Source organism: Cyprinus carpio, chromosome A12 (genome assembly GCF_018340385.1).
Source record: "Cyprinus carpio isolate SPL01 chromosome A12, ASM1834038v1, whole genome shotgun sequence".
NCBI classification, from domain to species: domain Eukaryota; kingdom Metazoa; phylum Chordata; class Actinopteri; order Cypriniformes; family Cyprinidae; genus Cyprinus; species Cyprinus carpio.
Window position 1 is genome coordinate 16,693,341 of NC_056583.1, and position 58,635 is coordinate 16,751,975.

The 58,635-nt window shown below is 35.6% G+C and overlaps 4 protein-coding genes and 1 long non-coding RNA gene across 13 annotated transcripts; 1 reads left to right on the plus strand and 4 right to left on the minus strand.

The window, feature by feature from the left end:
* Nucleotides 1–2,488: 2,488 nt before the first annotated feature.
* Nucleotides 2,489–21,575, minus strand: LOC109056122 (ectonucleoside triphosphate diphosphohydrolase 1-like). Of its 5 annotated transcripts, none has more exons than XM_042767852.1 (10): nucleotides 21,366–21,575; nucleotides 9,108–9,232; nucleotides 8,898–9,015; nucleotides 8,417–8,567; nucleotides 7,708–7,867; nucleotides 5,269–5,484; nucleotides 4,535–4,786; nucleotides 4,340–4,447; nucleotides 4,104–4,241; nucleotides 2,489–3,541 (listed from the first exon to the last, which is right to left on the minus strand). In XM_042767852.1, the coding sequence occupies exons 1-10, from the start codon at nucleotides 21,379–21,381 to the stop codon at nucleotides 3,332–3,334; spliced, it is 1,494 nt and encodes a 497-aa protein (XP_042623786.1). In that variant the 5' UTR covers nucleotides 21,382–21,575; the 3' UTR covers nucleotides 2,489–3,331. The 5 variants fall into 5 exon arrangements, with proteins under 5 accessions (XP_042623786.1, XP_042623785.1, XP_042623787.1 ...); XM_042767851.1 differs by having other exon boundaries at nucleotides 9,108–9,235; nucleotides 21,366–21,574; XM_042767853.1 differs by lacking the exon at nucleotides 21,366–21,575 and adding an exon at nucleotides 12,704–12,985.
* On the minus strand, nucleotides 11,161–12,540 carry LOC109056123. The gene is made up of 3 exons (XR_002012070.2): nucleotides 12,208–12,540; nucleotides 12,061–12,124; nucleotides 11,161–11,858 (listed from the first exon to the last, which is right to left on the minus strand). It is a non-coding gene; the product is annotated as an uncharacterized LOC109056123 (long non-coding RNA).
* Nucleotides 21,576–29,340: 7,765 nt separating the features above from the next.
* On the plus strand, nucleotides 29,341–39,335 carry LOC109056685 (delta-1-pyrroline-5-carboxylate synthase-like). Of its 5 annotated transcripts, none has more exons than XM_042767855.1 (18): nucleotides 29,341–29,453; nucleotides 30,099–30,210; nucleotides 31,671–31,891; nucleotides 32,054–32,203; nucleotides 33,436–33,540; nucleotides 33,626–33,784; nucleotides 34,277–34,367; nucleotides 34,657–34,781; nucleotides 34,869–35,013; nucleotides 35,112–35,185; nucleotides 35,318–35,417; nucleotides 35,558–35,778; nucleotides 36,061–36,198; nucleotides 36,560–36,755; nucleotides 36,888–37,009; nucleotides 37,544–37,730; nucleotides 37,936–38,031; nucleotides 38,119–39,335. In XM_042767855.1, the coding sequence occupies exons 2-18, from the start codon at nucleotides 30,120–30,122 to the stop codon at nucleotides 38,313–38,315; spliced, it is 2,418 nt and encodes an 805-aa protein (XP_042623789.1). In that variant the 5' UTR covers nucleotides 29,341–29,453; nucleotides 30,099–30,119; the 3' UTR covers nucleotides 38,316–39,335. The 5 variants fall into 5 exon arrangements, with proteins under 5 accessions (XP_042623789.1, XP_042623788.1, XP_042623790.1 ...); XM_042767854.1 differs by having other exon boundaries at nucleotides 29,356–29,501; nucleotides 30,101–30,210; XM_042767856.1 differs by having other exon boundaries at nucleotides 29,356–29,501; nucleotides 30,101–30,210; nucleotides 33,626–33,778.
* Nucleotides 39,336–41,290: 1,955 nt separating this feature from the next.
* Nucleotides 41,291–43,025, minus strand: LOC109056702 (gamma-crystallin S-1-like). Its single transcript, XM_019073897.2, has 3 exons — nucleotides 42,892–43,025; nucleotides 42,276–42,518; nucleotides 41,291–41,860 (listed from the first exon to the last, which is right to left on the minus strand). Exons 1-3 carry the CDS (start codon nucleotides 42,928–42,930, stop codon nucleotides 41,585–41,587), a joined length of 558 nt encoding a protein of 185 aa, XP_018929442.2. The 5' UTR covers nucleotides 42,931–43,025; the 3' UTR covers nucleotides 41,291–41,584.
* Nucleotides 43,026–43,530: 505 nt separating this feature from the next.
* Nucleotides 43,531–45,042, minus strand: LOC109056686 (gamma-crystallin M2-like). The gene is made up of 3 exons (XM_042767860.1): nucleotides 44,924–45,042; nucleotides 44,325–44,567; nucleotides 43,531–43,857 (listed from the first exon to the last, which is right to left on the minus strand). Exons 1-3 carry the CDS (start codon nucleotides 44,930–44,932, stop codon nucleotides 43,579–43,581), a joined length of 531 nt encoding a protein of 176 aa, XP_042623794.1. The 5' UTR covers nucleotides 44,933–45,042; the 3' UTR covers nucleotides 43,531–43,578.
* Nucleotides 45,043–58,635: the final 13,593 nt, after the last annotated feature.

Below are 58,635 nucleotides of genomic sequence, written 5' to 3' on the forward strand. Positions count from 1 at the left end.
CTTGAGCCCTAATAATCCTTAGAAAAAACACAGGGCTCATAAACAAATCTTCCTAAAGCCCAAATAAAATAAAAAAATAAAATATCCACATCACACCCATATAAATGTGTCACAACCACACTACAAACAGCATGAAAGTTCCTTTTGTGTTTCACGGAAGAAAGAAAGTCATACAGGTCTGGAACAACATGTGGATGAGTGAATGATTTTTGAGTACATGACTTTTCTTTATTATTATTATTATACTCCTTTATCCCATAATGATAAAGTTGATATAGTTGTCTCTTATGCTCACCAAAACATGTATTTGCATTTATGCATTTATTTGATTGAAAATACAGTAAAACAGTAATATTGTGAAATATTAGTACAATGTAAGATAACCATTTTCTTTTAATACATTTTTAAATGTAATTTATTCCTGTGATCCCATGGCCAAATTTCCAGCAGCCATAACTCCAATCTTCAGTGTCAAAAATCATTATAATATGCTGTTTTAATGCTCAAGAAACATTTCTTATTATTATCAGTGTTGAAAACAGTTCTGCTGCTTTTTGTGGAAAACAATAAAACTATTTTTACTTATATTTTGCAACATTACAAATGTCATTGTTGTCACTTTTGATCGATTGAATGCATCCCTGCCGAACAAAGTATTCATTTCTTTCCAAAAAACAAAGGGTAAATATAAAAGATTTCATAGATTTCATGGTTTCCAAATTGCCCTGATTACATTAGCATTTGGGTGTTTCAAGACTAAAATATTCAAATGTTTACCTGTAATACCCGAGTGACCATCAAAAATCTTCCACACTCCAGTCATAGATCGCTACATGTGTGAGATCCAGCTCAACAGTGTACGCATCATTGCCGTGTCCATCATTTGTTTGGGCTTCCTTTTGCTCTTACTACCTGAGGATTGGGACCAGTGCCTGCCACAGTTACGATCAATGCTGTACAACCGAGAAGAGCCACAAGAGAGCGCCAGGGACAAACACTCAGAGACGCTTCACATGAGGCTGAGAGAGGCCAAGAACTGCAACTCCAAAACTACTCCCAGCCTCCACTGACTCTGCGTTTTATTCATTCCATAAGCTCCCTATGAGTACCAAATGACTCTATTCCACATTTATAATGCAGTTTAGATGTACTGCACATCAAACTGAATAGCAACAACTGCTTAGAGAGATGAAAGGTGCTAGAGAGCCACAAAGGAGGGTGCTATTATGGAAGATATTGAACAATTCTATGCAAAGCTTTAGGATTCGATTTGTTCACCTGTTCCAGTTATTGAGTTAATAACGAGCAAGTTTGTTTCATTTTTAAGAGCCACTGTGTGAGAGCTTAAGTCGTCAAGTCAAGTCAGCTTTATTTATATAGCACTTTATACAAAAACAGATTGTGTCAAAGCTGCTTTACAGTGGCAAACAGGAAAATAGTTGCAAGATAATAATGCAAGAGGACGATAACAAACAAACAAAGCTCTAAATGAAGATTAGATATGTCTTGTGTAGATCTGTATATTTCATTGTCGCTTAATGTGTTGAATGAAGTACCTTTGTATACTGCCAGTGTCTCCACTGCTGACACATTGTAAAAAAAAAATTAGCATAATACTCCTGATATGGGCTGTAATCTCACGCTGGTTCTATATACTCTGCATATGTATTTGACAGCAGTATGGCCTCTCATATAATCTGTAAGAAAGGCTGTACCCAATGATTCTTCAGATTAATATCTTGCATTATATCTCTATCAGTGGCTATACTTTGTTCATATATTCCTGTGGAATTAAGACTCATTGTAAACCTTTATAAGGATTATTTTTGTTACTTCTTAATAGCAATAATAAAGAATGAATGTATTAACCTATGCATATTGTAGCATTTCTTAAAAGATATATATATATATATATATATAGAGAGAGAGAGAGAGAGAGAGAGAGAGAGAGAGAGAGAGAGAGAGAGAGAGAGAGAGAGAGATGTACATATATAAACAAACACATTTTAAAATTACCATTGGGGTCAATAAATTAAAATAAAAAATAATTAAATCTGTTAATCACCAAGGGCACATTAAACTGATCAAAAGTGACAGTAAAAATGTATACATTTACAAAATATTTCTAATTCAAATAAATTCTGTTCTTTTGAACTTTCTCATCAAAGAATCTTGAAAATGAATGCAACACTGTTTCCACAAAAATTTTACGTACAGTTTTAATTTTTGTAAAGAAATATTGCTTGCAACAAATCAGCATATTTGAATGATTTTTTAAGGGTCATGTGACACTGCAGACTGAAGTAATGGCTGCTGAAAATTCAGCTTTGCACTTTACATAAATACAATTTGAAAACATTTAAATTATAATAATATTCTATATTATTACTCTTACTGTATTATTAATCAAATAAATGCAGCCTTAGTAAGCATAAGAGACTTATTTCAAAACCATATGCACTTATGTATTATAAATAAAACACACACAATCGGTCATTTGTAATTTTAATAGAAATTTGATACTAGTATTGTTTAAATATATAAAAACAAAATCTTTCATAATTTTACACATCACTTTAGAGCCATACACAGGGATTTTCATATGTGCCTTATAAAAGCAGACATTACTGTTCTCAGGACAAAAGATTATTTTAACTCTCCTGTTACATTAAGATATTAAAAAATTATTGTAATACAAAGTGAGAAGAAACAGTAAGCACAGATGGGGGGTGGGGGGGGTGGAGAAGCTCGCAATGACAGACCTAAAAAAAATTAAAAATGTGCTTTGCTAATAGCAATGTTTAACCAATGATATCCAGTGATTTTCAAATTTACAATAATGCAAAAAAGGTATACAACAAGAGTCGTTTTACCTCACAGACATTACTTTATAATAAGTAAAAAAAAAAAAAAAAAAAAAATAGTGGCATCAAAATGACGTGTGCTTTTCTATACATATAATGGGAAACTTAATTAAAGACTAAAGGCATATGATATATTGAATGTCAGTGCACATTTGCTTTTAAGGAACATCAACATCCCCTTTCACCAAGCACCCCAAAAGCTAAAACCTGTACTCAAGACTTGATTTTTAAAGAAAACTTTTGAGTGATCACAAAAAGCACAAAGGAATGGGAACAGAGTCTGATTTCCCTTCAGGAGCAGTGGAACCTGCAACCCATCTCTCTCCAAAAACCTGTTAATCCTTCACATGAGGTATGATCTCCAAATTATTTGAAATGTAAAACCTTTGAGATCAAGTTAAAACGTGATTTTGGATTTATCAAAACTTTCAATTCAAAATATAGAGACCACAGCATAATATCCCTGTCTAAATGATGTCTTTCTGGGCTGTTCTAGTTGACCGACGGAAATACATGTAGACCAGAAGAAGAAGAAGAAGTATTAGAAGTGAAAAGAGGAGCATAAATGTGACGTATCCCCCATGAGGCATCAGTGGCATGTCTGGAGCTTCAGCAGGGATCATGTTGGTCAGGTTAAGCATGTAACCTAATGTCCAGCCTGCATCACTGTCTCCTATCTGCACATAGAGAATGGTTGACAATAATTTTCTATATACATTGGCCCCAAAATAATAGTATGTCTGAAACACATTGATTTTTACAAGGCTCATTGCTCTGAAAAGCAAGGTGTGCTGTAATTTGGCCAGCTATCCAGCGCATTGTGATTATGGGCCGAATGCCTCAAGCGTGTGACGGAAATATTACACTTCTTAACATATTGTGATGTCTTCAGTCTTTGCAACTTTACAGATCTTCTTTATTCACCAAGAGCTTGTAACACTCCAAAGAGAAAGGAAAATTTGAAATTGCATCATATGACCCCTTTAATAGTATTTTAATAAAATTATTAAAATGAAATTATTGTAATTGTATTTTATTTCACAAAGTTTGCGAATACTTATTTTTGAACAATATATACTGCTTTATCATTTTCTTTTTAATCTACATAAAATCTAACATCTAAACTTTTTATATTGTTGTGTTGCATGTAAAATGTTTCATACATTTTTTAGTGTGACTTAAGTGTCCAAATACATTTAATGAGAAATGATGTAACATTTTAATTTACATCATGCTCACCTTCTTAATGAAACTTATGTCTTTCCAGTTGTCAGAAGTGAATTTGTATCCGTCTTCCAGAAGAGTGAGAATGTAGGTTGCTGAGAAGCAGTATTCTGAAAGGTACTTCTCTTTTATGTAGGGATGATTTTCTGTTATCTACAAAAGTAAAAAAAAATATACATTTAGACATCATGCCCCAACAAAGATGCAACCATTTTTAACATCATTCAAAAACTGTTAATAAAGCATTTCACCTTCTTCCATGGTGTAGAACAGTACGTTGCTAGCTTCTTCTTTGCACCCTCTAAAGTATCACTTGTCAGATTCAAAAAGTCCATCACAAAAAAGAAAGCTGAAAAGGCCTAGAGAGTCAAATGGCATAATTATTATCACTAGTTATGACTTACAACCAGCCATTCAAATTCTTACAAATCTTCATTGTTTCTCACCCCAAAGTGTCCATCGACTGAAGGCTGGAAAACACCATTGAAAGAGCATCTTGAGTAAGGACAATAGCTGGTATTAAAAACCTTTCTGATTGATTGCTGGCACTGAGACCAAATCCCAAGCCCCACATGGAAGAAGTTTTCATTTGCCATTTTCACTTCTTTCATACAGGGTGTATTGAAGACACTTTGAACATTCCTGGTTAAGTTATATCCAGGGTGAAAGCAAGGATCCCTTAACTCAGTGGGTTCTGCCTAAGGGAAGAAAAAAAAATTAAAAATATAAGATACAATTGTATAAGAGTCAAGTGTGCTCTATATCTTTAGATATGCATTAAACAAAAACGCAATAGTTAAATTTAATCAAAGTTAAATTTGAGAAGGTAAAATCCAGTTAAATATGTTTTATTGCTCTTAACTTTTTTTTCTGTAAAATTTAACAATGACAGCAAAAATAATTAGTTTAATAGATTTGCAAAGTATGTGCAGTAAATGCGTTTATATGGTTCTACAATACACACATGCCAAAAAAAAAATTGTTTTCCCAAGTTGTAAATAAAAAGAAGAAAGATTACTACATTTTACACACTATATATATATATATATTTATATTATTTGTGATATTTACTAGCATTGAAAAATGTTTCTAAAGTGCAAAATATTGCTTCAATGCAACACTTAATTTTATCGAATAAGTATAAATTCATATACAACTTCAACTGCAATGACAAGCATACCATGTTTTCAAGTGTTGACTCTAATTTCTTGGCCATAGAAAGCTTGAGAACTTGGTCCTTCCCGTAACAGAGAAAGCTGTGTGTGTATAGGTGATAATCATTTCCGTACAGCCTGAAGTTAATTGAATTGTCATGTGATTCAATGTCTTGTTGAGGTACGAAGGTAATCTGGGTAGAAGCTCCACCCAGGTCCAGAGCTCCAAGAGTCCCTGTGGGCTGCATGATAAACACAGGAAGCTTTAACCATTTGCCTTTTCACATTGAAATTGTTTCAGTGTTCATTCTTATACTATATATAGAAAATTTACACTGTATATATTCAGCACTGCAATTCTGTGGAGAAGGGCTTTGGGCAGGGCCGTGCACAGGGGGGTGGCCCGGTGGCTGAAGCCACTGCCCCTTTGCCCTCATCGGCTGAGGTGCCCCTCTCACCAATCCCCCCATCACCCCAGCTCAAAGCTGTCTGTTACCGCTCCGCTAAAGATCCGCCTATTCCGCTTATCCACCCCGTGTTTCCTGCTCGCTCCACAGCATCACTCACAATCTGTGTGCCGCTCTCTGGAGAGTGGAGACCACTGTCCCTGAAGGTCGTTGCATTACCAGGTAGATGCATTACAATCCACATTACAGTCAGTGGATGATTCGCTGAATTAGTAATTAGTTGGTAGTTTGTTTTTATTTTGGTTGGTAATGACTACAATGCCTTCTAAAAGCGCTAACAACTTGTACAAAATATCCATGTTCTGAATTAGAATGTCGAATCAAATTATTGTACCCGATCAGATCTAATAAAGATGACACCAAAAATTTGCTGTTGTTGGCACAATTTGTAGACAAAAAAAATAATAATAATTGGTTGCCTTCACCAAAAAAGAAGACAGAGAGAAAAAAGTGAAGGGAGGCTGCTAAAGGCAGTTCAGCATTGCAAACATGAATTCAAAGCTCCAGTAAGCCAGCAGATAAATCATCATATTGAATGTTTAGCAGTTTGTCACACTACTTGTAATTAAGTATATTTCCCATTATAATTACTTGTCTTGATACTAGTAATCTATAACACATCATATTTTATTAAAACCAAATTAATAGTAGGCCTATAAATATTTAAAACATAGTATAAATGTTCTAAATTAGTTGTTTATTAGTATATAATATAGATTTATGCTGTAAAATATTTAATTAAATGTCTAATACTTATAGGGGAGAGTGGTGTAAGATTGGCCACTTTTTATTATTGTGGTCCTCAAGATAAGGGAAAATGACGCAGAAGTACAATTAAACCATATGGGTGTAAAATGACCATTCGACTAAATCTGATTCATACCCATGTGAAATAAATAGTAATTATTAAAACTAATTTAATAATTTCCTTTTACAAACGGTCATATTTCTTTTCTTAAAGTTAACTTTAACAACATAAAACCAACCAAATGAAGTTTAAATTTCAATATTTAAATGTTTGCATTTCTGAAACAATATGTTGAACACCAAAGTTGTAGCCTTCCGGTCATTAGTGACTAGGAATATATATATATATATATATATATATATATATATATATGATTATAATGTGATGAAAAGCATTTTCTGGTTCGTATTAGAGAAGGATTTGGTGCACTTGTACACTTTCCCTATCAAATAAACTGCAAATAATATGTATATATGCTAAACTAAACCGGTAATATCACAATATAATTCAGAGATTTAACTTAACTACAGTGCCTTATGGTGTGGTAAGTTAAAATGCTGCCACAATTTACCCCACAGCATTTGGCTCACTTTGCCCCATAGCTGCCATTTTTGAAAAAAAAAAAATAGCTACTGTAGCTTACCAGTTCAGGCTAACATTTTGCTAAATGATTTGCATGGTCTTATATGTTGTTAAATCACCAACATGTATCATAAATATTTCTTAGACCTGGATAAATTTACTTTGATGTAAAATCTGTTATGCTAACATATTACTTTGACAAGCCAAAAACAGTTTTTAAAGTAAATGCATGCCTTCCACTTCTCCCCTCCTTTCCACACTTATCACAGTCTGGCAGAAATGATAGGTGGTTCCAAAATACATGGTCATATGACAGTAAAACTATACAGTTGCCAATACAGGGGGTGGCTCATCTTACCCCACTCTCCCCTACTTCCACTGAAGATGAGACAGAAGCAAGCTCAGAGAGTGAGGGAAAGTCCACTCTTATCAAAACATCTACAATAAAGTCAATTATAACAGAGTGTGCTGTCTTCTCTTTTAATTGTATATTTGTAACAACTGGATAATTTGTATTAACAAGCACCCACCCTACTTGTGCCCCCTTTTTTGGTTTGGGCCACTGCCCCTCAAAATGTCTGTGCATGGCCCTGGCTTTGGGTTAAAAGTTACAAATGAAAATTACAAATGTGAAACAATGCTAAACCCAGGTTTAAAAACCACCATACCTTTCTCAAATTTTCACTCAGGTAATTGACAGTAATCCATCCGAAAGCTCCCTCCTCTTGGCCCGTAATGATACGAGCTCCCTGATAGGAGAAGGGGTAGCTCTTCAGTGAATGTTCTACGGAGTCCAATACCTTTTCTGAGGCTTCTTCATTCTCCATCCTTGAGAAAATAAATATTATCAGCCTTTATCACTCAACAATTAATTGATAAAACTTCAAATAAATTAGCTGAACTGTATACACTACGTTTGGATTTTTAATATTCAATATGTTTATCAGGGCAATTACAATTTCAAATAACTCTTTTCTATAGTAATTAAAATATTGTATTAAAATATAATTTATTCCTGGCAAAGCAAAAAATTTTAAGCAGCCCTTACTCTAGCTTCAGAGTGACAATTTGACAATTTTATTATCGATGTTGACCTATTTTTTTTGCGGAAACCATTATACCATACCATTCAAAAGTTTGGAGTAAGTAGATTTAAAAAAAAATATATACTTTTATTCAGTAAGGACACTTTAAGTTGATCAAAAGTAAGACATTTATAATGTTACAAAAGATTTCTAGTTCAAATAAATCCAGAAGTGTAAGTATAAAATTTATTTAAAAGTCTTTGGTAATCTTTACCTTAAAGAGTTTTATTCAGAATTATTCTCGGCCATAATATTTGATTCTTGAGAATTGAGAATATTTAGAAATGATTACTTGAGCAATCTCATGCCTGCTGTGGCTCCCAGGTACACAGGGGTTTCATGATGTCTGTGTGTAGGTATTTTCTGCTTGGCTTCCTGCATGCACTCATGCAGAGATGTGCCAGCACCATTTGGATTATCGGAGTAACTGGAGATACCTTTCCCTACAGGGCAGAAAAAAAAAACAGAAATAAGTTTCTCAAGACAGCTAGACTTTGCCAACAGGCTTTTCTCAGTATGCAAATGTGTTGGAAATTATGTAATATGTTGACATAACTGCTAACGGGAAATGGACAGTCTGCTAAATATCTCCACAGAAGAAGGACAGTCATACAGATTTCAAAAGACATGGGGTGGGGGGTTGTAAATGAGGCAATTTTTTATTTTGGGTAGACAAACCCTTTCACATACTGAAAAAAAGGAAAAAATGCTTTCCAAAAACACATCCAGAAGTATTTCTCTATGCAACTCTGCGCAAATTAGGGATCACATACCTTTTACGTTGCAGGTGTGTTTCTGCCGTACCATGCCTGTGTTGTTCTCCTTCTCGGCTGGCCATTCATAGATAAAAACAGAGGTGTGGGAGGAGCCTGCATCCAGAACTATTCCATACTGTCAAATGTACAGAGACAATTACATCAGTTAAATCTGTACAAATCTAATCTCTTACACCGTAAATAGTTCTCTTAAAGAGTTAGTCATACTTTGCATTTCTGCTGTAAAGGCTTGTACTGGACAACAGAAATGGCCACCATGATGATGATCACCACGGTGATAAAAGCAGCCAGAAATATGACCACTGGCCTGTACCATGGGTTCTTGACCTTTACTTCTAAAAAGAGAAAATACAGTTAGCAGGTTGTCAATTTACTTATTTAACAGCTTCAGTGCTTTTTATTCACAGTGTAATCGGAGTAAATAATATACATAAATGCTAATAATTAAAAAGAGCATATATGTACTTTATATTCTCCATAACTGTATAGCATTTAAATTTTTTAACAACAGTAGAGGCTGTTGTCAATATATTTCAATTTTGGATCCATTGCAAACTGAATCCTTGTGTTTATGATCTATAATCCAGTCTAAATAATAATCGCCAAGCAATTTCTAAATATTGTTTGTCTTTTGGTGAGGCTTTTTGAGGTGTTAAAAGAATACATCAAACACTGTAAAAATGTACTGTAAATATGCTACAGCAAAAACCTGTCAATTGTTAAAAAGTAAGTTTCCATACTATATACGTTGTATACTGTAAATCTCAGTTTTTAAATTAGGGTTTTATCTTGCATCTAATGTTGTTTAATTAATGTTTATTGCACTATTTCAGTATCATGTGTGTTACCATGATGGTGTTTAATATTTGTGTGAATGACAATGTGTGCACTTTCTATATATAAATACTTCCCTCTTTAGCTTGTGGAAAAGCTGTTTGTGATGAGCTTTGATTCATCCTGTGACTTTCTCACCACCAGCTGTTTTTGGTGGTTATCAGTATATTATAATGGTTCAAAACAGATATACTTCAATTAGTACAGCAGTTATTTAATTCATTTATTTATTTTATTGTGAATTTGTACATTTGAATGTAAAACCTAAAATGTTGCTACCATATTTTTTACGTGAAGTTCTGGCAACCACAGCTGCCGGTATTTTACTGTAAATGTCACAGATTTTTTTTGTTAACAGTAAATTCTAACATCTACTGTCAGTTTAACAGAAAAACAAACAAGGATTGAAAGCACAGCCCACTGTGTACACAATTAGGCCTCTAAGAGGCCCTTATATATTTAGGTTTGATGTAGATATTTTACAGATCAAGAGAATTTTCACACCAATGAATTACTCTGAATTAAAGAAAATATCTAGTTCTTATTTTGTGGTCACAGGCGCTGGGATAGGCTACAGCATTCTGATGACCCACTGTAGGAAACACTGCTTGAAGAATGGATGGACTAATGGTTGGATAGTTAATATTTTGGCTGAAAGTAATAAGTATATCCCTTGGGAAACGTGAACGTGCTTACTGTAAGGAATGTGAATTTTACATTATTTTATTTTGAGTGACTGATTTAATTATTTTAATATAAACCTTTTTTATTTTTAATTATGGCTAATTAATTTATTGTTGTATGCTCTGATATCATTTTGATAGTTTCATTTATCTAAATCATCTTCTCAACATTGCACACCCTAGGCTTAATCATCTTGAAGGGGAGAACAGGGAATGTTGCAGTAATGGGTGAGATGTAACACCATCAGTTTAACCAATCAGAAATGAGCTAGAGTGACCATCACATGACCAGCACCTTCCTGAAGTCCACACACAGTATAAATGGTCCCTATGTAAAAATTATATTAAAAAAAAAAAAAAAATTATAAAGGATTACAGGATAACAGGACAAAACAGAATTATTCTTTCATATTTGTCTCAATATTTAATTTGTAATCATATATACACACACACACACACACACAAGGAAGAACAAGTAGATAGAATAATAAAAAAGAAAGCTGTTTTTTTAAATAAGAAAAAAAAATAAGATAAATAGATAAAGTAGAATTAGAATACAAAGTGCTAGAGTTAGAGGGCCAAATAAAGATTAAATAAAGAAATTAGCATACTATATGGGCCAAACATTAACACAAGCTTTTTATAGCCTACATGCATATGCTAAATTTTCTCCAGCATATTTAGGCTGCTATTTTGAGTAATAAATAAATAATTTAAATTTATTAAGTGAAATAAGGGTGGTGATGGGGTGCCGTAGTTAATTTGAACCAGAAAATCTGATTACTACAACAAACATAAAATAATGTTCCGGTCAAGCACTGAGTGTGATTGACTCTACACTCTTAAGAAAAATGGTTCTAAACAGTACCAGAAAAGGGTTCTTCAGCTTGTAATAATAGCAGAACCCTTTTGGTGCTAAATAGAACCCTTTTTATAGGGTTCCATAAAGAACCATGCTTTAAAAGTGCTATATAGAACCTTAAAGGTGCTATAAATAGCCTTTTTAATGATAGTTTATTTTTATTTATAAGTATATTTATATCATTGATATTAGTTTTATTAATATTATTTGAATAAATCATTTATTATTATTGTTGGATTTTTGTTGTTTTTTTACCCCCGGCCTGGTCTTGTAATATCTTACAGTGTCTAATAATGTTTTCATAAAAACAACAACAGCATGTCACTTAGGTATTTTATTTTATTTTATTTTTCATTTAATGACTTGTGAAATTGTAGCAAAAATGACAGTGATCTAAAAACCATTATTAGCAGAATACATTAATAAATGACAATTTAGACAATGAAGAGCAAATTCAAGTGAAATACTGTATTTTCACAATCCTCTATGATGCCTGTAAGTCCATCATTATGTGTATTTTTGGTGTGATTGAGTGCAGTTTCTCTCTGCAGATGAAGAGGTTTTAGGATGTGACATCATCTGAAATGCACAATTGAGTTTAACGTTACAACTGGCCTCCTTCCATTTGTTTATGTAAAAACAATTATGTTTCTGAAGGCCAAAAGCAGTATGTGAGCACTTCACAATGTTATGTTTATGCATAAACCCAAGTAATAATAATAATAATAAAATAAAATAAATCAATTAACAATATGGACCATAAATTCAATATCTTTGTTACTTAGTGGAGATGGAGAAAGAAGTATCCTTAACTGAACAGAGCTGGCCACACATGTGCTCTTAAACTGAAATAGAAAAAATCGGTAGGAAACCACTTACAGTTTAAAAGTTAAAAAGTGATAGACATTTTAAGAAAGAAATCATTTACCTGTTGAGAGTATGTTGACGGTCTGTAGTTGGATCACTGAGCTCCAGAAAGTCAGTAATGAGGAGCTTTGACAGTTACAGATTTGAAAAACAAAAGGGCGGGAATAAAGAACCCTAAACTCTAACACAAAGAACCATTTAAGCATAAAAGGGTTCTTCGGGGTGCTGTGGTTCTAAATAGAACCGTTACTACATGTAAAGAACCATCTTTTTTATATATAGTTTAATTTAGACAGACATCTACATGTTGTTAGTCTCTAAACTACCTTAATTTGTAGCAGACAAAGATGGAAATGTTATTTTAGCGTCTGAGACATAAAACAGTTCCCTTAAAGCTTACTTCTAGTTATCACAAGCCCAAAAAAGAATCCACTTCTCATAAGGTTTGCTGTTTTCAAGACTTGTTCGCACGATTTCACGGTGTAAAGAGGAAATGCGGTAATAGATGCAGCAATGAAGCGTTTAAATCAGCGCGCCTCGTTGTGTTTGTTACCTACCCATTAGGACGCGCGCCGACTTCTGTTACTGGTGAAAACGGTGTGAACACGACTGTCGTGGTTGATGCGGTTAGTCCCAGACAACTGAGTATTAATCGGTTCCTGCTCATTGAATTACAACCAAGTTGTGCGAGTTAGCTTCTTTGTAGGTATTTATATAAGTAAATATCAATCACACATGTGTGCGCCGCTGCGGCTTTGCTTTGCACAAGTGTTTTCGTGTGATTTTCGGGGAAACACCCATTGTGCAAGTGGAGCCAAGCTTGCAGTGACGTCACGAGCGGGAGTGAGTGGAATTCCCTAGTGCACCCTTTTAGGGACTAAACCACTTTGAACGAGTGTGAGCTGCATACAGATCAGCCTCTGGAGCTGAAGCTTCTGTTTTTGGCATGCAGGCCAATGGCATTCAAGTGTTCTGGTCTGAAGACTATAAAAGGCATCTTCATGCATGAACTAGCCTATTTAAAATTGATTTAGCCTATCTTAGAGTTTATTTTTCCAGAATTGCAGTTATATTCAAATGTTTTGGTAAAAGTTAAGTAACTGTCTTTATAAGAGGACACATGAAAGATGTGTCAAGTTCATGCAGGAGTTAAACACATATAACAGAAATGAGAAATAGAAATAACTCACTATTTAATGCATGCAGCAGATATATTTTTCCAGAAGAAAAAAAAAGCTCAGCTGTTGTTCTCTTAAAGCAATAAACAAAGCATTAAAATTAGACTTAAATTCTAGTTTGTTTATCAGAAGACCTGGGATACAGTGCAATGAGTACATGTTTTTGGACCCCTTTATGGCAGTTTTACGTCATTTTATAGCTTGACAGCCCCCATTCCACATTCCCTTTCGATGGAAATTTTTCATTTATTTGTTTTTTTTATTATTCCTTAGTGAGAACAGCAGTGCTTTTTTTCATTCTGTGAAAACAGCATTTGCTGCATGCTGTAAATGCTGTGCATTAATGATGGAGTTCACCTTGTGTGTTCCATAGAAGAAAGAAGGTCATACGGGTTTGGAAAACATGAGGATGATGAAATGAAGAGTAACAAATTAAGAACATTATTCCTTTGACAAATATGCAAGATGCTGTTATCCAGGACAAATTGTTCATTACAACATATTCCACCCAAATATTTTACGCATCATATTTAATTGTCAAGAGATGACTTTTTGTGGAAACTGGAAAGTGATCAGTCTCAGTCTATTTAAATGTTATTTCAGGGTACCTCATTCTTGGTTCCCTTCCTTGAATCGAAGGACTGATTATGCATAATTTGCAGTTTTTCCTGGACACAGTGTAGGTCTTTTATCTGTTGCTATCTGTTTTAGAATGTAGACTGAGCAGACTAAGGAGATTTAAAAACTAAATGTATAAGTCATATTGCACAATGCACAGACTGAGATATTGTCTGAGGGGAACAGCTGTAGAAACAAACAATGCAAATTGCAGATGCTGGTCCGGCTCTGGATTTCTTAAACCCAGAAGACCATTTTCAAGCCAATGATTGTAAAATAAAGCATGTGGTAATCTTAAAGAGACCTTTGTGTTTTGTTCTACAAAATAAATCACGCACAGTCATACCTCAAACATGAATTTTTAAAAATGTAAGCTGCTAACAAATTGCTACAGTATAAAACTTTCATTTTCAGGTGAACTATTCCTTTAAACTCACATCCAGGTACAGGTTAAAGTCTGAGGAAACCCAGTGGTTAATTAACCTTCTGATATGACCAACAAATACTTTGTTGTTTTTCATGCATGATTTTGCAGTGTTCATATTATTTAATGGAGTAATTCTTTATTATTTTATACAGCGATTTTAAGCTTTGACAGTATGTTTAAAATATAAAGCAGTGCAAACCTTTGCATGTGAAAAATGGCTGATCAAGACATCCTGCTCTGTTTTCCCTTCAGGCCTCTTGGGAATACATTGCTTGACAGTACAGACCCTTAGCAGATTGTGAATAAAAACAGCAGGAACCCTGTTAGGCTAACAAATAACATTAAAACCCAAACAACCCAATCAATGCTCTTTTATGGGCAAATCTCATTGCATTCTTCCAAACACCCATCTCAGATAAAATGCATCACCCCTGAGCTTTTGCTATAAAAGTAGAGACGGGGCCAAAAACAATCTTCGGCGTCAGTGGCATGTTGCTTGCTTTACTTAACCAAACAGTTGCATTTCCTCTTGAGCACAGGGAAAAAAAAAGCTTTCTTTGTGAAATGACAGTCTTTTCAAAGGATGTTTGTATAGCAACCTACATGTCTCAGCTGTGAATCTTTTATTGTCTGGAACACAAGAGAGACGTCAATGCACACTCATGCTCTCAAGTAAACAGACTTTCTTTCTAAGTGGGGTGTTTCTTTAAATTCCTACGTAGATCAGCAATAATTGAGATGCTGTCGTCATCTACTAAATCCTTTGAAAGCATAGTACAGCACTGACAGTGTTTATTAGTCTCATAAACCTGAAGAGTCACTGTAGTCCAAATCCATGACTAAACATGTTATATCAGGATTAATGTCTTCTCTGTAATGTTCACCTGCACTAACACGCCTGAGGTGCCTGAATAAGCTTGTATGATGTAATCCAAATCAATGTGACACTCTTGAGATATTGGAATTAATGGTAAATGTCACTTCACACCCTACACAGTGAGCTCTGACAGTGATCTTGCAACACAATCGTGAGAAAGCATGATATCAGTGGTGTCAGGTTGTAATGTCTTTGGGTTGTTTTGTATCATCAGGAACCAAAGCGACAGTACCTTTTCTTTTAAACAATGAAAGAATGAAATTCTATTCTTCATTCAACTGTGCTTTAGATTACAAGGAAAATGACTATAAATTTCCATCAGTTGTATCTGTTAGTAGATCTGATAGTATAAGATGCTTCTGTCATTATAAATTATCAGTTTTTCTCATGAGCCACTGGTACAATATTTAGTGTTTTTTATGTACAATTTTTTTTTATATTTTAAATTGCAATGTAAATGATAATTTGTCATTTTATAAAAATTAAATTTTAGTACTATATGAAAATTAAAATCGTGAGAAAGTGTGTTATCAAAGGTGTCAGGTTGTAATGTTTTTGTGTTTTCATGGATAGTACAGTAGCTTGTCTTTTGACCAATGAAAGGATGAAATTCTATTCCTCCTTGAATTATGGATTAGATTACAAAAATGATTATAAATATCCACATGACTCACGGAGGTCTGTAGATAGTGTCTAAGATGGTTTTGTGCTGTAGAGTTTAGAGTTAAACTCTGCAGGAGTCCTCAAGAGAAAGTCAGGATTTGGTCAAAAAATCCAGTAATGTGTGTTTTCCAGGAAATCTATGCATTCCTTGGACCTCTGCTTCTCATAAATACTGCCATGTATTGTGCACGTTATTTTTGTTTATTTTTTTGACAGACATCAATGACACAATATTCAAATGGATTTGAAAACAGATGGATCGTAAGATTATAATTATTTATTTCTAAACCAGCATGTATTCAGTGAAGTGACTGATGCCCATGGGTGTGTTATGCTGATGAATTTTAGTTCTAATATTCCAACCGACAGCCAGCCTAAGTTTTTGACGGACGTGTAACATGCATGAGAGGTGAAATGTTTGATTTTTGGGTATTATAAACATGATCGAGACGTTCAAAATGCTTTTTTGTTAAACACTGGAAACTAACTCTCATGCTGACAGGTGTGAATCCCACAAACAATACCATCAGCCAAAAGTGAGGAGTGTGAATAATACGCCTGATCCAAAGATCACACTAATGAGATCTTACATTATCTCATCATGACAAGTATTTTTGACCACGCTGTAGGCTTTTAGCTAGCAGTCATTCAAGATTTACAGTAGCAAATGCTTTTCCACTGAGTGTTCATTTCCCATTCATCTGTGTGTGGTGCTTTTTTTTAGAAAGGTAATAAAATAAGTTGTGCCTTTCTTGCCTCTTTGCTATACTATCTAATAAATTAAAGTCCATTTGAAATCAATCAGACTGTTTTTTTCTGGGAGAGCCAAGAAGCCTCTTTATTTTTAATGCGCCTAGGTTACAGTACATATTATGTGGTTCATTCAGTCTTGTGGACTGATAAAGAGAAGAAATGAGCCAAGATGTGTTTGGTTTAGTGGTTTAGAAATTTGCATTTAGACTTTCCATAAGAGGGAATAGTTTTTGTCACACTCTTGAAACATGTGCCAGTGTGATCTTGTGGTCAGCATCTTGTCAGCACAAAACATTTGTTAGAAGAAAACAGATTCTCAGCAGATGTCTTTGAATCTGTCTTCAATTAAGATTCTAGAGAAGAGAGATATGTTAAATCTAGATCTTAGTGTTTTACTTTAGAATCATTTGGGGAAAGTGGTTAAGATCTGTACTTTGATCTTTATAATAAACAAAGATAATGACGTTTTTGTCATATTAACAGGCATAGTTATGACGTCCATTATTTGTTTTAGAAGACACATTACTATACTATAACTACACTATATACTATAACTACACACCCTCTGTTTCATCAGTGTATGAAATGTGGTGACCATGTAAAGTGTGATGTATACATTTTAGCACTTCAGAAATATTTCAGGATGATCTTCCCTAAATTTGTTTTGCCAGAAAAGGATGTTTATTTCAACTGTTGTGAGCTGTTTCGAGGTTAGAGGAAGTGAACTGTGAGTTGTGAAATGATTAAAGTTTAGACAGAACATCCCATACTGCATATAAAAAAGTATATAAAAAAAAGAAGTACAGATGTATTTTTAAAAATATTTCATAATAAACCAAAAATGGTCAGAAATATATTGCTAAAATAAATACATTTGCATAAATATCTGTTTAAAGAGTTTTATTTTCTTCCATTGCGTCATATACTGTATTTATTGGCAATTTATATATATATATATATATATATATATATATATATATATATATATATATATATATATATATATATATATATATATATATATATATATGTATATATATATATATATATATGTATGTATTTATATATATGTATTTATATATATATATATATATATATATATGTATGTATGTATGTATGTATATATATATATATATATATATATATATATATATATATATGTATATATATATATACATATCTTTAATATGAATACATCTATCCAAAATGTTTATATGCATTTAACCAAACTGTATTTTAAGATTGTAAATGGATTTTCCCACCCCTGGAAGTACATTTTGTAATATATTTTGGCTTTTTAAGGTTTAAACTAAATATATTTTAATAATGAAAAATATATTCCCTTAAGCTGCACTGTTTACAACATATACTTACACACTTAAGAAAAGTCTGTAAAAATACAGACCAATATACTGTGTTAATATGAAGGATTTTTTTTTTTTTTTTTTACAGTGTATATGATATTTTTGAAATATAATTACTTTTTTGTCATATGGGATGGCATGATCCCTCACGACTAGGATGGCACTGCATTGTATACGTAGAAGAAACAAAAAAAGGTAATTGGTAAAATAAAATAAAAAAAAAAAAGGTAAAAACTGGTAATTTCCTGCCAGGACATTATTTGTTAAGTTTACGGATATGGTTACTAAAACAGCACAGTGCAATGCGTGAGTCAAAAATACATGGGGAAAAACACCTGTCAAAAAATAAAATAAAAATAAAATAAAAGATAAAAAATAAATGTGGAAGATTACAGACTTTCCTTAAGAGTGTGGAACACAGAGGCTTTAATCTGATCACAGTAACAAATTACGTTTTGAGTGACACACAAAAGTTTATTCATCAAAATTAATTATGTAACTAATATCTCAGCCAGCAAGCTCAAGGAAGCCTGATTGTGAAAGAATTAATAATGTCATCACAATTATATCTATAAATCTATAATATATTATAAATCTTCAATAACAAGGAACATATTTCCTTTACTGTGGCATCTTTCTCTGTTCAGACCTGACCAGTCAAGCCCAAGGCCAGATATGCATTTCCTGTATTAGAAAATAGTCTGGAATTCTTTTTTTGTTTTATCATGTTTTCTCGGTCAATTCCGCTTCACAACCACCCACTCAAATACATGTCTTCTTTGTTGTTGTTTAAGGTAACTTTTTATTTAATTAAAGCAAACTGAGGAAGTGCCCTGTTCTAGAGAGATGCTCCAGAGATGCATGAAATATGCCTTTTCCTGGCAGTCAAACAGGCCTTAAGCCAAATGTTTGATTAAACAAGAAGGTTTCATAAGTCAGTTATAATTGCTCTTTGCAGAGTCATTCATTTGAAAACTGGTGTTTCGGCAGCAGATATATTGTAATGACAGTCTTTTTCATTCATTCATTCATTCATTCATTCATATTTTTTTATTTGAACATTATAATTTTTGAAATACAAATCAGATTAAATTAATATCAGACACTTTGGAAGCTTTCCGTAATTCTAAAAGGAGACCTTTTTTTTAAAAGGAGTTTTTATTTTGCAGCAAACTAACTAACTAACAACAACAAGTTAACTTGGCCTTAACTTGTAAATTCTTGAATGGAAACCTGATGCTAATCACTTTTGGTGAGTGGTTTGGGGTTCGTGATTACTTAACTTTCAGTTAAGATTACTGTATTACTAAGTCTAAGTTCTCACAATAATTCACATCTTCTACTTTCATATTTGAAATGTACAATTGTCAGATGGGCAATACATCTCAGGTTTCTTACTCATTACTAAGCTTAGGTAAGTTCAGTATGAATTTATATTAGCTTGACGTAATTTTTTAAAAGTTTAGTAATGTTCCTCTAAAAAGATTTCAAAAGACCATGTGACAAGTTGCAGTTTTTCTATGACAGATGTTCTCACGGATAGTGCAATGTAGACCACATTCTGACATTAGCAGAATCCTCAGGACAGTGGTAAAGCATTTAGTGTCAGACTCAACCCACACGTTACTCATAGATCTTAAGTATGTCACGCAAGAGCTTGTGAGGTGTGATTATTACTAGCCATTTACAATGACACGCAATATACCACATTGTGGGGTTACAAGAAGCAATTTTGCATGCAACATTTTCCTATATGCCCTATTTTAGGTCAAATTTAAATATGTAAATATTTAAATAATATCTAACAATATTTGGTAACACTTTACAATAAGGTTCCATTTGTTAACATTAGTTAGGTGACATGAACCAACAATTTGAAATACATCTAGCATGTATTGATCTTAAAAAAAAAAAAAATTTCAATAAATGTATACGTTGTTATATAAATTTCAGATATACAAAATCAAACAAATAAACAAAACAAACAAAAATGTATATATTGCAGGATATTGGGTCCCCAGAAGCAGGGATGAATACCTAGGAGCTAATTAACAAATGTTAACAAATATATAAATACTGTAACAAAAGTAATGCTCATTTTTGCATTAATGCATTAACTAATGGGACCACCTGAACTGTCCTTTTTACGTGTTTTTTCCAACCCTTATAAAACAAAAAAGTTCAAAAGTTCATTTTGCTGAAATATTCTTGAAATAGCCCTATAAATAAAAGGGAATCACTTCACACAGGTTTCCAAAGGAGGCCCTGTGTGTGGGAGGGATGGGACTTCCTCAGCAGCACATGACTGGAATAATGAGGAACGTCTACACTGACCTTGTTGTGTCAGCTACGGGAAGTTTAGTTTGCTCAAGGCACTAACTGAAGGCATAGGGAGATGGCACAGTGAGTTCAAGTTTCCTCATTTTGGAAAGCGAAAGCAGAAACAGTACTTCTCTTAACGAAAACATTCTTAGCTCCATGCAAGAATGCAAAACTCCATACGGTATAATTTAGCTGCGACTAACATAAATATTTCTTAGTCATGGTTACAATGGGGGATGTTTTGTTACAGTGACTGCTCAACTACCAGATGGTCCACTCTCAGGAAGAAATCCTCTGGTGTAATGTAATACTCTTTCTTTCTCTTTTCTTCTCTGACAATGCCTCAGCCCTCTCAATCCTGCACAAACTCTCACATACTTCTGCTGCTAAAGCGGTTAGATGGACACCAGATGCTGAAACCTGATGCACCAGCCTGCAGAGGATTCCTGTATTTTTTATCTACCTTTATTTACATTGCTTCTTATCATCTGTTTACACGTCTAAGCCAAATGTACTGCAAGATCACCAAAGAATATGGATTATCCAGCCACTTTACCAGTTCCTGACTTACTTGTGCTTCTTTTTAACTTTTTGACAGGTTGATAAAAAAAAAAAAAAAAACGGCATGCGTCAAAGGATACTTTAAAGTCTTTTAGGCTTAAATGAGAGTGTATAATGTCCATCTGGAATATCCATTGAGATTATGTGACTGATTAAAAAAATTCCAATTATTTGAATTACCGCATTAGTTAATCAGTTAGCTCTGTGTACAACAGATCTGTAATTAGAAAACCACTAAAAAAAAACATATGGTTCAGCACAAAAAACATCCACAAAATCAACTAATTTCTTTTTTGTTTTGTTTTTATAGTTATCCTGCACCCAATAATATGGTCCTGAAGTTCTGCATTGTTTTTTCTTCTTCCTTCCTGCACTTCTTTTCAAATGACATCCTGCCCTTCCATGAACCCAATATGGTAAAATGTGTGTTCATGTGATTGGTAGTCATAGACTCACCTCCCTGTTCATCCATGAATGCAGCGTCCTATAATCCTCTCTCTCTTTCTCTCTCACCCTCTTTCCGACTCGTCCCAGCTCTCCGAGTGCTGTTTCGGGTGTTTGGCTCAGCTCTGTTGGAGGGTCTCTCCCATTCTTGAGGTTCTTTATAAGGCTAGGGGGCATGAGTGGGCGGGCCAGTCGCCAAGCTTTCTCCCTCCCTCTCTCTGCCACTGTGCGTGTGTGAGTGTGAAGAGAGAGACAAAGACGCTGACAAAGAGTGTGTCTGTGTGTGTGTATGAGTGAGAGAGGGAGAGAGAGAGAGAGAGAGAGAGAGAGAGAGAGAGAGAGAGAGAGAGAGAGAGTGAGAGAGCTTACCTTACAGTATCATTATCCACACTCACCCTTGCTAACCGTTTTCGTACCACTTTTGCCAGAGCCCAGACCAGAAACAAAGGCATTTTTGTTTCTCTCTGGGTTACAACTAGCTCTGTCACAACTCTTGGTTGTCATTAAAAAAACATCAACACAACAAAAGTCACGTTTTGTACTCTTCTTTTGTGTTCTTTCAGTTGGTGTTTGTGTGGGTCTTTCATGCAGGTGTTGCCCCGAGGACAGGGAAAATGATTGACAGTCGAACGTTAGAAATATGAGACTTATTTAGGCTTATCTTGGGTAGTACAGTATGTAGATGTAGGGATAGTTCACTCAAATTAAACTTTCATGATATGAAAAAGAGCAGCTTAGACATTCTGCTAAATATCTCATTTTGTGTTGCACAGAAGAAAGTCATGCAGATTTGAAATGACATGAGGGTGAGTAAATTATTATTATTATTATTATTATTATTATTTATTTTACATCTCATGCAGAGTTCCTTGAAAGAATCATACTGTACAAGAAAACCAAAAAAAAAAACAATAAGATTTACAAAGTAGTTTGTGTTTAATATATATATATATATATATATATATATATATATATATATATGAAAACAATAAAAAAATTATATAATAAAATTTGATATATAATAAGAATGTATCTTTTGCTAAGTGTTTTTAATTAGTTGTACTGTGTTAATAATAAAGCATATGTAGAATATAGTACGTAAAATGTATTATAAATACAATATAATAATATGAATATAATGCTTCAGTATGTACATACTGCTGATGCCTCTGGGCACATTATTAGTGAAGTTGATGTGCTGATTTGGACTAAATAACATGCCAGCCTGCTGTTCTAAAGAAAATGGTATGTTGTACAAAAACAAGACATTTTCGCAGCATTTTCACTTCCTCAGCCAGAGGAACCAAATGACAAAACACTTAGGTGTGTGGGCAAGAGAACAATTATGTCGCAATTTACCAATGTTTTCCTTTTGAATGCTAAGAAACACACATGCTAGTCTGTCCTCTAGGCATTCTGGAAAGAGCAGTGCACAGCTTCTCTGAGATCAGCTGTTGCTAATTAAAGGGATAATTCACCCAAAATGAAAATTCTGTCATTCTCATGTTGTGTCTCAATCACCATTTACTTTCATTGAGGTTTTTTTCCATAGTAAATGGTGACTGACATTGTCCTTTTGCTTTCTGACATCTTTTGCAAAATAAAGAAAGTCATACAGGTTTGAAACTACATGAAGATGAGTAAACCAATTTTAGGTGAACTGTTCCTTTAAATTGGCAGACATCCTGATTACTTATCTTTGTTGGATACAGTGAGTAATGCTTCATACAAAAGATTAAACACAAGATCAAAGGCACACTTAGTTATAATATGCGGGTTTGGGCTTTCATTAAAAGTTAGTGAGAAATATTTCAAATGTGTTTAGCACAATAAATGTCTTTGAGGCAATTACACAACAGTAGAAATGCATTGGAACGTGGTCAGTCTGAGTGGAAACTAGTTGCCCTTTTAAATTTAGAATACACAAGGGACCTCTGTGATACCAAATGCATAATACATAACTTTTTTGAAAGTTCGATCTCTGTATGACTTTCCTCAAAAGAAAATGCATCGTCTGCATGACTTCCTGGGGCCCCTGAAACAGATTTAAACAGCATACTCTTTCAATTAATCCTCCAGAAAGCTGTTTCCTGGTGCATGTTTATATCCCCTGTATTTGGATGGTAACAACATAATCAAGTGTCTCATCTTGTTTCCATGTGATTTATTTTTTTTCTCTGGTAATGGAACAATGTAATTGGACTGGAATATCTGATTGGAGAAAAAATAGCAGATCTGTTCATAGGAAACCTTTGAAAGCGAGAGCCTATTAATCACTTTATGTCCTCAGGATATGGAGACTGAACTATTCATTGTTACTAAAGTGGACCACACAAATTTTTGGCTTATTTTGTCTGTTACCTTCCCATTAAAAAACAAACAAACAAAAAAAACCCTGTGGTAAAACAGTGATTGTCTCACCCCACACCCTATTGTTAGGGGCTCCCAAAGCTCCCAAAGTAAATAAAGGAATTTCTCATGCGAAGCCATTGGTTATTTCCAAGACACCATATAAATGACTGTAAGAAATAAGTGTTGTTTAAGTATGAGGTCAAAAGTGTAACTGACCATTTCTGCACAGATCTCTGTATATCAATTCATGCCACGGATTGAAGTGTAACTGACAAAGTATTATTAAATGAACCGGTGTGATACTAATGGCACTAACTGATCTTGAAAAGGTACACTTTAAACTTTGTAAACTTTGCAGATGGTGATTCAGAGCCATCAGTCTCACTATAATGGCTTTCTGGCAATGATGTCAACCATCTGCTTCCCTCTTGGAGAAACTTTTCCCTCCAAAAAGGTTTCATGCTGCACATTAAAAAGGACGTTTGTGGGACACAACTTGAAAGTATAGGGGGCAGGGGGGATAAAAATATGCAGATGGTAACACTTTATTTTAAGGAACAATTCTCAACCCAGAGTACAGAATTGTTTTAAAGACCAATTCTTACCATAACTAGTTGCTTATTAGCATGCATATTACTACAAACTATTACTTATAAAGCACATATTAATGCCTTGTTCTGCATGACTTTTTAGATCCCTTAAGTTAACACTACCCCATAGCAAAGCTTAACAACTACCTTACTAACTATTAATAAGCAGCAAGTTAGGAGTTTGTTCAGGGAAAACTCTTAGTGAATGTGCTGATAGTGAATCCCTGTTCTAAAGTGTTACCATTGTTTTCTTGTGCTCTCTTCTCTCTTCACTATAACTCTTCATATTCTTGTGAAATAATTGAATTTCTCAGCACATATGAAGTGTAATTAAAGAACACATTCAGCACAGTTGTCATTTTCATTTGATTTCTAAAGGTAAAAGAGTAATGCAGTGTATCAGCTGTACTGTGAGATGCATTATGTGTGTTGTAAGTGGTATTCTCTGAAAAAGGTTATAGTTGAGACATTAAAGAGCTGTTCTGTGCTTTTGCATCATTTATAGGCTAATCATGCACTATCATCATTCCCCACTTTACTAACTGATCCATTGATTCACTTCTACACTGTAAACTGCATTATATGAATGAGGAAAAAATGGACCATGATATTTGTTGCCTGTCAAGTCAGGTCTCCATAGCAGAAGATAAAGGGTTTTTTCTAAACAGATAAACACATGAGATGTGCCAGGTGTTTCTTACCATGTGTGCCAAAAACACTCTGGGACTTGTCTTAGATTTAGTCACAGAGCTTCAGGTTCAGAGCTTTTAACTAAGAGACTGTGGAATGTGGAAAATGAATAAAACCTGTCTGAACATCTGGGTTGTGTTGTGGCCTTGTTAATGACGTACTGTACTCTTTTAAATTGTTTGCAGAGTCATGACATGATCATGACTAGATCAGATAAGGCTGTATGGGTCATTGCTGTTGTGCAGTACTTTTTCATATGTTCATATCATTATTATAACATTATCATACTGAATGTTTCAAACTCACAATTTAGATTTATTTAAATACAATACGGTTTAAGATCACAAAATGGTTTGAGGGGATGTGATCATTTTTTGCCATGTCCCTGGATGCTGCACTAACTTCTAACATGCAGAAATACATGTACATCTCAATAAATTAGAATGTCATGGAAAAGTTCAATTATTTCAGTAATTCAACTCAAATTGTGAAACTCGTGTATTAAATAAATTCAATGAACACAGACTGAAGTAGTTTAAGTCTTTGGTTCTTTTAATTGTCCATAAGACCAATGAAAAAACATTTTTTGTGAATTGTTGGCCTTCTGGAAAGTATGTTCATTTACTGGGGCTCCTTTTGCTTTAATTACTGCCTCAATTCGGCATGGAGGTGATCAGTTTGTGGCACTGCTGAGGTGGTATGGAAGCCCAGGTTTCTTTGACAGTGGCCTTCAGCTCATCTGCATTTTTTGGTCTCTTGTTTCTCATTTTCCTCTTGACAATACTCCGTAGATTCTCTCTGGGGTTCAGCTCTGGTGAGTTTGCTGGCCAGTCAAGCACACCAACACCATGGTCATTTAACCAACTTTTGGTGCTTTTGGCAGTGTGGGCAGGTGCCCAATCCTGCTGGGAAATGAAATCAGCATCTTCAAAAAGCTGGTCAGCAGAAGGAAGCATGAAGTGCTCCAAAATTTCTTGGTAAACGGGTGCAGTGACTTTGGTTTTAAAAAAACAGAATGGACCAACACCAGCAGATGACATTGCACCCCCAAATCATCACAGACTGTGAAAACCTAACACTGGACTTCAAGCAACTTGGGCTAAGAGCTTCTCCACCCTTCCTCCAGACTCTAGGACCTTGGTTTCCAAATGAAATACAAAACTTGCTCTCATCTGAAAAGAGGACGTTGGACCACTCTGACGTTGTCTGTGGTTCAGGAGTGGCTTAACAAGAGGAATACGACAACTGTAGTCAAATTCCTTGACACGTCTGTGTGTGGTGGCTCTTGATGCCTTGACCCTCAACCTTGAATCGATTTTGCCTGACAATCCTCATAAGGCTGCAGTTCTCTCGGTTGGTTGTGTATCTTTTTCTTCCACGCTTTTTCCTTCCACTCAACTTTCTGTTAACATGCTTGGATACAGCACTCTGTGAACAGCCAGCTTCTTTGGCAATGAATGTTTGTGGATTACCCTCCTTGTGAAGGGTGTCAATGATTGTCTTCTGGTCAACTGTCAGATCAGCAGTCTTTCCCATGATTGTGTAGCCTAGTGAACCAAACTGAGAGACCATTTTGAAGGCTCAGGAAACTTTTGCAGGTGTTTTGAGTTGATTAGCAGATTGGCATCTCACCATATTCTAATTTGTTGAGATAGTGAATTGGTGGGTTTTTGTTAAATGTGAGCCAAAATCATCACAATTAAAAGAACCAAAGACTTAAACTACTTCAGTCTGTGTGCATTGAATTTATTTAATACGCAAGTTTCACAATTTTAGATGAATTACTGAAATAAATGAACTTTTCCACGACATTCTAATTTATTGAGATGCACCTGTATGTTGCAGATACCACTTTGCATTTTAGTAGTCTAATAACCATTTTAGCAATGAATTTAATTAATTCTGTGAAAATGTTTTGAGTGATTGTGGTTTTAGTAGACATCTTACTTTAAAACACTGCATACAGTTTGATAAATTATAGCAATTGTTATGAAATTATCAAAATGTCAAAAGATTTAAAAAAATCTAAAACTATATGTTAATGTAAGATAACCTAAGTCTCAATACCTCATATTTATTTATATCCTTTTCATATACAATACAGTGACTGAAATATTATTATTTTTTTTAAATCCTACAATTTGCTACAATAATTTTTTACAGCATCTATTTTTAATGAACAAGACAAAACATTATTTTAGATATGCTGCCTGGTGTTCATAAACAATAGTCTATTTAGATTTACAGTGGAGTTTGTGGAGAAATGGGTCACTAACCCACTATAGACATAAGAAAACTATGCAAAATATCAGCATTAAGAATGGTCCATTGTTCATGTTCTGTTCTTGGAATGCAGATGACCCGTCAGAGATAAGAGTGTGTCCTGATGTTTACACGCCGCCCTCTAGTGCTGGAGGCTGAGATTCAAACCTATGGCATAAATAGCCAATAGCCATTGAGGTTGCGACACCCACAAATATACTACATAATATATATTCTGACCTTTAATGCCGTTTTTAATTATTTTATTATCATTATTATTGATGATAATAATAATGATGATGATAATGATGATGATAATGATGATAATAATAATAATAATAATAATAATAATAATAATAATAATAATAATAATCAGGGGCGGTTCTAGGGTGAGTGGAGATCCGGGTCTTAGCCCAGAAAAATCCATGTATGTGACTTTTTATTTTAATAAATCAGAAAGATTTACCTTGTTTAAAATATACAAAAACAAATTTAAAACATTTTATTTAAAGTTTATCCCTTGTATCCTGACACATATGCTGATGTTGTGTCTCTATCTCGCTTTTTTTTTTGTCTCTGTCTCTCAGTTTTCTTTTCTTTTTCCAATCAAGCCTGACTGGCTACACTCGTCCTGGTAGAACAGGGATAAGAAGCAAACATTAAGCAGTGCACTGACATACTCTTACTCTACAAAGATATACCGGTCAAAGGACTTTATCTCTGTGTTTATGCATTACAGTAAACAGATTCAAGTTATTCAGTCTGGCAGATAAACCTTACCCTCTACTGAAGTCTGTGCATCATTCATATCTCCATGTGTTTCAGCTGTTTTGTAGCTCTTCCAGCATGTCATGGAAGCCTTATGAAGGCTACTTTGTTCATGCTCTATGAATGATTCTAAAGCTCTTTTCCAGTTGGAGAAACTTGCACTTGTTAATGTGTCTTTGCTGTTTCGGATATGATGCTTGCCAAAGAGACGACAAGAAAAGCAGAATGCAGAATTTCTGGATACGCAATACTCAAGCCACTGAAATGCATCTTGGAATACAGAAATATGAAATTATGAAAAAAATTAGAATGGTACTTTGCCACTAGGTGGCGGTAAGCCACTGCCTTAATGAGTGAGTCGGTCAGTCATTTAATCGATGGATTCGTTCGAAACAGATGATTCATTCAGAAAAAAGTAAGCAACTGTTTTTATGAATGGGTCAGTGAATCATTTATTCAAGCAAATTTATTCAGTAAACACCGCTGTGTGTTGCTGCAGAGCACAACAACATGCTTTGTTTGGAACCATTTCCTTTGCGAAATATGTCTTTTTTATTATCTTGTTTATTGAATTGTTGCCTGACACGAAAAGTCTGCCACAGACCGTGCTAAACAAACATTATAACCGCTCTCTGTGTGTGCGTGTCCTAAAGACTGTGCTGCGCAACCGTTAAGTGTTAGATGTTCAAAATGTAACGTTAAATCAGACACAATTTAAAACCGAAAAAGAAGAAATATAATACTATGATTAAAAGTTACAGATACCTGAAGCTGTTGTTTCTTGGCGTTTAAGTGTTGGCTATTCTTTTGAAGAATTTTGAAATATCCATTTTAATTTTCAAATAAATTGATCTAGTAAAATACTACACGCCAACAAACCGCCTGGCTCCAAAAGATCTCATATCATTGGCTGGATCGTACAGACGCTCATCGATGGTTGGCCAGTTTACATGTCAGTCAGAAGCACTAGACTCAGTGGGCGGTTCTTGTCGGGTGTGAATGACAACGCGTAAATTGACAGACACTGTAGACGTGAGAGTCGAGAGATATTTATTTATTTATATATTTATTTATTTATTTATTTAAATTCTAATATAAATGACTATATTGGGCATGAAAACTCATTGATGCATGGTGGTAATAAAAACATTCGGGGCTTTACTGAAAACATTCGGGGCTCCAGCCCCCTTAGCCCACCCCTAACGCCGCCCCTGATAATAATAATAATAAAACGCTACAATTTTGCGCAGATTGCGTATGTGACCTCAGCGGAGTTGACCGTTAATATGTTTGTGAATAGTAACAGTAATCAGCGTACAACTGTCACTGCGTACGCCCGTTGCGTAACTACGTGGATGAACGTCAACATGGCTGAACCCATGCGTGCAGCTGCTGAGAGTTGATGTGGCACTGAAGAGCACCGGTGGCAGTGAACTTGAGCTTAATAAAATTATTATTATTTATTTAATTTTTTTTGTAGATTAAGGTATGTAAGATTACATCTACACATTCCTGCATTAAATCATTATTTTGCATTAGAAATATCATGCTGGGCAATTTAATCTTCCTTCTTGCATCAGCTAACGTGTCTCTAAAGAAAGTTTGCAGAGAAAATAAGTGTTTTTCTCTAATGTCTGTTAGTATTAATTGATTATTATTTATTGTGGTGCTGTGGTAAGTGGTGGTTTATTGAACCCCGTTTTCCTTTTTTTTTTTCTTTTTTCTTTTTTTTTATAGAATTGTTAAATATTATTACGCACAGCATGCATTTAGATCTTATACAATATAAATATGACCCACTCATTATTCAATGTATGCATCTAATAAAATCATCCAGCCCTGGTAACTATTTTCTCTTGTAAGTTTAGCACAGTGATGCACTTGAGTTGTTGAATTGAATGTAGGTCAGTTGGGTGTAGATCAAGCTTTTGTTTACATTTACATTAAGTTAAATAAACTATCATCATCATATGATCTCACATAATATCTCACATTCTTGATTCATGTGGGGCACCTGCCTGAAAGATCTAATCAAATTGATTAGATCAATTGTGTTGTGATATAAATATATGATTTATATTTCAGTTGAGGAGATCAGGTCACCATGTATCTCCAGAAGATGATCTCCTGTTCTCAGTTTTTAGCGAGACCAAATGCTATGCAAACATTCGTAAGAGCTGCTTCACAAGGCAAAAGTAAGTATTAATGTATTTATGTATCACATGCCTCTTGAAAGAAAGAAAAATATGTAGGTTTATGGGTTGCAAAACTGATCAGTATCAGAACAGATATTGTTAAGTATATCAGTATATCTTTGTTTCTTATTTATTAAAATCAGTCAGAGTCAGAGCTTTAAATATAGAGATACAATTAGTTGTTTCCATTCATAACCCTTGCTCTTAATTTACAGCTTGTCTCTCTTTCATTCAGTGGGTCGGTGCTCTTCTTTGAGTTCTGTCCTGTCAGCGTTTGGCTGTGCTGTCTGTCTTTGCTGATGTGGCACCTTTTACGGTGTTATTTTCTTTCATAAAGAATGTGGCGGGGGTTTGGTGGGCGCTGAACTTTATGAGCTTAGCTTTGTGAATGGCTTGTGATTTCTGTTCGTTTCATTTGATTGTTTTTACACATCACTTTTATGATTGCACTTCCATTTGTTTTGGATGAATTTTGTATAAAGACCAATCAAATTTTACATGTGAAAATAGTCAATATTGATTTTATGTTTTCTTTAAGTCAGTTGGTTTGAATTTTCTAGAATCCCATAGGGACCAGCACTTAATTTGTTCACATTTATGCATTACTCACTCAGATGTAGAGAGGAGTTTTCACATTTATTGGTTTTACTCAAAAAATTTAATAACACTCTTATATGTTATCTTTTTAATTTCAAAATAAAGGCACATTTTTCATACTGTACATTCATGTACACTTTTAGTATTTAAAAGAATCAAATTTAGTTTTTAGGCATTTTATTGTACATATTATTATCAGCCTTAACAAAAATTATTATCAGCTTATTGCTATTTGTCAGAAATGTAATATATATTTCACTATACACATCTGTAAGGTTTTTTTTTAATAGACTATAATTAATATTTTTATAGTACTTTTTTAAAACTTAAGATGATATTTATTTTTAATTACAAAGAAAATAGTTATAATACACTTCCTTGGAGGTTGTTTGGATCATGCAAGTTGGACTGTGATATTATTTGTTATTATTTTTCCCTGCCAGATGTGGCTTTGGTTACATCAGTTGAAAGGAAGCACAGAAAGTTATTCCATTTTAGATTATAGATTATAAAAAATGTGCATTGATTAATTTTGTGGGGAATAGTATAGTGTTAATTAGTTTACAATTACATTTACATTTTTGCATTTAGCAGACACTTTCAAAGAGACTTAGAAGAGAAGCAAATTGTCACAGAGCTAATTATATTTATAGTATGCAATGCCATTTGTATAACATGCACTTCATATTTGCTATTTTCTCTGCTTGTCTTCCCCTCATATCCATTCTCTCCTCATTATTCTAATGTTTATCGGTGATACAATCAGTGCATGCTAACACAGTCCATTTATTCATCACTCACTGGCTTTCCTGCATGGCATGGCTCCTCATTGGGTGCTTTTCCGGCTCTCTCTCTCCATGCAGATCCCTCTTCCTCCCCATTTCTCACACTCCATGCTGTGCGTCAGTGGAGTAACGTGCCTTTTTTTACAGTGCCGCTGGCACGGGCGCACGGTAAGTCATTTGCCCACCGAAGTGAGTTGCGGCAGGCCAAGAGAATCGTCGTCAAGTTGGGGAGTGCTGTCGTAACCCGTGGCGACGAGTGCGGCCTCGCTTTGGGCCGACTCGCTTCAATTGTAGAACAGGTAAAGATGATCGAAGCTTAAGGATTTTCACATGAATATAAGGTTGTATTAATAAATCGTAATGCTGAATACAATTATTGTTGCAAATTATAGGAATTTTGTTTATAATATTTAATTGTTGTCTAATTATATCTCTTTATTTATGCATTTTGATTGTTTAAGGTGGCCGTGCTTCAGAATCAGGGTAGAGAGATGATGATCGTGACCAGTGGTGCTGTAGCATTTGGAAAACAAAGGCTGAGGCATGAAATACTTCTCTCACAGAGTGTCAGACAAGCCCTGCACTCAGGCCAGAATCAGCTCAAAGATATGGTGAGAACACATACATTTGACAGCATTTTTGGTTAAAAATAAAATTGGATTTAACAAAAGTACAGTGTTACATTAAAAGGGATAGTTCATCCAAAATTGAAAATTCATACATCAATTACTTACCCTCATGTCTTTTGAAATCCATAAGACTTTCATTCATCTTTGAAACACACTGAGATAATTTTAGTGAAATGAGAGAGGTTTCCTTCATTAAAAGTTAATTCCCCCCAAAGCTGCAAAAGGTTTATTAACCCTTTACAGCCTGACATATGAAATAATAGTCATAATATATATATATATATATATATATATATATATATATATATATATATATATATATATATATATATATATATATATATATATATATACTTGCAAAATGGAACAGTTTACCATTATCTTTAGAATGGTATAACAGACTACTTGCTAAAAATCAAAAAAAAAACACTTAAAACCCTATAACACGAAAAAATTTGTCTTATAAAGATGATATTTAAATGCGTAGTTTGTGATAAAAGCTATAGTTATAATTTGAGGGGTGCAACACAATGGTATGCAATGATATACAAATAAACATTCCTAAAAGCCGAATAGATCATATTTTATACTCACATTTTAACATGATTTTTCTAAATATGATGTATACATAATCAAGTAAACCTAAGTTGCTTCTGTCCGGTAAGTGTTCGTCTGCAAATCACTAACAATATAAAAGTTATACTTGCATTACTTTATAAACTAAGTTTAAACAGCACAAACACACATGTACCACAACCTGAAGGCAGAGTTTTTAGAATTATACCAAAAGGCCTCATTACTTGCTAAAAGGCAGCATGTACTATAGTAGACTTTGTATTGTCTTTCAGCAAATTTTTAATCATGTTGATAAATTAGAGGCCTTAGAAATTTGTATCAAATATGATACAGAAGGCATCATAGGGTTAAGAGATCACAAAAGAATTGCATATGAATCAAGCTGTTTAATCCAAGTCACAATCCCTTCTTATAAACAGATTTAATGTAGGCTTTAATTCACATAAACATTGATCAAAGCACATACATAGAGCACATCAGATACAGATAAGCTCAACAGTACTTGACTGACATGTGGAAACAAACCTCATTGGTTTTACTTGCGTGTCAAGCAAACATGTTTCAGCTGAGTAAACTAACCGTTTTACAAAAAAAAAAAAAAACTTGGAGGCTGAAGTTGGATGTGTTTCCTTTGTCAGTCACTGCCAGTTCTAGAGGCGAGAGCGTGTGCCGCTGCGGGACAAAGTGGACTTATGGCTCTGTATGAGGCAATGTTCACTCAGTACAGCACTTGTACTGCCCAGGTACATACAGACACTAACATATGCATGGTGAAGCTACAAAATACACTCTTATTCATATGTTCATTTTTTTTGTTTGTTGCTTCAGATCCTGGTTACAAACCTGGACTTCCACGACGACCAGAAAAGACGTAACCTGAACAGCACTCTGCATGAGCTGCTACGTATGAACATCGTGCCCATTATCAACACCAATGACGCTGTGGTGCCTCCCCCAGAACCCAACAGTGACCTACAGGGGGTAAATGTGGGTATTGGGAGAGAGAGAGTCTGCCCAGCAGCCTTGCCACCCATCCTCTTCCTTTTGGAACTGCATGCTGGGAGGGGCCTTTACAGAAGCATGCTGGGAATCAGAGCAATGCAGAGGCTTAATCTTTGTCTTCTGCACTGTTGCAGCCTGAGGGTTTTTTCCATTCTTGTAGAAACTGGAAAGAAATTAACATTACCTCATTCACAGTACTGTCGCTTACTCTCTGGGCTCATCTATGCTTGCTCTGTCATGCACTTGCTGTGGCTTCAAATGTGGTATCATGTGGAATTCTGCTTTTTCATAGACTGTTAGACGGAGTCATTGTTCATCATACCCATTTTAATGCCGTAGTTTAGAGAGGAATGTTTATGGGAGCATGGAATATAGTGATGTCTGTCTCTGTGGGTTTTTAAAAAAGCCGCTTTCTTTAGTTTGAGTCTCTTTTGAGACTCTTCTTTTCATACTTCTTTTCTCTTTTTCATACTGCAGGTTATCAGCATCAAGGATAACGATAGTCTTGCAGCGCGGCTTGCTGTGGAGATGAGGGCAGATCTTCTCATTGCTCTCTCTGATGTAGAAGGTGAGATTTCAGTTTGAATGTTTTTTTTTTTTTTTTATTTATTTTATTTTTTTTAACATTTAAATGCTTTGCCATCCTGTAACACTCACTTCAAGTATTTAGGAACACTGTTAAAAGTAATCTTTAGCAAGTCTCAAAATTATACTATACATTAAGATGCCTAAATGTTCTCGTAGCATTTACTAAGGATTTTAGTGTTTGGATGTTTTATTTATATATTGATTTAATTTAATTATTTTTAAATTTAATTATTTTTAATTTTAATTGCCTTTTTTATAACCCTCTCCAGGCCTTTACGACAGCCCACCTGGGTCAGACGATGCCAAGCTCCTGGACACATTTTACCCTGGCGACCAGCATTCCATAACCTACGGCACAAAGTCCAGGGTCGGCATTGGAGGAATGGAAGCTAAGGTATGATTACAGAAATGATATCTAAAATATATCTTTTGTTAGGATAAATAACTGAAATTGGCAGTCTGTGTATTCACTAAACTTCAGGTTAAAGCTGCTCTCTGGGCTCTCCAAGGTGGGACGTCTGTTGTCATTGCTAACGGTACACACCCCAAAGTCACAGGTCATGTGATCACTGACATTGTTGAGGGAAAGAAAGTAGGAACCTTCTTCTCGGAGGTCAAGCCAGCTGGTGAGTTACCACGTTCTACTGAATAATTTTTTTTCTAATGTGATTCATTTTTCTTTGTTTGTTGAAAGTTCTCAGATGCCACTTTTTGTCTTCCACAGGTCCCACAGTCGAGCAGCAGACAGAAATGGCTCGCTCTGCTGGCAGGACCCTTGCTTCCCTTGAACCAGAGCAGGTTGGCTAAACTTGTAAACCACTATTTTAAATGATTGGCTGGAATCATTAGATTAAAAAGGAATATTCTGGATTGTTTTCATCTTAACATCTATAGACAGCATCTGTGTCATATATTTCTGTTTGTCCACAGAGAAGTGACATCATTTGCATATTGGCTGATCTCCTTACTGAGAGGAAAGACGAAATCTTATCTGCCAACAAAAATGACATGGAGCATGCTGTTAGCACAGGTAACAGGAAGTGATTGCGCATGCTCTCCAGACCATGTGCAATGTGATTCCCCCAAACCCCCCACTCACTGGAGTGGTCAATCACAAAGAGTTTTTTTTGTTATTGTTGTTTAACTTAATCTCAATCTGCTATGTTACAGGTCGCCTGTCTCCAGCCATGCTGAAGCGTCTCAGTTTGTCATCATCTAAACTGAACAGTCTGTCCATCGGCTTGCGTCAGATCGCAGTGTCCTCTCAGGACAGCGTTGGCAGGGTTCTGCGCAGGACTCGTGTGGCAAACAAACTGGAGCTGGAGCAGATCACTGTCCCTATAGGAGTACTGCTGGTCATCTTTGAGTCACGACCAGACTGCCTTCCTCAGGTCAGGTGCACAAAATGCATGCATATACATAAATAGTGTCGTTTTTTGGATATTGTTTTAGTTTTCCTGTATGTGAGCATGTTAAGGTTTGGGCCAGTGGGTGGTGGTTAAACATCTGGGCTGTTAACAGAAAGGTTGTAGATTCAAATCCTTTAATTCTTCACCAGATTTACCAAGTCTCCAGTTTGCTCAAGTGGAATTGGCCAACCAGTATGTGTAATGTAATGTGAGTCACTTCAAACAAACATCTGCTAAATGTCTCATTTATTTTTATCCCAACAGGTTTCTGCTTTAGCCATTGCCAGTGGAAATGCTCTTTTGTTGAAAGGTGGCAAAGAGGCGGCCAACACAAATCGCATCCTGCATGAACTCGCTCAGGAGGCTCTGTCTATCCATGGAGTCAAAGATGCCATCCAGCTGGTAAATGAAATGCTTTTGCACAGCAGGTTTTCACCTTTAATATATACACACACACTGCTGCTAAAAAGTTTAGGTCCAGTAAGGTTTTTTTTTTGTGTGTTTTAAAAAAAAAAAGGAAAAAATAAAAGAAATCTTATTACAAGTTTTCCATTTTATACTGTATGTTTAAAATGTAAATGTTTATTCCTGTGATGCAATCTTGATCATCTTTTGTAACATTATAAATGTCTTTACTGTCACTTTTGATCAATTTAATACATCCTTGCTGCATAAAAATATTAATTTAAAAATAACAACAAAAAAAACTTTTGCTGTGTGTTTATGTAGTCATTTAAAATATACAGTATAATGTGTGTGGCAGGTGAGCACGCGTGAAGAGGTGGAGGATCTGTGCCGTCTGGAGAAGATGATTGATCTGATCATTCCCCGCGGCTCCTCTCAGCTAGTCAGAGATATTCAGCGTGCAGCTAAGAGCATCCCTGTTCTTGGCCACAGTGAGGGGATCTGCCATGTCTATGTGGACCATGAGGCCAGTGTTGACAAAGCCATCAAGATCAGTAAGACTGCCAGTGAAGATTTTGAGTGTAGATGTTTTTTTCCCACATAGGTTGCACTTCACAGACAACAATTTGATATTGTAGTTTGTTTATGATGGTTTAAATTACACTGGTTATGTTTTATCTCTCTAGTCCGAGACTCTAAATGCGACTACCCTGCAGCCTGTAATGCCATGGAAACCTTGCTGGTGCATCGAGATCTTCTCAGAACCCCATTGTTTGATCAGATCATTGATATGCTGAGAACAGAACATGTAAGACCACATATATATGACATAAATATGTCATTCATACTTAATTAGGCTTATACTCTGAGGACTGTAACCAAATCTGTCTTTGGTCTAGAAAAAAAATATATAATGTTTCTATTGAAGCTTCTTTCTGCCACAGGGTTAAACAAAAAAAAAAATGTAAATATACATTTTATAGTTGCTTTCCTATTTTAATATTTTAAATTCAAATTCCTGTGAAGGCAAAGCTGAATTTTCAGGAGCCATTACTCCAGTCTTCAATGTCACATGATCCTTCAAAGCTTATTCTAATGTGCTCATTTGATGCTCCATAAAAAAATTATTGTTATAAATGTAAAAGCATTTGAGCTGCTTAATATTTTTGTGGATACATGATGCATGAACCATGAAACAATTTTATTTCAGGATTCTTAGATGAATAAAAAAAAAGTTCAACAGTATTTACAGTGGATATAGAAAATAATCACCCCCTTTTAAAATAATCACATTTTGTTGCTTTTATTTGACACTTATTTGACAATTATTTGACACTTGTAGGTGAAGGTCCATGCCGGCCCCAAGTTTGCATCGTACCTGACCTTCAGCCCGTCAGAGGTCAAGTCTCTGCGTACTGAGTACGGGGATCTGGAGTGCTGTATCGAGGTTGTGGACAGTATGCAGGAGGCTGTTGATCACATCCATAAATATGGCAGTTCTCACACTGATGTTATCGTCACTGAAAATGGTAAGACAAAACATACACCTGCCTCTAGTGGTGGACAATCATGTATAAATCTTGGTGTTAAAATGACTCTTCCGATGCTCTATTGTGAGCAAAAAAAGCAGTGCTGTAGTGCCATCTAGTGGGAAGATTTATGCTTTCAAACTATTTTTTTAAAGATTAAAAAAAATTTTTTTTATTATCTTTATCTTTCTCATACTCTTTGTAGAGGACACAGCAGAGCAGTTTCTTCAGCAATTAGATAGTGCTTGTGTCTTTTGGAATGCCAGCTCACGGTTCGCTGACGGATATCGTTTTGGTCTCGGTAGGTGCCTTTTTCTTATTTCCCCACCCACAAACTTATTTACATATTTCCCTTTTAATCTCATAATGAGCCTGTGGTTCTTTGTAGGTGCAGAGGTTGGCATCAGCACGGCCCGTATTCATGCCCGTGGGCCTGTGGGGTTAGAAGGGCTTCTCACTACCAAGTGGGTCTTACGGGGCGAGGGCCAAACAGCTGCAGATTTCTCGGAGCAGGGCAGCATGACATATCTGCACGAGAATCTTCCGGTAGCGCAGGTTCTTCCTGGACACAGAACCACCAGCTAGAGTCATCAAGTAAAAGCATCTACAGTCAAGAATCAAATACATCTTATTTAATAAAAGCTCACCAACTTAAAATGTATTTAAAGACTCCAGTCAGGCAGTGTATTTGGGATAAGTGTGAATACAAAGAAAATCATTGACGGATGGAGAGCTGTTCAATGAACCCATACATTTAAATTTTCCAGGTATACCCATTTTAGTCAAGTGTGTCTAGTTCTCAGAAAGAACCAGATGAACATATAGCTACAGAAACTCAGAAGGGTCATGCAAAGACAACAAGAGAATATGCTTAAAGCTGTGGTCCATCAGATTTTTCATCTCTTTTTGTCATTTTTGTAATGATTTGTGCATTGTATTATGTTCTTTTGAGTAGCAAAACAAATTACTGATCATGGAAAAAATATTGACAGCTTCACTCCAGTATGGAGTTAATGAAAAGAGGCCTCCCGAATTGCCCATGTTATATATTTATATATAATATTTAATGTGTGAAAATGCAGTAGAAATTTCAAAATGAAAATGGAGCATTAAAAATCATTGTGCCGTTTTACAGCATATTGTGTACACATAATTTCAGCTTTAATTCAACAACATCACCAAAAAAAAAAAAAAAAACTGTAAGAATATTTTTCCTGTCGCATAGTGCTAGTCATATACAGCACAAGATAAGAAGACTATTATCAATTGAAAAAGAAAACTACAATTTTCAAGCTGCTTTGTCTGTATAAGTCACTTATTGAAGAGGAAACGCAAGAATAGCAATCTTCCTTTGCATTGCTTCTCTCATTTTGCACTTTTTAATCATGAATGATATGCAGAACTGTAGGCATTTCTGTCTTACTTCTGTAAAATTCACCCAGGACGGCCAGCTTTTGTCCTGAACTGCTTCAAATAGGCCTCGTTTTCTGTACTTTAAAGTGCTCTAATGCCCTACAAAATAGTGGTGCTTATAGTGTGAAAAGTGTTCTGAAGATGTTCACAATTTTTGTATGTAGAATAAATTGCTTTTTTGTACTTTCAAAATGCTTCTGGATACATTTAATGCCTCTGACAAAGACCTGGAAGTTTAATTTGTACCTGAAAGAGGTTTGGAGAAGGGTTTAGGGAGGTTTACCGACAAGTATTGGGGCCATTTTGAACTTGATTAATAATCTTTCTTAAGTGCAGTTCAGTGTGGAAAACATCAAGAGGCTGTTCTGTAGGGAGAGAGAGACTTGCCAAGCACTAAGTGGGACATGGAAGAGTGAAAACAATACTACAGAGGATTAATTATGTTGCTATTAGGAAAGAAGAGACTGCGAGAAGACAGGCTTGCCATGAAAGTGCCAGTGCCTTTTGACTCACAAATTCTTTTTATTCTCCAAAATGTGCGGTTTACGCTCAATGAGCCTTCATCAGAAACTAAAAAGATCCATTCTCATTCATCTGTTTTTGTGTTCCAACTTTACTGCGTAAGATCTATGATCAATGACTGTTTGGATGAAAGAGGTTAAAAAATACTCAAATGGGGAGAATGTTACTGCCAAATCAGGAGACGGTAATACAGGTGCAGAAGTAAGAAAGCAAAATTATGACAAACATGCGAAGCAAAGCTTGCAATGCTGATTTTCAAAATAAAAGATCGTGAGCTTTGACCTTAAAACTGTACTTTCAGATGTATTTTGTCAGTACAGGTTTATTCTGTTCAAATTATGACTGCTGAATAATTGTTGATTTGTTACTAGTGTACATCAACCTGTGCCCAATATTTCACACGTCTGAGAGTTTAAAGCATATGGATGTGAAATTTAAAAGAACCGGTCTCATGGCAAGCCATCGGACTTTCACAGTCAGTACAGCTTTAATTGAGCGTTACTTGAGGTGAAAACTCATTTCTTGTGTTTCCTTGATCTTTAGAGACTCAAATGTGCTCCCTGCAGTGCTTAATTTTTTTCAAATCAATAATTAATCATCAAAGTTATTTATTCATTTGTATCTTTGCCAAATATGGGCTTCTAATTAACAATTTCAATAATTGATATTTATCTTTGAAAGAGCTTGGTATCCATACCTTATGAAAAATTCATGAACTGAGATATGGACTTGGTTTTGTTTTGTGTTCTGAGAGAGCCGCATGCTCGGGGCTAAGACCAGGCCACTTTGACTTTTCCTCTTTGAGTCTGTGTTGCTCTATGATGTGCTGCTACTATGGGGCCTCTTTCAAGGGCCCAAAGCATCTGCTAGACATCATGTGATCTTAAAAAAATCTTTTGCTCTTCCATCCTCATATACCCCTTTTTTTTTGTTCTTTAATAACTCAGTTCAAAGAACAAGCTGTTTCCTTAATAATTTTCTTTTGTCTCTCAGACACGAGATGACGTCATGTACGCATGCAGCAACATTTTGGCATGTTTCATTCATTCAAGATTTCTGTGGGTTGCACTTTCACAAATTGAGGCCTTAAAAGGACTTAAATTCACAGAATCATGGCATTAAATGTTGCACACACTGGAAAAAACAAATATCTTTGACAGTATTTTTGTCTTGTTTTTCAAAACAGATATCTAAAAATCCTAAAATCAAGATAAAATCTCTAAATAAAGCAAATTAAAATAAAAAATCTTTTATCCTTTAAATTGAGTTCAGAAAGTACAGTTAATCCATAAAACATGCTTAAAACAAAAATCTGGAAATGGGGTTTGAAAACTTGTTTTCCGTTTTAATTAAGTTGTTTTTTTCTAAGGCCATTGGCAGATATTTTTCCTTTATTTGATCACAAGTTCATTTCATTTTGATACAAGACAAAAATACTCACTTTTGTGCTGTGTAATCAGAAGGTAGTTGCAGTGCTGCTAATACAACTCATTGTCTCATCCAAATTGACGAGTTGTGTTCCCTTTAATTTTTTTTAATTGGTCTCACAAAGGTCTTAAATCTTAAATTCCCCTCCATAAAACTTGCAGAAACCCTGTCATTGCATGGCATTCAGACTGTACAACTGTCATTTGTTTGATTTTAATGAAATTTTCCTTTATTTCCAGTTGTAGTTGGGAAGGGAAAGGTGCTGATAAAATACAGTTTGCTCAGTCAGCAGTGCTAAAAGAGACAAATAGCCCTAATTAAGTGAGGCTAAGTGGAATTTGTGCCAGAATAAAGCTAACATCACAAATACATTCAGCATGACAGATCCACAGGCCTGATCACCTTGAGGTGACTGAAGGTCAGACGTTATCGCTGCATGGACAGGCAGTGCTGTTGACACATTGGGAGAGGTGGTTGTGTGATTTGGATCTTCAGTTGACGTCAGTCACACGTCGCAGGGAGCCCATGGTAGGACTTGGACTGCCCCACTCGATGTACCTCCTGTATTCTCCAGGGCGCAGGAAGAACTGGCGGCCAGTGTAGTTGGGGTGCTCATGGAGGATCCAGTAGCCTTCCATGACATTGGCTGAAGAGATGTCTCCGTTGTGGAATCGCTGACGCAGGTCAGGGCAATCTTCGTTCAGCTCCATTGCCTGACCACCAAAATCGGAGCGCTCAAAGATCTTCATCCTGTAGTTTCCAGTGTACTGGGAAAGAAATAATCAGTGTTGTATTAATAAAAAATATCCATAAATTTAAAGCATTGCTCTGATTGATCAGCCAGACATGGCAACACTGGATCAGCCAATAGCATGAATTTAGGGGTGGGAGTATCTATTCGGTGGACCAATGGCAGACAAGGTGAGTGTTCAGGAAACCTGTTTGTTTTCATATCATATAAACAGAGTAAACATCCCAAACTTTAAAAACAAAAGAATAAAAAAGAGAAAATTACAAAATACTCAAAGAACAGGTTTTTGAGCTAGATTCTCACAACCTATTCTACATAATTAAACTCTTAACTTGCTGATGCAAAGTCAAAATATTTCCTATCACAATAGATTATTTTTAAATAATGTTTTTTTTTTCCCTAGTTCTACTGACTGTACAGTAAAGACTCACAGGAGGAACCAAGCGACAGGAACGAATGCAGTCGTTGAATCCAGCCCAGTGCTGGAAATAAGGGTATTCACCCTTGGAGAGCATGTACTGGTATCCAGCATAGTTTGGCTTCTCATAGGCCACCCAGCTTCCACTTTCTACTCGGATGGAGTTGCAGCGAGAAAAGTGGGCCTGCATGTCAGCACAGTCTCCGGTGCACTCATAGTGACGGCCCTGGAAGTTTTTGTCTTCAAAGAAAGTAATCTGTGGGATGGTTATAATAAAAGAAAAATACAGGATTACAGGTACGCTGTTAGTTTCACTTTTTCTTGAGTATTTTATCTGATTTTTATTTATTTATTTTTGTAAGAAGTTACATAGAAAATCTGAAATGTTCTTTTTAATAGTAATGTTTTATAGTCTATCAGTTTATATTTCTGTCTTCTGCATGACAACTTATCTTTTAGTTTCAGAGTTAAATTTTTTTTCATATTTCCTTCACCAGTAAAAAAGTAACAGCTGTTCTATGTTTTGTTCAAATTTATTTTGAGGAGTAAAAAGCATGGTTTTGGGTAATAGGGATGAATATCCTAAAACCTTGATCTGTAAAATTTACAGACAGAATTTGGTCACTTACCTTGCCCATTGTGACTGTTCTCTGAGCGGACCAAACCATTTCTGAGGTCAGGATCTCTTTATAGACCCGGCATGGATCAGGGCTTTGTGTGTGACTCACAAAACTCTGTCTGGTCAGCACAATGTGTTCTATAGAGTGGATGCGACTGTAGATCTGCCTGTGCGTGCCTCCCTTTGTCTTTGCAACCTTTTTCTCTCTCTCTCTCTCTCCAAAGACAGCACCACTGCACTTTTCAGTGCTTGACAAAAAAGTTGCAAACTCTGCTTTTAGTTGCTTCAATGCATTGAACTGGCAGGATACATAAATGAGGATAAAATGGTAATACGAAGCTGGGATATAAAGTGATTTAAACAAGATTTAATTGAATTTGTCCTCTCACATAAGCACAAAGTTCTTCTTTATCAGCTTGTTTTATAGTTTGGAATGAGACTAAAATGAATTCTTCAACCATGTCAGATTTATGAAGTTGAGTTTGGCTTGAAACTGACATGCATTTAAAAAAAAATAAAAATTATGTGTACTGGGCAATGGATCAATGGATCCTTATTCGAAAAACAACTGGCAGGCTGAAGAAACTTTCTGTATCTACGCTACCAAATAATTCAAAGCATCATGAAGAAAAATACAGCATGCAAGAACTGTTTTAATCAGTTTTAACATCTTTAATGTTCATAAAAAAGACTCAGTTTACATTAAACTGCTCCTCATTCTCCTAAAGGAGCCAATCATGGGATTCATGCAACCCCATTCGCTGCAGGCTCTGTATTCTCCGGGCCGCAGGAAATACTGACGGCCTCTGTAATTTGGGTGCTCATAAAAGATCCAGTAGCCCTCCATACAGTTACAGGAGTAGATGCCGTGGTAGCCAAAACGGTCGTAGACATTAGGGCAGTCGTCTGTGAACTCCATCATGTGTCCGTACATTTCAGGTCTGTTGTAGATTCTCATGCGGTAGGCACCTCTGTACTGTTGTGTGGGGAGAAAACAGAGGTTAGGACTTTAGAAGAATCAATAATCAGGGCAGTGCAGAAACATTTGAGAAACCAGTTGTCAGAATGTTAGGGAGAAAATTTTGAAAATTCTTGATGTCGCTGTTGAGACTGAGCCTTTGAACATAACTTGACCTGCTGTAAACGTGCAACTTTCAAAGATTTTCAAGTAGACGTTTAGTCATTTTTGTCAAACTAACTCTAGTGACAGTGTCATGATTCTTCCACTGCCAAAAACAGAGATGAATGGAATTATGATAAGCTGCGCAGTCATCGGAGTGTGTCTTGCTCCATTTCAAATAACTAAATCTCCTGGTGGACCTGTGAACCTGTTTTTTTCCCCTGCATATATGAATTACTTCAAAGAGCTCGTTGATTGACGTTGCGTTTTTTTTAAAGGTGTCTAACTGTGTGAAATAAAGCCCATCAGTTTGATTGACTTACTGGGGAGAACATCTGACAAGATCTCATACAACTGTTGAAGCCCATCCAGTGGTGAAAGTTAGGATACTCCCCACGGCCCAGGATGTACTGATACCCCATGTAGTAGGGCTTCTCGTAGCCCACCCAATGACCCCCCGTGACCCTTATGGAGTTGCAGCAGTTGAAGTAACTGTATGTGTCAGGGCAGTCAGCAGAGCACTCATAAGAGCGCCCCTGGAAGTTGGAGCCTTCATAGAAGATGATCTGTCGACAGAAAGCCACAGAGGACAGTAAAGATGTTAGCAAAGAACAGAGGAATATTCTAAGTGGCAAATGAATATGCTGATTTTGTCCATTCTTATGTGAAAGTTCTATAGAAAGCTGTTATGGCTTAACTTTCTTGAAAGATTGTCTGAATATTTATACTGGAAGAAAAATTTGGACACAGATACTATTCTAAAGAATTGTAATGTCCCTTTGCAAAATTTTTGACTTTTGAAGTTCATTTCAGACTATGTGGTCTTCAGGTTGTTCCAAGTCAGTGTGAAGCTCATGTTCCTAATGTGGCAAATAGCCAAATACTGTATGTGAAATTAGAAAGTACAACTGTGAGCGCCTACCTTTCCCATGGCTGCAGAGCAGGATGTCCACACCGTTCTGCCGTACTGCCAGAGGTCCTGGTGGACCTTTTATACTCTTCTACAGATGTATACACACAGAAGCCAGAAGCACGTCACAGAAACTAGAGTTTACCTTTGAAAACGTCACAGACCTTTCTATTATTCATTTCTCTAAAGACAACTAAAGCCACACTCCCATTATTCCTGAATGCTAGAGTTTACCTATACAAATTCCCCTCACCTCATGAGCCTTACCAGCACACCAAGCCTTGTTCACCCATGACCTGGTGATCTGCTTTTCACAACAGGCCACAAAGGGATCAGGAGGCATTATAACAGGCCTTTCTGTCTATGGCACAATGTGTAGTAAAAATGAAGCAAACTAATTTATGCACAAGTTTCATTTGAATTAATTTAATTCATTCGCTTTAACAGTGGGGTTTCAAACTGGGTCCATGGACGCCAGGCAGCTGGCGGGGGGATGCTAGGAGGTTCACAAAAGTTTGAGAAGAAAAAGATTATATGGCAGTCAAAATCAACATGGTAATTAATTAATTAATCAAGATGTTATTTAAATATAAGTTGGTTTAGTATAATATACAGCCATTTTTAATTTGTAAAAATAATTTAATTTAATTTCAAATTAATAATTTGTAAAGATTCAACTTCAGACAAGTGTGAGACAACATTGAAAATCTATTTTAAACTGGGAGATGAACAGAAAATGTAGGGTTAAAAAAATTAAGACAAACATGACAAAGTTATTAAATGAATAAGAAAAATTTAATATTCCGTACTCGATCGCTACTAGATCGCTGATCAAGTAATAAGCAAATTAACAACATTGATCATTCTACCCAATTAATAAGTCGGAAAACTCCTACAATGTAATTTTTACCTTCACATTTCCCTTTTTTTGTACATGTGAACTGCATTTTACAATGTGTCGAGAACTCAGTTAAAGCGAATGTTCATCACAGGTTTTTGAAATCCCTTTATGACACAAATGGTTCTCTATAGCTTTGTTTTTTGATGTCATCATCAAATATGCAATTACAGGGAAACACAATTGTCACATTCTGTTTAGATTGAGGCAAACCAGCTTGACAGACATTGTGTTAACCAGTTGGTCTGGTGATTTTTATTGAATTGTTTATTTTTAAATACTAGCATCACAGAGCATTTGAGAGTGATATCATCACAGCACACATTAAAGTACATCTGGTGTACATTTTCAGGCTCTCATCTAAGTGATTCTGACACTATTGATTGTTCTAGAATGTGTTGACATAACCTCCGACAATATGTTGCCTTCTTTTGCTTCCATAGCCTGAAGAGTCGCTCTGATGCAAGGTCTTCATAAGGCTGTGTTGAGGTGGGTCATACATTTCATGTGTTTGTGTTTGTGTTATTGTGCGATGGTTGTTTCAACTCTAGGACAGTCGACTCTGGCATGTAAGCAAACCCCTCAGCTGACAGGCAAAAGGCCAAAGACAGTTGCCCTTGTGTTTCTATTCTTTTCAAAGCTGAGCTTCACTCTCCACATCTCTCCTTTCATCAAGATGATGAGCAACGCTCTGTTTTGTGTATTGTTTTTTGCCGGTTTTACTCCAGAGAATGACAGCTTCTGTAAAACAATAGCCACACTGTTCTTTGATAGCCACTCTGGCATCGTTTTGAAATACAGCTCAGGGAGTGAGAGAAGTTGTAGTTAGTGCTTTGTTTCTTTATCTGTCAATGGCTTGAGCTGACAGTCACAAACATTATTTAATGTGTCTGATCTCAAAATGTCTAAAGATTGAGCTTCAGAGATCACACTAAAAATCTATTTTAAACCTAGAGATAAACAGAAAGTTTTAGGATTTTAAAAAATTAAAGCAAACATTATCACATAAAATGGATGATTAAAATTAAATTACTATTAAATGAAGAAGATATATTTAAGATTCTGTTCTATTTCTAGATCACTTAACTATTAAGCAATTTTGTGACTGATCATTTTACCTCCCCTTTTTATTTTAGACTGAATTCAAGTTATTAAAGCAAAAGGGGGACAAAATGCCAATATATCAAGAAGTACGGAAATTCATTCCAACTTCTGAATGTAATTTGTACAATAAAAAATGTAAATACACTACCAGTTGAAGTGTCAGATGTGAAATATTATTACTATTTAAAATGGTTTTCTATATTTTAAAATGTAATTTATTCCTGTCATTTAATCACTAAATTAGAACAATAAAAATAGCATTGTAACTAGTGGTCTCAAGACTCAATTGTATAAATGATTGACTAGTGTTATATCTTTTGTCTTTTAATCTAACTTTCTGTCTCCTCCACTTCTCAGCTTTTTTCTTGGCTTAGTTAACGATTACTGTACCAAATGTACTCTGCACTACAGGAATGGTTCTCTCACATCACAGGCTTGCAAATAGTAATCTTGAAAGCACTACAAGACATTTCATCCCCACACGGGGCGAAATACTTCAAATAAGCCCAAGCTTTCTCTCTTGGTTCCCCCTGGAGAACAAAAAGCCAACGCTTAAGATCTTTTGCTGCCTCTCCGGTTGAGAGAGACGGGGAAAGAAAAAGAAATGGAGAGACTTGCTTTGGACAGACACAGAGTGTAACACTACAGTTTTATCACATAAGATTGTTAATTATCACATAAGATAAGATTAATTTTCTTTGTTATACATTTTATCAGCTTTAACATTTTGTAAAATGTTGAACTGAACTCCACCATTTTGTGTAAAATCTGACAATCATGTTCTCCAGTATGATTTGAGAATGATCCAGAAATCTTGCACAATTATGGAAGAACAACTGACCATCACAACAAAATTCACATGATCAGTGTCATAAATTTACTCGATTAGCAACCTAGAAATGCTAGTGCAGAGTCTTAAATATTTCATAATATAATTAGACATAAATATCTCTTTTTTTCTGCATTCTAACATTCAAAAACACATTTCCCTGCTTTCAGTTTGATTTTAGACTTTTGTTCAGTATCTATAAACCTGACTAGTCTTTTGGTTCATCTGGAAACTTCAAGGATAAAATTGAGAAACTCTGACAAAAAAGAACATGGTCTAATTTAGTGACATTACAGGAAAGGCTAAGAAGACTTTTTTAATGCTTGATAGACATAATGGCAAACAAATACACTGTTAGTTTCTTGATTATGGCATTAAATTAGAATTGTATGTATAATCTAGAATTAGACAGTGCACAGCACCCAAGTAAACATAATTCATTTTTATTATTTCAGGGTGGATGACAATATGCAGTGGACTTTGCAGTCCCAGATATGAGTATTTAAAGAAGCCATCGGTGTGGATTCTTATAAAGAAAATGTGTAATTTCAAGAACTTTATGGTTCTAGGACAAAAGCTCTGCACTAGTGAATGGCAGCTGCCGCTTCTCTCCAATTAGTCTTGCGAATATGTACGAGCGGGCCTTAATCTGCTGTTGAAGATGGTGTGATGTAGCTGGTGAGCCAAAGCCTCCCATGTGAGGGGGAGGAAGATGAGGGCCCCTTTGGTGAGAGATCATCCTCCTGTTGTTGTGTGGAGCTGCAGACGGGCCCTGTCTGTCCCTGCCAGCGCAAAAGCCTCGCTATCGGCTGCGCCAGACGGTGCCTACGCTTTCCGGCCACTCTGAGAGCGTGCCAGGGACAGCTTTGTGGAGATGTGTCTGATGTGCTCCATCTTTTCTTTTGGAGGATAATTAAAAGAGGAAATAGTGGTGGAATATACACTGAAGAATCGAGGGATTGGGGATGCTTCTGAAGCCATTCAAATAATGGATGTGGTTATTATTTAGTTTATACATGCAGTTTTGTGTGTGTGTCTCTCTCTCTCCTTTGCTACACACTATTGGACGTTTTATAAAACTTTTCTTTAGAGGGTTTAGAGTTGGCTTTAGCCCCAGATTTCACCTATAATATGTGCTATTTATTTATTTATTGAATTTATTTGATCAAAAATGCAGTAAAGCAGTTAAATATTATTACAATTTAAAATAACTCTTTTCTATTTTTGCCATCATTTCAGTTTTCATTGTCACATGATATTTCAGAAGTCATTCAAATATACTGATTTTGTACTCGAGAACCATTATTTTACTGAAAAACACTAAATACGAAAATGGCTGAATTTGATATAACATGGAATAATTTAATTGTTGAGTAGCTATTAAGATATTTCAACTTATATAGCATTAGTATTTATTTATTATGGTATTATATGTAAAACATAAGTATTTATTTAAATGTTATTTTTAAAAATATTATATTGAATTTTGACAAATTGTGCTTTTTACCAGTGTTATTAACCATTTAATTTTTTTTTTAACAAATGTTGTATAATTAAAAATAAAATAATTATCATTTTCAGTTGTCATACTGTGGGACCACAAAAAAAAGTTAAATTTTCCTTAAGGGGGACTTTAACCCCGTTGTAACTTTCATTATGCTCATGCATACTAACGGCCACATTTTATACTAAATTCAGCTGGTCCTCATCTTTCTTCAAAATTTATCCCAGGTTAACATGCTTAGATCAAAAATCAAACATGTTTATGCATTATGGGTTACTGGGTTTGTCTTTCTCACATCTCCTTTTTAGGTGAACCAGAGCGGTCCAGGTAACGACAACCCTCTCACGTGATGTTTCCCCCACCATCCCATGTCTCTGAGTTTAAAGAGTAAGTTTCTTTTGTGTGATCTGCCCTCATCTCAAAACAGTCTCTGTGTTTACTGACACATGACAAAAAAAAAGTCAGATCTTTTCATCTCCTCTTTTAGAAGGAGGACTCTCCTTACAATGCATCCGTGTGTTTAAGGCAGAGGCTGGCAACAACACAAGCAACTTCAATAGAGTGCCTTGAACACACGGGGAATAGGTGCACCCGAGCTGCCGATCTACCCCAACCTTTCTACCGCCTTAAATATATAATCACATAAGATGCCCTTTTTTGCTTCTTCAAATTTGGCATCAAAGCAAATGTGTTCTGACAACAGTTAGTGACAAGGGCTCCAAAGGAAAAGAGGAAAGTCGGCCGTACCACACCGTATCAATAATTGATCGTGCTGCTCTCGACCTGAGAGAAAGAGAGAGCATTGTCATAATGAAATGTGTGATTTAAAAAAAAATAAAAAATATTAGATAAAGGTCGTCCCATTGTTCTGAAGACTTATGAGTTTGATTGACAGCCTGCAAATTCTCTTCGTTCACTCATAAAGGAGATCAAAAGACAGTTCTTCTCTTTGCCCAAGGCCACTTGCAATTTATTTAGAAGCCCTGCGCTTGTGTCCCAGCAGGTATCACTGCCGAACCAAGCCACTCAGGATAATCACAACTTTAAGGCGTCTCTCCTCCTCGCTCGCTTCCTTTGTCAAATTAATGTAGCTAAGTTCAGTTTCTTAGCCGAAACAATCACAATATTTTGAAATAATCTCTGATTTAAATAACAAAACAGAATTATAATGTACTGTGGGGTCCAAATGTCCACTGAAACTGATGTCCAATGGAGATAAACAGAAAGCAAAGAAGCATTATGATGTCAAATGGAATAGTTCATATTCCACACTATTTATAGGTCATGTGATCTCCTTTCAGTCAGATGTTCTTTCCCTTTGGATCATTTAAAAATCATGCTGGAGAACATGATCATCAGCTTTCAAATGGAAGTTCATACTGCTCAAGTGCTCAATCATGTTGCTTTGCACTGAAATTGTCAAGCTTGTATTTTAATTTAATAGCTGAATAATTTCAATTATGAACTGAATAATGTCCACCTTACAGAAGGGTTACAGTACCATACATAATTAAGAAAGAGTGCCATTGTTTATTATCATTACTGACTGTTTTGTTTTTGAGTTTCTGTAGCTGCACATGAGTACATAAAAATATGCAATTGATGGTAGTGGAAGATGCCACTCTGCTTTGTAACCAGCAATAAATAACACTGTTTATTTCAAAGGGATCCAGCAGATCTCATGAGCAGCGGAAGACTTGAAGAAAAATAGGGCATTCATACGGGAGCAAGTGAAGGCATGAAGAAATAAAAGAAAATAGAGAGCAGTGTGAAATTCCTTTTGAGTGGTTTGAAATGAAGTAGCGTTTGAAATGAAATGTTTTGTTCACCTGGTGCTGGTGCACCATATCTCTCAAAGACTGTTTGAAAAACCTTACGCATTACATTAATAATACACAGGAGGACGCTTAATGGGGTGTGTGACTCGTCCCCATATCGATAATGATGAAACTGTTTACCCCCTTTTTAACACCCAAACGTGCCGCGCAGATTAAATTATATTCTGTAAATGCCTTCAGTCTGGTTAAATTAGAATGACATAGTGTGGCAAAGTGATAAGATACACTACACAACAACAAAAACTAGTAATGATAAAAATAAAAAATAAAGTCTGCAGCATGTCATTTTTTTTTCATAGAGTGTGCTTGTGCTTATTTCAGATTTTTGTTGCAATAAAATAATATATAATAAAACACATTGTTTTTTTTTGTTTTTTTTTTTCAATTTTAAGTTGTTTTATTATATTTTTAATCGTAAATATTACTACAATAATCATTACTGAGTGATTGACTGATTGTGACCTGGCCCATTAATGATTTACTTCATTGTATTTATACTGGGTTTGTATGAGGCATGCAAGGTAAGATTGATGTGAGAATACAGAGAATTTAGATTGCATAATAAAGAATGCAAATTACATAATGAAGTTTATAAGGTTAGAAGAAGAATACATGATGACATCAATCTGCTGCTGCATCCAACAGGGACACCGTTTGAACAGTTCAAATTGTTTCCCTTTCACACCACTAGAGTGCAATATAGCTTTAAATGTGCTTCCCGCCGCTATCCCTCTCTCTACGGTCTCTCTTTCGCTCTCTCTTTATTTGTAAAATAATTCCTGGAAGAAGTGTGCAGACAGATATGTATTTACTGGCTGTGTCATCCCTCTGTGCTCTAAATCCTATCAGCAGCAGCAGGTGCTGTGCTGGGCTCAGACTCAGACGCAGGTCATTTTAAACAGCTGCTGTGAGGGAGCTGACCTGGAGCACAGGCCACAGCGGGCATTCATACACACAAAGAAAGATATGTGCACACACAGCACACATGCACACATGTAAAAGCTTTTTTTTTGTTTTGGTGCTGCAATATTCTGGTGTGTTGCATTTTGGGATATTTGGCTTTGAACTATTCGTTTTTAATAGACACTTGAGAAATAATATATAAATGTTGATTATTAAATATATAGGTCTAACATTTATTACAATCATAGCATTCATTAAATAAATAAATAAATAAAATGTGTCAGGGTCTAGCGCCATGTTGCATTTTTGACTGGAATGAAAATGAAGCCGTGAGGGAATTGGCTATGGTGTGTTCAGTGGATTGTACTGTTGTTCACCAACTTTCTGTAGACAAAGACTCCATTAAACAGTTTTAAATGTTGTGACAATAGTGATTTAAGACCGTTTTACAGCGTGTTGCATTTAAAAGACGTTTTCATCAGCGTTAAATTCAATATTTCAATAATGTCTGTTCTTAACCTCCAAGTTAAGTTGAGACAAAATATTTTACACAAACCAGTTTTGAGTGTACATTTTTAATTTTAAAGATATTTTTTGTATGGCAGAAAGAGTAGGATATAAGTATGCTATACGGTAGTGTAGCTACTACATTGTTATCACATGATCTCACTCCATTTGTCACATGACCTCATAATGTTGCATGTATAATTCAGCAACGTGATGTTCAAAAAGATCACCTAAGGTAAGCTATTTGCTTCTAATTTTATGAACTTTGTAGATTTCGGCTAAACTATAATTGCTGGTTTCATGTGTCACGCATTGCATTATGGTATGCCAGTGTGTTGTATTTTGCGAATTTGGGGAAAGGTAATCAGGGTCTGGTTATTTCAAGCATAGAGAAAATTGGCATATTGTGCATAAAACATACTCCTGAAATTCTAAGAGTATCTTAGAAAATGCTTTCAAGAAAACATTATCCCTGTTATTTTGATAAATGCAACTGCTATCATTGTTTTAAGAGCTGCCATGCTTTCATATCATTTGAAAGACTGACACGGGTCTGGGTCATGACTGTGTGTGTAAGCAGAAGCCGAGTGTTTGAAAGGCCTCAAGAATCAAGAGCGACTTGCAGCAGCATCCCTGGAAATGCCTGCAGGTCCTCAGAGAAGATCACCAAATTAAAAAAGGCAGGGAAATAACACCAATTCCCACCATCAACATCATGGTTCTTATTCTTTTTGCTTTTAACTTTTGTTTTTCCTTCTTTCACTCTCTCTCTCTACTCCCATCACACTGCTGTTTTCTTAGTATGTTTTTCTCTCGTTCTGCCTTTTCTGTCGCTGAGCACTGCAGCCACTTTCAAAGGCTCGGCTGTCACGCGCCGGCTTTGAGAACTAGTTTAATTTTTAACGTACATGTTGTCAGGGTGCCGTCAGCAGTGATTGACAGGTTCGTCCCAGAGCAGCCCTGCTTGGCAGGCTGGCGTCTTTTGTCAGAGAGAGCGAAGAGAAGCAAAAAAGAAAGGAGAAGAGGAGGAAAAAACACATAAATAAAACACAAACCCCCACTTACACTTTTCAATAGAGATTCAATTAAACTAAACTTAATGATGAGCTTTTTTCATATATGGAAAATGGACTTGATATTTCCTTTTGTTCTAAGAGCAGCAGCAGGAAAAGCGGAGAAGAAAGCTTGATAAACATAGGTGGAGATATGAGTGCTTTGCAAAATATATATATAAATATATATATATATATATATATATATATATATATATATATATATATATATATATATATATATATATACACTGAAGGGACTGAATATTTAATCCACTCCTCTAGATATCTGTTTTGGTATTATATTTATCTAGATAGCATTACAACCATAGGATTACTACTTGAGTCTATTTGAGGCTATATATCATATGCTTACATAAGCAGTTATATACATGCCCCTAGATGAACTTTCTGCAGACTCAAAGAATCTCAGTAGTGTATTTGCAGATAAATTTGTTTCTTTTTTTTGTTTCTTTTTTTTGTCTTCCCAGTCCGGCGAGATGAAGACATGAGGCTCCTCTAATGTAAACACTGAGTATGACACTCTTTGGAGTGTCAGGATTCTGGCAGGACCGCCGCAAGCCAGTTCATCTCTGTGCACGTCCACACTAGCCATAACTGTTTGAGAATGAAAAGAGCAGGACAAGTAGATCACAACTGCACTCAAAATGCAAACAGTAGAGTTGTCCTTGCAACATGGGATTTTACTCATTTAACATTTATTCTAATCAAAACCAATAGCCACAGAATGTAGTTTTCATAGGCTTTTTTGAAGTTTAGATCAGTGTAGTTTCAGAATGGTTTGTGATGCTGGTTGAAATGATTCTTTTATGAATAAGAACTACAGTAGATGTCTTTTTTTGCCCAGCTGTATTCATTGATATTTTTAGGTCATTGTCAAATGCACAGATTGCTCCTTACATATCAGTCTATTAAATTTCAAAAAAGGATAAGTCAGTTCAAGGCTTTAGCTCCAATAAATAAATTCCCAGGGTCATTTATTTTTGTTGTGTCGTTTTATGCTGTGTTTATGCTGTTAAACACCAATATTGTAAAAAAAGAAAAATGATTTTCAGGATTATTACAAAGGTCAAAAGAACAGTATGTATTTGAAATATACATTTGTAACTGTGTAAGAGTGTTTGAAGTATATTTTGATCATTTGTTGAATAAAAGTATTAATTTCTTCAAAAGAAAAAAAAATCTTACTGACCTAAAACTTTTAAACAGTACAGTGTTTAAAAGTCTAATAGGGTAGCAGACTTTCTAGTTTTGGTCAAGTTCTTGCAATTTTGGCATTTCCACATTAAATTATTTTAAACTTTATTTTTCCATCTTCAGTATAAATTTTTTCCCTATATTGTAGGACATGCATCATGAAAATGAATGAAAATGTTCTGCATATTAAGAGTGACTCCTATACCTGTTGTTATATTTTGTAGAACAAAATTTGAATGCGAGGGGTCTTTGTGCCACACATGATGCCTTGGTGCCTACCATCCTGTCTGAGATAGGTGTACATTTTTCCCCTCTGCCAGCATCTTTTTAATAAAATCACATCTTGCATTTGATAACGCCTTGACATTTGACAGTCTGTTCAGACCAATCAAATGAAGCAGACTTCTTTTTTTTTTCTTTGAGTCATCTAGCGGAGCAGCATTGGGGAAAAATAGTCCTGTCACTCCTCAGAAGCCTATCAAAGACTGCCTTAGCCGCAACGATCAACTTCTGATAGCGCTGCCGCCACCCCCCTTTTTATTTATTTATTTTATTTATTTATTTTGTAAACCAGCCTGTTGAGACATCATACCTAACATCAGAGCTAAACGTTGATGGGATGAAGTGTCCCACTTTCCTCTGAGAAGCGCCCGGGTTGTTTTTGTCTCACGGATGGTGACTCTCTGTCAGTCACGACAGAACCTCAGGGAAACAGGACGAAACCACTTCCTGGTCACCACCTTGTACCCTTGTTATAAAAGTAAAGCACGGATCACATTATGTATGTGGGTTCCTCCAGTGAGGGTACTCTTAAAAGACGCAACAAAGCTTACAGTCTCCATGATTACATAATTTATAGCAGCCAAACTCAAACAAAATTTAACACATTGCCATTCATCTAAGGCCACGTGTATTAGAGCACATTTAAGTCCAAAGTGATAAATTAATAACACTGCACCAGGGTATAATGGGAACGAGCGTGTTTAATGATTCTGTTTGACAACAAAAGGAAAGGATCTGAATCCCAGGAAGTCATCAGCGCCTTTCCTTTTCTTTTGCTACACTATAAGACTGTATGTACAGTTGTTAGACGATATGATAAATATGATTATAAAATGGATAGTTCTGGTCCTGGATGCAGACTAGTCAAGAAAAAGCTAAAATAGGCCAACCCAAAATAGTAACAGCTTTGACACAAAACAACTGTTCATCTAGCTACTATATTACTGGATTTTTGTTCATGTGTCAGGAAATGCATCTTTTGTCATCAATAACATTCAAAAGTTTGGGGTCAGTAAGAAAGAAGTCTTTTATGCTCACCAAGGCTACATTTATTTGATCAAAAGTAGAGTAAAAAGTAATACTGGGACATATTATTACATTCTAAAATAACTGTTTTATTATTAACTATTTTAATAACTTAAAAAATAAAATACTATATTATTATTTAAAATATTTATTCCTGTGTTGGTAAAGTTCACCTGTCATTTCTCAAGTCTTCAGTGTTAAATGATTCTTCAGAAATCTTTTGATGTGTTCAAGGATAATTTTGTGATGAAAAAGAACAGCATTTTTTTTTTTAAATCACAATAATGCTTGCTGAAGATTTTTGATACTTGGATCTCCAATAACTTTTAATTTCTAATTATATTATTGAAGTTGTAACAGATATAAGATAAGATTCATAATGTCTTTTTCAGACTTGTCTTTGATTCACTTTTTGTATCACTGAACTAAGAATATTAAATGTGGTAGAAGTATTATTCACTAATCAGCAATTCAGCATTAGTACAAGCATACACTGCACAGCTAAGTCAGTGCAAAACAGAGAGCACAACTAAAATCTCATGCAATCAGTCAATATTGAAAAGATTTCACTGGAATTCACATCAATTGCAAATTCTTTCTTCATATGAAAGGGCCTTTGTTGGAAAAAAAAAACTGGACTTCCACTTATTACAGATCGTGAGTCAGGAGGCAGGTGTCGAGTTTTTGAAAAATTATTTGAGTGTGTGTAAGACAGATTTCTATTCCTCACTTGTAAAACCTTTCACTTAGAACTCGCTCGCAACACACAACAGATAAACAAACCTTCACATTTCAAAAGGAAACTCTCAGACGTGGATGTGTGATTCTGTTTTCATCATCACTGTTCTCACTTATCATGAAAGGCAGCTTTCAATGTCAGTTTGATAATAGACAGCCCGTCTATTTCACAGTGCGTGCTTAAATACTGCCGAGTTGATGCCGTGTGTGATGGAGAGCGGATTGTCTCTTGAAGGAATGACGCAGTGCAATTCTTCCTCGTCTCTATTCTTTTTTTTCCTCTGGATGCTTCGACCTCTTCTTTGCACCAGGTGTGGGTTTCCTTGATCCCCCTCTTCCTCTATTTGCAGTGCCCCCACCCTCGGCACCCTCTGGTATGAATGATTCACTGCGAGAACAAGCGGCTTCCCTCCCCAAGAGTGTGGAGCATGGTGAAAAAGCCATGCAGCAGAGCCAAAGCCCCACTCTGATCTCGCCACGTTGTGTAACTCTTCAGAAAGCCAATGTTTCTAACTCATACGCTGTCTTTTTTTTCCCGACTGTAACACTCGGTATTGACTGTTTATGCTTTTTAATGTTTGCGAAGAGGGCCTGGGGCTTGCAATGGGGGGAACCGTTCTTCTTGACACACTTAACGCCCCCGTAGTGAACTCTCGCTCCCAGCACTCCTGGAAGTACAGAGACCCCATCACCAGCCGGGAGTGGGTATGAAAGCCAGCACCCGCCGTGCCGCTCGAGAGAGATCACCCAACACACGATTAAGACGCTCAAAAGGCATTCTTTCACACAAAATATTTACACAACAGCCCCCCTCCCTATCAAAGCTGCAGAGGCTCTCTTCTGCTGTGCTTTCTTTGGGGAAGTTTGAGGGCACTGGAGATAGACAGAGAGAGAGAGTGGGAGAGTGAGCATGCACAACCTCGCAGAGGGCACACTTCGGTCATATTAAGCAAGGAACAACTCTGTCTCTCATTCTTTTTGTCTGTCCGAGTATTTTACGCTCTCTTGCAGTCCCATGTGAGCGACAGCATGGAAATATTCTTGGATCGAATCTGCCAATAAATGTATGCGGGTCAGCATATGAACATCAGGGTTGCCATGGTGTTATCTCAGAAATCCATTCCAAGCGTTTGAAGTGTTTACAAATATCGTATTTTAATAGACTAGTTGACATTTATTAGATCGCACTGACATGAGTGAATGTGATTTATAAAGACACTTTTTTTAAAGGATAGATTACAAAAGCTTTGTACTTTTTAAAATTTTTATTTTTAAAAATTCCAAACTAGACTTTTTAATTTCTCTATAATACATCTATAATATTGTATTTTTAGTTAATTTGGTAATTTTTTACAACAAAGAATCATTGTCCCTAATACTGTGGTCAATACCATGAAGACACACATTATTGACTGTCTTTTTGATTGAAAGATAAATAGTGTTCAATAGTGTTATAAGCATTGAAACAGTACAGCTTTGCACTAGCAGTGACAAAGTTATGGGTTTGATTCCAGGGAAATGCAAGAAAATCTTGCATCATCATTTTTATATTTTTTTTTTTTTTTTTTTTTGTGAGTAATCTCACTGAACATGCCTAATTCTCAATTTCCATTACTGGTGTGTGGTCAGATGGTCCCAGATGGTGGGAACTGTTATTAAAGATTGTTAGATGTTGGGTAGCAGTGGCATCCAAACCCACCCCCTCCCCTTTTCTCCAAAAGACAAAGATGTCATAATGTGCTAATGAGAGAAGATGGCTAAGACCTCCTACCTTCCTTCCCCCCGCCCCTTTGCGACCACAGCCACAGGTCGTCTCCAGGCAGGC

Excerpts from the sequence above, each read along its gene's own strand:
- LOC109056122 (XM_042767850.1), bottom strand. The coding sequence starts at position 12,586 with ATGAGAAGTGGATTCTTTTTTGGGCTTGTGATAACTAGAA. Across the intron at positions 7,868-8,416 it reads GCAGGCATGAGATTGCTCAA|GATGGAGAATGAAGAAGCCT; the intron begins GTAATCATTTCT and ends TATTTTCTCAAG. Across the intron at positions 3,542-4,103 it reads ACATAAGTTTCATTAAGAAG|ATAGGAGACAGTGATGCAGG; the intron begins GTGAGCATGATG and ends CTCTATGTGCAG.
- LOC109056685 (XM_042767855.1), top strand. The coding sequence starts at position 30,120 with ATGTATCTCCAGAAGATGATCTCCTGTTCTCAGTTTTTAGCGAGACCA. Across the intron at positions 35,418-35,557 it reads GGAGCATGCTGTTAGCACAG|GTCGCCTGTCTCCAGCCATG; the intron begins GTAACAGGAAGT and ends GCTATGTTACAG. Across the intron at positions 35,779-36,060 it reads GACCAGACTGCCTTCCTCAG|GTTTCTGCTTTAGCCATTGC; the intron begins GTCAGGTGCACA and ends TTATCCCAACAG.
- LOC109056702 (XM_019073897.2), bottom strand. The coding sequence starts at position 42,930 with ATGGTTTGGTCCGCTCAGAGAACAGTCACAATGGGCAAG. Across the intron at positions 42,519-42,891 it reads GAACAGTCACAATGGGCAAG|ATTACTTTCTTTGAAGACAA; the intron begins GTAAGTGACCAA and ends ACCATCCCACAG. Across the intron at positions 41,861-42,275 it reads CCTGTCGCTTGGTTCCTCCT|TACACTGGAAACTACAGGAT; the intron begins GTGAGTCTTTAC and ends TTTCTTTCCCAG.
- LOC109056686 (XM_042767860.1), bottom strand. Across the intron at positions 43,858-44,324 it reads CTTGTCAGATGTTCTCCCCA|TACAGAGGTGCCTACCGCAT; the intron begins GTAAGTCAATCA and ends CCCACACAACAG.